This window comes from Monodon monoceros, unplaced genomic scaffold (assembly GCF_005190385.1).
Source record: "Monodon monoceros isolate NGI ecotype Baffin Bay Population unplaced genomic scaffold, NGI_Narwhal_1 Super_Scaffold_8, whole genome shotgun sequence".
Taxonomy (NCBI): Eukaryota; Metazoa; Chordata; class Mammalia; order Artiodactyla; family Monodontidae; genus Monodon; species Monodon monoceros.
The window spans coordinates 70401396-70472243 of record NW_021703785.1 but is presented as its reverse complement, the minus strand read 5'-3'; the positions used below and the strand labels follow the sequence as shown (position 1 = coordinate 70472243).

Here is a 70848-nt window from a genome sequence, read left to right as displayed (position 1 = left end):
CAAGGAGGGGCTAGGTACTGGGTGGTCTGGGAACCTTTCTCCTTTCTCCCTTCTCTTTCTCTCCTGGCTTCCTTCCCTCATCCCTGGGGCCCCTCCAGTGCTGAACAGGCATCAGAGGACTGCCCTGCCCTGCTGGAGCCCTCGGGGCTGTGGGAAGACAGGGTCTCTTTTCTATTCTGGTTGTAACAAGTGACGTGCCCAGACGACATTGATGTTCTGTGCGCTCAAGCTAGAAATGGTTGTTGGTATTCTTCTTATCGTTGGCATTCTTCTTATTGCTTTCCACGCAATTCTAGAGGTGGATGAGGAGGAGAGATGTAGCTCGCCAGAAAGGTGATGAATCATCCCAGACGCAGTCCTGAAGCTCGGGTTCTCAGAACTCACCAGGCGGATGCTGTTGCCAGGAGAGGGAATCAGCACCACCTACAGACATATGGTCTGGCTTACCTGGTTATCTTTTTTTTTTTTTTAACATCTTTATTGGAGTATAATTGCTTTACAACAGTGTGTTAGCTTCTGCTGTGTAACAAAGTGAATCAGCTATACATACACATATATCCCCATATCCCCTCCCTCTTGCGTCTCCCTCCCACCCTCCCTATCCCACCCCACTAGGTGGTCACAAAGCACCGAGCTGATCTCCCACTAGCCATGCAGCTGCTTCCCGCTAGCTATCTATTTTACGTTTGGTAGTGTATATATGTCCATGCCACTCTCTCACTTCGACCCAGTTTACCCTTCCCCCTCCCCGTGTCCTCAAGTCCATTCTCTACGTCTGCGTCTTTATTCCTGTCCTGTCCCTAGGTTCTTCAGAACCTTTTTTTTTTTTTTTTTTTAGATTCCATATATATGCGTTAGCATATGGCATTCGTTTTTCTCTTTCTGACTTACTTCACTCTGTATGACAGACTCTAGGGCCATCCACCTCACTACAAACAGCTCAGTTTCGTTTCTTTTTATGGCTGACCTGGTTATCTTGTCATCTGCTTTCTGGTACTAAATGATGTTTTATAGATTTTGTCTCAGGTAACTTCTTAATCTTACACCGTAAGACGCAACATCACTCAATGCCCTGAGTTTAGATTTAGACAATAGCCTTCCTTCCTCTTTTTTTTCTTTATTTTTATTGTGGTAAAAAACCACGTAACATAAAGTTTACCATTTGAACCGCTTTTAAGTATCCAGCTCAGTGTCGCTACCACATTCACTCTGTTGTGCAGCCGTCACCACCGTCCATCTCCAGAACTTCTCCATCTTCCCCAACTGAAAAATCTGTCCCCTCTCCCTAGCCCCGGGCATCCACCATTCTACTCTCTACGGATGTGACTGCTCCAGGTACAACCTTATTCTTTCCACCGTGGGTGGGAAGGAGGGTGCAGGTTCACCCTGGACAAAGCTCTTCACGGGGAAGAGCTCAAGAATCTCAGTACATGAGGTTGTGGGCACCTGCGTTGTCCTGCCAGCATAATCCTGAAGACAGCCTCAGGGGCTGCAGTCCGTGTTACCATGGCGATTCTGCCCCGCGCTCGCCCCAGCGGTCCACAGAAGGAAAGGATTGGGGTCACTTTGGAGCCAGTCAGTCCTCTCCTTGGTCACTGGCCTTTCGAGGGGCCCCTGCAAATCCTCAGACTCGCCACACTCTCGCTGAGCCTTGAAGGTGACCTTCTCTCTGCCGCGCACTCCCTGTGCCTGGCGGATGCCGCCTGGGTCAGGTGCCTCTTCCTCCTGAGAGCCTTTTCCTGCATCAGGGACCCATCCTATGATCTCCCACGCCACCCCAGCCTTACGGCTGTGGAATTCCTTCCTGTAATTAATTGTCCCTTTGCTGGTTACTCTCCCTCACTCCTGTATCGCCTGAGCCTGGCAATAGCAGAGGTGGAGGTCTGAGACGTGCAAACAACTAAGGAAGGACATGCTCTCAGGGAAATGATCCACAAGGAGTGAGGGGCGTCAAGCAGGGGGAGACACTGAGCCGACATGTAGCCTCAGCCTGCTCCCCGGAGAGTTCTGGAACATGAACAGCACCTTAGAGCCGTCCCACGTGGGATAAGGGGGGCAGGCTTTTGTACCTACACCAGTCAGTAGGCGTAACCTTCCAGACATTTTCAGGGATGTGTTGTCCTGAGGAGGGCAGCTCTCTGGAGAAGGTGCAGCTGTGTTAACAGCCAACACCCTCACCTGGGGCGCGTGGGGCCCTACACGCTGTGTGTTTGTTGAATGAAAACTTGTTGAAATTAACGAGGAATGTGCCATCTAGCGAACATTCACCACGTGCCAGGCACTGTGCCCTGCCTTTTACCTGCACCATCTCGGTCTGTCTCTAAGCAGCCGTATGAGGCAGGTGCCGATTGCTCAAGTGGAGGTGGACATCCAGCAAAGCTAGGCGACGTGTCCAGGATGCACAGATAGGGGTGGCTGCATGGAGGCCTAGATCCACTTACCTGCTCCAACGTGATGCACACGCGCAGTAACGTTTGAGATGCGCCGGCCTAGACAATGCACTGACACCTCTCTCTCTGCCTCTTTATTTAATTTTTATTCAGAATAGGAAATATCGTGTTATTTCCTTTCCCCATTTTGCTTTTCTGAGATCGGGCCTGGGCAAACCTGCAGGGTTGCTAAGCTGGTAGGAACATTTAAGCGACAAACCTGGCCAGACCCCTCCTCTCCGAGGTAGCCTTCCCCTCCCCTTGGCCACACTCCCGGTGAATGGGAAAGGTGTCCGTGGCTTTGGATTGGTTTCTGTTCTTGCCCTGGGGAACTCGGGTTGGGGGTGGGGGAGACCCCGCATTCCTGGCCGCTCCATTTCCCACTCAGCCTGTGGGAACACCCGTGTCAACAGTCGTCGTTGCTTTGCCTGTCCCAGGACCCGGTCCATGGCAGTATTTGTCCGAATTAGAGTCTGTTGACTCTGCAAACCACGCTGGCTCTTCCGTCGACCCTGAGCAGCTGCTGGCCTTGTTTGCCCTGCGTGGTCAGCAAGCAGACAGCCATCCTGGACAAGCCCCAGCAGCTTCCGGCCGGAGGGAGCAGCTGGCACCCCCAGGCTCCCCGGCTTCACCGGGACAGATGGCGGCCTCAGCTCGGCATTCCAGAATTGTACCCAAGAAATAAAGCATTCATGCAAAAGTGTAAAGAGCCCTGATACGCCCGCCAAGGGACAGCCTCTGAGCCCTGGCTCCATCCGACCCCCTCATTCTGAGCGGGAAGAAGCTTAGCTGGTGCTTAACTGAGGCGGTCCTCGCCGCAAGATCGCTGGGTTTATATCCTGGTTCCCTCGAAAGGGGTTTAACCTCTCTGCCGCTCAGTTTCCTCCCGTGTAATATGGGGCTGAGAATCCTGTTGGGAGGATGGTATAAGCAAATAACATATGGTACTTAGAAGAGGGCCCTGTACACGGTACATTCTCAATATAAAAATTAACATTTATTTGTCTGTCTTCTGGCTAAAAGAGTGCTGAGTGGTGAGGTTTTGGTGTTGGTAGTGGTGTGTTATTTCCAGCGTTAAGGATCCTTCCAGACAGGAAATTGGCAGCACGGAATGCTTGTCAGTACTTAACAGAGCAGAGTTCAGTTGCAATCAGTAACGAATGATGGCAGCTGGATGCCCAGAGTTCTAGTTCAGGTCCCATCCCTGTTGCATTATCCGTGATAAGCATCCGGCCCTGCCACCTCCCATTCCCACTACCCCTGGGACTCTTCTGGTCTCCTGAATAGACTCACTGTGGGGATGTCATACTTCCCGGACCAGTAAGACACTGTGTGTGTATCTATCCCACTGTTCTTACAGTGGGCGTAGCTCTTGGAGGATTACAAGGGGTTTCCTTACACTTTCGTTTCTTCCATCTTGAAAGTACTAGACAGATATTTAAAATTTAGTGCTGAACTGAGTCTTCTTGGGCCCTCCAGGGTCGATTGCCAGTGGTCTTGCCGTGTGAACATCAGGCAAGGCCTTCTACAGCTTCATAGCTTTAACCAGCAGCAAAATAAAATGGAACTCCTTGAACACGGCCCACAAGGATGGTGAGCTCCTTCTTAGGCTTCGTTGTCTTCAGTGCCAGTGAGCCGCACCCTGCAGGCTCCTCCTGAGTCAGACCAAGCATGTCTTTCCCTGGCCATGGAGGTCTCTGTGAGCTTCCACGCCCGTCACAGGGAGTGCCCTACAAAGTCCTGACCTGGCAGTGAGGGCCAGGCAAGGGAGGGGGCTTTGGATAATCCCAGGTGATCCTTCTTTGGAAAGGAGTGGAAGATGCGGATCTGTCAGTGAGCCATAGGCTGTGCCCGAGCCTAGCCCTAGACACTCTGGTGCCTCGCAGTGCCATTTCCTGGCAAAGGTGAAGAGAGGGTTAGTTTCTGCCTGCCCTTCCTGATTCAATCAGCTCTCGACCCAGTGAGCAAACACACGCCAGTCTCTCTGGCTGTCTCCCTGACTCCCAGGCCAGACCTGCTCTGGTGGAGTCAACATCTCCCATTTTATTTGGTGGCTTCCAGTCAGTAGGAATTTACAGACACAGCCAATCCTTCCAGGTATTATTATGCTCATAAGGTGCAGAAAAAAATCGTTCAGCCACACCCTCATCTCTATTTCTCTTAAGCTCAGGAATCTGCCAGTTTTCGTCATGATTATGCTCCAGGTTTTCTGTGTTCTTGGAATGACCGGGAGGGGGCACTGTGTAACCACACAGCATCTCCCTGACAGCTCCGTGGACTGGTTTCCCCAGGTCCTCTAAGACCTGGCCATCCCTCTACCTGCAGAGAGTGGTGCCAGGCTCCATCGACTCTGGAAATCTAACCTACCTCTTACCTGGACCAGAACACCTGGATGAAACTGCTGTGTAACAACACCATCTTCGCAAGGTCAGAGCAGTACCTTTAGCAGTATCCTTTCTGATTGAAATGATGGATATCTCGTTCTTTGGTGCTGCAGTGACAGTGAATTTATTGATTTGGGTTGAATCATGAAATGATATTGACACCAACTCTTTACACTCCTGCATTTTGTCAATTAACTTGAAAATTGGTCTGTTTTCCCCAAGTAAGTTCAGAGCATAAAGCTCTAATTGCATGTGTGATTTTAGGTACTGTTAAGAATTAGGAGGAAAGTATTGTGTAAAAACAAAATACCTTATGAGTATTTTTTAAAACCCAGATTTACTGAAGAATAACAGAAAACAATATTTAGCACTTTTGTGTCTAGTTTTTACATTGGCCTAACATGGAATAGGAGAAATTTTTGTGTTAATAACTATTTTGGCACCAACAACAAAACCAAAAAGCTTAAAAAAAAAAAGTGCATCAAAAGAGAAGTGATGCACCCAGTGATGTACAAAACAAACATTAGCAGAAATAGAATGAGGTATGTGGGAAAGGGCTTTGCAAACTCTAAACTGCCAAAGTAGGGCCATGAGAGGGGAGTGAAACAACACTTCCCTTTTGGCTGCGTTGGGTCTTTGTTGGCGGCGAGCGGGGGGGGGGGGGGCTCCTCTTCGCGGTGCGCAGGCTTCTCATTGCGGTGGCTTCTCTTGTTGCGGAGCAAGGGCTCTAGATGCGCGGGCTTCAGTAGTTGTGGCACGCGGGCTCAGTAGTTGTGGCTTGCGGGCTCTAACGCGCAGGCTCAGCAGTTGTGGGCACAGGCTTAGTTGCTCCGCGACATGTGGGATCTTTGCGTACCAGGTCTCGAACCCGTGTCCCCTGGATTGGCAGGCGGGTTTTTAACCACTGCGCCACCAGGGAAGCGCACAACACCACTTTCTAAGATAAAGGATAGCCCTGAATTATCAGTTCTCTGCTGTTCCCAGGCAGCATTTTGTCAGAATCCACCAATGGGTGTTGGCTGCCCCCGAGAGCTCCTACCCCTTCTCCCCACCAGGGGGCTCCAGTCCTCTCTTCTGCTACATTTTCTTTCCTAGACCCCTTCCCTTCCTTTCACCTGTAGATTCCCCATCCTTCCCAATTATCCTCCCACAAAGGGTTTCCCTTCCTTGTTCCCCACTCAGTCTGTGATAAGGCCATTAAGGCTTTTGGGAGCAACAGATGAAATAAAGCAGAGCCCACCAGCCCCACTGTATTGAGACTGTTTCTGTGTCTGTTGCCCCACTAAGGGGAAAGCGTATGATTTATTTGTGTGTGTGTCTATCCCAATGCCCAGCACAGTGGGGTAAGCCAGAGGCATTCAGCAAACTTTGTGAATCTCAGCTAAACTGAAACCTCCAAAAAATGTGATCAAGGCTGCACGGAAGCAATACTTCAAGAATTCACTGCTGATAGATTTGGATAATTTAGAAATCACAAAATAGGGGGCTCAGCTATCAGCTTTGACAGCGTTTGCTTTTAGCTTATAGCTCTCCTTCCTCTTTATCATGGCACAAAGGAGTACTTGGCAATAAATCATGCTTCTCTTAAAACTATTTAAATCTATTTTATATTTTTTTATTTTGTGTATTTTACTTAACATATATTTATCCTATATATTAACTCATTCAATGTTGTTACTAACTCTATAAGTTATACATTATTGGCCCCATTTTCAGAAAAGGAAACTAAATTTCATGTCAATACTAAATGACATTGAAAACTGTGAGTTATAGAAGTATGTTTTAGAATAAGAAATCACAAAATTTTGAAAGCTGACAAATACCATAAACACTTCAAAATCCAGGAAAATACACAATAATACCTGACATACCTCTACAAGACTTTTTTCTTCATTAAAAAATTTGTAAAATATACTAAGATAACCATTTTTAAGGGTACAGTTCTGTGGCATTAAGTACATTTACATTGTTGTGCAACCATCACCACCATCCATCCCAAGAACTTTTTCACCTTCCCAAACTGAAACCCTGTCCTCATTAAACACTGACTCCCCATTTCCCCTCCCTCACACTCTGGCAACCATCATTCTACTTTGTGTTTCTGAATTTGACCATTACAGGTCCCCCTCATGTAAGTAGAATCATACAATATTTATCTTTTTTCGACTGTCTTATTTGGATTACTACAATGCCTTTAAGTTTCATCTATGTTGTAGCGTGTGTCAGAATTTCCTTCCTGAATAATAAAGGCTGAATAATATTCCATTGTGTGATTGTTTATCCATTCATCCATCGATGGACTTTTGGGTTGCTTCCACCTTTTGGCTCTTGTGAACAATGCTGCTGTGAACTTGGGTGTACAAATATCTGTTCCAGTCTCTGCTTTCACTTCTTTTAGGTATATACCCCAAAGTGTAATTGCTGGATTATATGGTAATTCTATGGTTAATATTTTGAAGAATTGCCATACCATTTTCCACAGTGGCTGCACCATTTTACATTTCCACCAACGATGCACAAATTGTCCAATTTTCCCACACCTTCACCAACACTTGTTATTTTGCTTTTTTGATAACAGCCATCCTAATGGATGTGATGTGGTTCCTTCATTTTTCGACTTCATACTTTCTGATCTCTTCTTCCTGTGTCAATGATTTTGTATTATCATTTGCTATAGGAAGACAGTTCAGTCTTTTTTCTTGCATGGTGTTTGGGATTCATTAACTATGTGACTTCACACACACATGGTCACCGTGCGTAATACTGCTACAGACTTGTGTCTCTCAAAAACAGAAGTCCTGATATAACACTTGATTTTCATAAAAAATAAAAATACATGTGTTGAATTCAACTAACAGTCTGCATGGCTGAGTATACTCCTGAGAGGAGAAAACTTCTGTTTGTCTCAGTGTCATTGAAAACCAACTTCTCCATTGAAAGTTGTACGTGCCTGGTAGTTAGAAGAATGTTTCACCTCTGTGTCCGGATGCTGGGAGCATCAGTGCAGTGGGAGGTGAACATATTCCTAGAAGCCGTTCTTCCACCGGGACAGCCAGCAGTAACTTACCTGTACACAGAAGGAACTGGGAACCTACTATATACATCTCATGAAACCAACTTAAATATATCCTTACTCAACTTCTCCTAAGCAGGATCCCCCAAATGCCTGTTTCTATTCCCATGCCACCCAACACTCGGGGCAACGTGAGTGGTCTTTTTTCTACTCATCTGTGGGAATCCTTTATTATCCCAGATACAAGTCCTTTATCTATTACATGTTTCACAAGCATGGTCTTGTACTCTTTGCTGGCTCGCATTTTCACTTTCTTAATAATGTTTTTGATGAACTGAAGCTCTTAATGTTAATATAACTCAACTTGTCTATTTCCTTTATGGTTAATGATTTTGGTGTCGTGTTTAAGAAAAGTGTCCTGAGCTCAAGATCAAGAAGTTATTTTCCTGTTTCCTCCTAGAAACTTTGTTGTATCTTTCACATTTAGACCATCAATCCATCTAGAACTGGCGTATGGTGTGTGTGTGGGCAAGATTTGTTTACACACACACAGAGACACACACACACGCATATGCTCACACAGACACACAACCCACCCACACACCCACCCACACCTACACACACGCACACAGACACCCACACACAGACACACCCCACACACGCACACATGCACACCAACATGCACACGTGCACACACACATGCACCCCCCCCCACACACGCACATACACGTACACAACAAATATATATAAACACCAGTTTCCATAACACCAATTATTTTGAAGACCATCCCCCCTCCAGTCCTCTGCACTGGAGCTTTCGAAGTAAATCCAGCGTCTATGTATGTGTGGATTTGTTTCTGGACTCTTTCTTCTGTTCCACTGGCTGTTTTCCTATCTTTGCATCCATACCACAGTGTTTTAATTACTATATGTTTATAGTAAGCCTTGATATCTGGTACTGTAGAAGCTCCAGTTTTGTTCTTTTGTTATTCTTGGGCCTTGGTATTTCTCCATGAATTTTGGAAGTAGATTGTCAATTTCTAAAACAAAATAAACTGCTTGTTTTCTAATAGATCAGTCTGTGGAGTGCGTCGCTTAACTTTTCTATGTTTTAGATCCCTCTTCTGAAAAGACCAAAATACTCACTGAGCAGTCATGAGTAAGACGTGAGCAATAGGTTTGCAGACTAAAAAAAATCACCATAGAAATGCTGATTTTTTTTTTCTTTTTTAATGAGAAGGAACACGTGTAAGGATTGGGGCACACCCTTCCTACAACGGGTTGTAAAAAGGTTGCAGCAACTCTGGGATCTGGTCTCTGCATCTCCTTTTTCCTTCACTGGCTTGGAACTCAGAGGCTGGAGTTCAGGGAGGAGGAAGGAAGGGCGAGGTTTCCTGCCTGGGCTCCCCCTGTACCCACAGCCCCAGCGCTTCCTTGTGATGACTGTCTGTGTGTTTGTCTTCTCAGGTCGTTCACTTTGCAGCCTGGAAACTGAGGATGGAATCAAGTTATGATTTATTTTTCAAACACACCTGCCGAGTGCCAGGTCCAGTTCTGGGTAGCTCTGCCTTTCAGGTGTTCTGTGTAGAGCGCCCACCTGGAGAGGGGATGACCAGGCACCCCCGATGGGGAAAGGGCTTTTCCCTTGTGGCAGTCCCTCTTCTGGAGCATGCTCTGAGTCGAGCTGAGGCCTTTCGTGTGTGGCTGGGTGCCTAGGGCAGGAACTAGAGGCAGTCTTCTTTCCCTCCCAGTCAGGCTGTTTGCTAAACACTCCCCACTCAGCCCTGGGGGCTTCCTTCAAAGGCTTTCCTCAGAATCCCCTGGACAGACACCTTCTGCCAAGGAGGAATCCCCAGGCTGAGGCAGAGGCAGGGCTCCACGGCACCTTCTCTTCATGGGTCCTTCTCTTTGCTTCCAACTGTGGAGCCCCGGAGGGCGACCACATCTGCACCGCGGGCAGTGCCCCGAGGGGCCACAGTACCCTCCCCACCCCCCGCAGTGCTGCCCGAGCCCCAGGGCACCCGCGGGCATTCCTCTTCTCGGGCCCTGCAGGCTCCCTCCGTGCTTCTGCCCTTTCCAGCTCCCCAGGGGAGGCCCGGGAGCCGGAATTTGCAGGACCCGAGGAAGCAGCAAGCCAGTTACAGACTGGAAGGCCGCCAGCTTGGGGCCAGCGTTCCCCTGCCTGGGGAGCCGCCCAGAGAGGGCAGCGGGCAGGCCCGGGGCTGCTGCGGGGTCCCGGCCCCTTCACGGCCCGGGCCGACTCCGGGCAGCTGAGCGGAGGGCGGGCTCGGCCAGGACGCCTGAAGGTACAGAAAGGCCGAGGTGCTGGGCGGACGCTCAGGCTCCCGGTCGCTTGACTCCCCGCCCCCGGTCAGAGCCGCCCGGGCTGAGGGGATCCAGACGTGGGCAGAGCCGCTGCCGGCAGGCCTCCTGGTCACCGGGTACCTGGCGGGGGGGGAGACAGCGAGAGAAAAGGGACAAAGGGAGACCACCATAAAACTAGCCGCAGGTCTGTGATCGCCAGAGTCTTTGTTTAGAGCTGGTTTAAACAAGCTGGGAACCTTTGGGAGGGGAGGCCATAAACTGAAGCGAAAATAAAAGTGTTTACAGCGAGGGACAGCGAGGTGCCGGGACCAGCGGGGCAGCCGTGGAGGAGCGCCGCGCACAGGCTGCCTCCCTCGGCCTGCTGGCGGGTCCGCACATCACGCGCTCCACGCAGACGGAGGGACGGGATGGGGGGAGGGGGAGGGGTGCCGCCCGCCCGCCCACCGGGGAGCCCGCCCACCGGCCCGCATTCCAGGCGGGGGGCGGTGGGAGAGGAGGGCAGGGTGCCAGTTCCCTGTGACATCTAGAGATTCATCGCCGGGGGCTGGGAGATCTCAGAGTCAGCTTTTCCACTCGTCTAGGAATTCCTTCATAATGGACTTGAGGGGTTACACTAATAAGAGGGTTGAAGGGCGGTTGTTTCTGGAAGAAATGCCTCTCAGGCCCAACTTATCAGCCTGGAAAAGGTGTTGGGAGGCAGGTTTCACCGGAGGGAACAACATTCCTCAGGGGAGCTCCATGCAACTGTGGGTGGTGAGGTGCAGGTGTTTGTGAAGGTGAGGCGCAAGGCGGATGTGCCTGACCGTCCGGAGGACCTTAGCCCTGACATGTTTTTGTGGACCCTCCATTCACTCAACACATGTAACCGGCACCTGTCGTAGGCCGGGCAACCAGGCAGGGGCTCGCCAGGAAATTGTGTACATTTATACACTCCTGCTTTTTAAAAGATTAATTCTCCCCAAGGATCCACGTAACGGGATACTTTTGGAAAATGGCAGTACCAAAGAAAGCTAAGGCGATTCTTGGAAGTATACTGGTGTGAGGTCAGAAGGCATCATTTGTTGTCTGTGCTCAGAGGGAAAGACTGACAGACTGTTTTTGCAAAAAGTCACACTGAGGTCACCTTCCTACTAATAAGGAAAATGAGTAATCAGAGGCACCTGGGCAATGCGTCAGGTTTTTTTTTTTTTTCCCCCCCGTAAAATTTCGTGCTGACTCTGGCTGGCAACATGTGTGGAAGTGGTGCTAAGCTGGGTCCTCCAAATGCAACGCCCAGATGGAGAGAGCTCTCAGATGGAGACTGGGGTTCGGGGGTGGATGCCACCACCAAGAAAATGTGAAGGCAGTCACCTCTCCCACTCAGGAGATCTTAAGAAAAGTGAGTCCGTGGGGATCCTGTGCCCTCGGTCCTGAAAAACCAGTGCTTTGGGCAGGGGGAAAACAAGGCAGGGAAAGGGTGTGGGCTGGTTTTTTTTTTTCTTTTTTGCGGTAGGGCCTCCCACTGTTGCGGCCTCTCCCGTTGCGGAGCACAGGCTCCGGACGCGCAGGCTCAGCGGCCATGGCTCACGGGCCCAGCCGCTCCGCGGCATGTGGGATCTTCCCGGACCGGGGCACGAACCCGTGTCCCCTGCATCGGCAGGCGGACTCCCAACCACTGCGCCACCAGGGAAGCCCAGACAGTTGGTTTTTGAACCCCACCTCCTCAATGTAGTAATTGGACAAATGGCAACATCTCCAAGCCTCTGTTTTCTCATCTGTAAAATGAGGATAATAATATCCCCCCCTCCGCCCAGGGACTTGGTATGAGGATTACGTGAGATGGCATAGGTGGAGCTCCTGGCGTCACTTCTCCTTCCCTCTCTCCCTTCCCTCTTCCCAGTGAAGCAAAATTTAGTATTGCCCCCCCCCAAATTCTGAAAAATTATAATAACAGAAGTACCAAAAAAAAAAATAGATGAGTTCTCCTTGTTCGAAACATCTCGAATTCCTTCACCAGTGACACGCACTTTCACTGTCCATATATCCTGAACGACGTTGGTTTAGGACTTTCAGTTCATTCATGTAGTACCTACCGTGGGCTAGGACCGGACTAGGCAATGGAGATACAGAAATGAATGGCATGGTCCTTAGCCACAAGACAAATAACACAGGAGCAGATCATTTCAAAGGCACAAAGGACTGGGGGGAAATACAGCAGAGCCCTGCTTTGCCTTGCTTGGGGGTGGGGTTGGGAAGAATGTGGTTCCTGGTTAGGTAAATCTGGAGAAAGTGATAATTTCTCTAGAAAATAAATCTCTAAAATTTCAAGATATGTCAACCAAAGATCAACAAAAGTAATTGAGAAATAATTAGTGGTAGATGCAATGATTTCAATAAGAATTATTTGAATAAGAAGTTCTCCTGACAGACATTCATGGGGTGTCTATTTGCAAAACTGCACAGATATGAAGATACAATGCATGAGAAAGAGCAACAAGAAGCTGGAGTTCTAACAAGTAAAAAACCGACTCTAATCAAAACAGCTGATGCTATGCTGGGAGCACATCGAAAGCACGATGAGAATGCGTAGCTTTTCATTTCCAAAGCACCAGTTTTTGAGCCACTAAATTATCTTAGAGACCATCCTCTCCACAGGTCAGTGTTCCTTTCCTGACCACTTTCCTGACCACCTTCATGGTCCCAGCTCTGGGGCCTCCGAGTCAGCGCCGTCACCCCCATCATTCAGTGTGCCTTAAGCATCACGGGACACACACATCAACAGGGATCAAATGTGGAAAGTGACTTAAGTGCTGAATGATGTGAGAAGCACAGAAATTTCAGGGGATTTGGAGAAGGAGAGCTCAGGGGAATCACAAGGGCACAGAGTGAGGTCGTGGTCTGGGGTGTAGTGTGTGGGAGGGACAGGAGAGAGGCAGGCAGGCTGCAGTGGGGAAAGGACTGTTTGCGGAGGATGAATGGCTACTGGCAAATGGGGAAGCTGGGCCTGGAGTCTGGATTCGATGAGGGGGGCAGTGGGGAGCCACAGCTGCTGTAGGAGTAGCAGAGGGTCCGCAGCACGACTCTGGAACAAATAGCCAAATGCGAACCTTGCTTCGGCCACTTCCTGGCTGTGTGATCTTGGGGTGCTACGTGGCCTTGCCGTGTCTTAGTTTCTCCATCCATAACATGGTCCCTAAGGGGCAGCTCTGGTGAGACCAGTGAGTGCTCAGCACTCTGTAACCGGTATGCAGTTATGAAAGTGCTGGTGGGAGAACAACACAGGGACCAGAGGCAGGAAGTGCCAGGAGTCTAAGACTTTTAAAGTTCAGTCTAAATTATATGACATGCCATTTGCTTGCTTCATATCAACTTTTAAGTCATGCGTAGCTGGTAACTGTATGTCTGCTCAGCTGCTGTAACAAAGTACTGTGGACTGGGTGGCCTAAACCACAGACATATATCTTCTCACAGTTCTGGAGCTTGGAATGCTGAGATTAAAGTATCAGCAATTCTGTTCTCAGAAGGCCTCTCTCCTTGGCGTGTAGACGGCCGTCTTCCTGCTGCATCTCACATGGCCTTTTCTCTGTTCCTGTCTGTGTCCTAATCTACTCTTCTTACAAGGGCACCAATCACATGGGATTAGGGCCCAGGCCCTAATGTTAATTTTTTATTGTTGCTGTTGTTTTCACTCTCTCTGGGGTTTCTTTTTTCTTTTTAAACATCTTTATTGGAGGATAATTTCTTTACATTGTTGTGTTAGCATAATGTTAACTTAATCACCTCTTTTTTTTTTTTTTTTTTTTGCGGTACGCGGGCCTCTCACTGTTGCAGTCTCTCCCGTTGCGGAAAACAGGCTCCGGACGCGCAGGCTTAGCGGCCATGGCTCACGGGCCCAGCCTCTCCGCGTCATGTGGGATCTTCCCGGACCAAGGCACGAACCCATGTCCCCTGCATCGGCAGGCAGACTTTCAACCATTGCGCCACCAGGGAAGCCCCTTAATCACCTCTTTAGGGAACTTGTCTCCAAAGACCGTCTCATTCTGAGATACTGGGGTTAGGGCTTCAACGTATGAATTTGGGGGGGGACACAACTCAGCCCCATAATTCAGAAACCATAAGCTCTTCTAGGTGCATCCACTGGTGTGTGGAGATCTGGGGGCTGGGGGAGTGCACTGCGGGGGACTTGCCAGCCCTGTCCCTCTGCCTGGCCCAGACGCTCCCCTCTGCTGGACAGTTGCCTCCCGGTGGGCTGCTCCAACTCCAGTTCAAGTCCTGAAGCTCCCTAGGGCAGCTTTTCTGAATCTGCTTTTCTGAAAAGTTGTAACATGCACATCCCAGCTGCAGTCACACCAGCAGCCTCAAAAGAAAGAAAGAAAAAAGAAAAGGGAGAGAAGGAAAAAGAAAAGAGGGAAGTGATTGGGGTTCCTTGGTCTGTTACAGCGCAAGATAAGTTTGCAGAGATGCTGGAGCCTTTATCAAACCATCCTGAGTAGGAGAAAAGTTGTTTCTTTTCGTTTTGGGTTCTTGAACCATTCTAGGAGACAGATACGAAAACATGGGAACAGAGCAAAGACTATAGCCCCTCAGGTTTGTGAAACAGACGCTTGAGCAGCTGGCCCAGGTGCGGGAGGAGCTACGGGAAGGGGCACAGGACATGCCCTCGCAGGGGGAAGCAGTGCGAACACAGGGGAAGGTTCAGGGCCAGAGAAAGACACGGATGCTGGCAGGGGAGGGGAGCGGAGGTGGATGGAGAAGATGGGGGAGGAGAGAGGGAGTGGGGATGGGAGGGGAGTGGGAGGGAGTGAGGGGAGGAGGTGGCAGGCCCAGCTGGGAGCAGAGGGAGAAAGTTCAGTTTCTAGCAGATAAAAGCGAAACTGAATTTCTGACATCTTCTATTCTTAAGGCAACTTTGACCTACTTTGCCTCATCTGTAATCTGCTCCTGGTATCTAAGTAATGCATCTCAGCGCTGAGCTGAGATTGTTATCCAGGTATTTGAGATCTGTTATCTTGTGATTGGAAGATACTAGATGGGTTTCCTGTTCTCTTACCCACCTCTCCCTCCGCGCCGAATAGTGCTTGGTCATCCTGTTCGGGTCAGGCTCCATGCAGGGTCCCACATGCCATGCCGGGCTCGGAAGGTGGCTTCCCACAGGGAAGCACATGGACCACCCTGCTGTCCTGTCTAAACTCCCAGGGTTTTATAAAGAGGTCTTCCTCATTCATTTGTACGGCTGCATAGCTTAAAAGTACCACGTTTTATTCAACCACTCCTCTCCTGGTGGTCATTTGGGTTCTTTTTAGAGTTTTGTTACTGCAAGTAATGCATATATTTTTTCCTGTTTTTGCCAGTGTACATTTGGGCGATCCCTTCATAGAAGAGTTGCTGGGTGAAAGAGTAAAGGCATAGGTAACTTTTCTAGACATCGCCCAGGTCCCCTCCCACTATAAACGTATGAGAGGCATTTCCTCACAGCCTGGCTAACATTGTATATTGTCAAACGACTGCATTTTTGCCAACCTGCCAGCAGAAAAACTGTACATCAGTGTGATTTTACTTTGGGTTTCTCTCGATACGAATGACATGGAGGACTTTGTCACGACTGAGGGCCCCTTACAGTTCTTGTCTTGTGAACCACGTTCTAGTTTCTCATCCATTTTTCCATAGGTTTCTTGACATTTAAAACCCTCTGTGATGTGATGCAAATGTTTTTCCTAATTTGTCTTTTGTCTTTTTACTTTGTAACAGGGCTCTATGCCATGTATAAAATATTTCCTTGTTGTTCTTTTATTTAAGCAAATTTATTAACTCCTTCTCAATTCTGATTTTGAAAACATAGTTAGGGAACTTTCCCCCATTTCTGGTTTATGGATTTGAGCTGTCTCCTTTATTGTACACTAAATTCTCATGTGCATTTGGGTCAACTTCTGGACTTTCTTTTCTGGTCCATCTGTCTGCCTGTCCTTGGGCCAAAATTAAACTGTTTTAATTATAGAAGCTTTGTAATACCCTCTCGTGTGTGGTAAGGCTTGCCTTTCTTCTCTCCATCATTTCTCTTTTCCAGGGTTTTCCTAGTTCTTGCTAGTGCACAAACCATATTTTAAAAATTTTAAGGCGAATTTACACAATTACAATACATAGATGTTGTTTAGATCCTCATTCAAACAAAAAATTATTTTAAAAATGGCTTGTATCAAAACCAAGGCAATACCCATACTATGTATTTGATGAAATTGAGGAATTATTGTAAATTTGTGTGTGTGTGTGTGTGTGTGTGTGTGTGTGTGTAATGGTATTGAGGGTTTTTTTTTTTTGAGTCCTTATCCTTTAGAGAAATATAGTGAAGTATCACACATTAAATCATAATTTATATTTTCTTCAAAGTAATCCTGGTGGTGGCTGGAGGAGATAAAGATGAAACGAGATGACCACAAACTGATAATTATTGAAGCTGGGTAATGGGTGCTTGAGGTTCATTTTACTACTCTACTTACTTCTATATATGTTTGAAATTTCCCATAATAAAAAGTTCAAAAAATGGAAAGGGATTTCAAGTTCTAAAGGTTTTTGAAATGTGGAGCAATATGAAACTTTTTTGAACAATACGTTTTAGAAAAGAGTGGGTACTTTGCATTAAGGAAATTTGCAGTCAGAAGCCAGTAGTGCAGAGGACAGAAGTGGGGAGAAAATGTTTGCTGTGGTTACAGGACTGACTTGGCCCCGGGCCAGGTGCATGAGCTAATCATTTTCTCCATTAAACATTTACCTGTAACTGAACTATATCCTTTTCTGGAATTAAAGGTCCAATATAGGTAGGTGTGCCCTGATTTACACACCAAATGAGGTGTGTAATTTTTGTTCAGGGTTTAAGACTAGCACTCAATCCTGCGGCTTGATCCCCCTCCCTTGACTGAGTATCTTAAGACTGCTCTCCAGAAGTTAGCACTTTTGCAGTCCTTTTTAAAACTTAAGAGACTGTGAGAAAAAATACAGATAGAACTGGGTTGTTGAGGTGTGAAGGAGGAGGAAAACAAATACCCTTTATTTTTTAAAAATTCAGTACTGGCTACATATATTTCCTGTTAAACTACTTGGGGGGCTTCCCTGGTGGCGCCGTGGTTAAGAATCCACCTGCCAGCGCAGAGGACACGGGTTCGAGCCCTGGTCCGGGAAGATCCCACATGCCACAGAGCAACTAAGCCCATACGCCACAGCTACTGAGCTTGAGCTCTAGAGCCCGAGAGCCACAGCTACTGAAGCCCGTGCACCTAGAGCCCGTGCTCCGCAACAAGAGAAGCCACCGCAATGAGAAGCCTGTGCACCGCAACGAAGAGTGGCCCCCGCTCGTCGCAACTCGAGAAAGCCCGAGCGCAGCAACGAAGAACCAACCCAGCCATAAATAAATAAATAAATGTATAAAAAAAGAAAAAATAACTGCTTGGAAAAACAGTTCTTCTCTGACTGAAGGTAAAGAGAAATGACCCAGATATCAAGCTCCTAAAATACCCTTCAGAGAAATGCATGTGCCCCTGGACACAAGTACAAAAGAATGTGTCAACGAGACTGTTCCCAACAGTCAAATATTGGAAACAATACAAGTGTTTAGCAGCAGCTGGACAGATAAATACGTAGTTGAGTACTGATGCATTGGATAATCATACAGCAACAAAGAGGAATTATCCATGGCTACATTCAGTAACATGGATGAATATTACAAAGGCATGCAACAAAAAGACAAACAAGAATACATACACATTGTTTATAAACTGTGTTGCTAAAGGATGCATACATAAATGTTAAAACAGAGAAAACAACAATAGGAAGAGTGACAAATATAAGTATGTTAAACTCAACAGTCGGTGGATCATCACAGAATTCAGGATAGTGGTTATCTTGGTGGGAAGGAGAAATAAATGAGAAGGGACACATAGGAACATCTGGGGTTCTGGAAATGTCCTATTTATCAGCCTGATTGGTGAACACACAGGTACAGAATGTAAACTTATTTATTAAACCGGACATTTATTTATATGCTTTGCTGGATAGGTTTTATATTTCTCAATTAAAAAGTTTAAAATAAAGTTAATTAAAGGGCTTTTAAACATTTATGGGAGGGATTTTCCTGGTGGTCCAGTGGTAGAGAATCCACCTTCCAATGCAGGGGACGGGGGTTTGATCCCTGGTCAGGGAACTAATATACCAAATGCCGCAGGGCAAGTAAGCTCACGCGCCGCAACTACTGAGCTCGTGCTCCCCAACAGGGAGCCCGCGTGCGTCAAACTACAGAGCCCACGTGCCACAACTAGAGAGAGGAAACTCGCACACCACAACTAGAGAGAAGGCCTCGCGCCGCAACGAAAGATCCCTCATGCCTCAACGAAGATCCCGCCCTTGCAACTAAGACCTGATGCGGCCAAAAATAAATAAATAAATTAAATATTTAAATTAAATATTAAAAAAATAAACATTTATGGGAAACATAATTTCCTTTGTATTGTCTATAAATATATATATCACTCATAAAACAGCCATTGTGTGCATAATTGTCTGTAATGTCACTAAATTTCTGAATCATATAACTCATACTTATGTAAAGAATGTTGGAGAAACTTGAGATATATAAGGGAATAAAACATCTAAATATGTCATTAGCAGTGATTTTTCACTGAATTAACAGTTTGGAAATACACATCCATGAGTCCACGTTAAATAATGATTTATAAAGGGAAAACATAAAATGGAGAAAATAGTAGCTCACAGGGGGAGATTGAGATGGTTTAAAAAACAGCAAACCTGAAGTATATTGATTTTTTTTCTACTTAGAATAAAAGACCTCTGTTACACACTTTGGTATGTGCTTGTAGGGCAAGGAAGAGGGGACTCTTTTGAGTAATGAGGGGAAGTGAATTTAATATTGCAAGTGCAGCCTCTGGAGGCCCTTACGGATTTGCCATGCGGTAGGCAGCCAGCAGAGCCCTTTCAAGAATCAGATTTTCACAGCTATCAGACAGTCAGAAACTCAGTTTAGGATGCCTTTCTAGATTTTAACATTGGTTAATATAGTACATGCATATTCCCTGCATTGTGGATTGTTACAAAAGAGCTATATTGTACTTCACGTGGTACTGAGTTTGAGAAGCGAGACCCAGTTGCAGAAATACAACAAACAATTCCATGTTATCAGCATAAGTAACAATCACTCTGAGCAAAGAGAAACGAGGAGGGAGCACCCGATCTTTATTGCACATCTGGTACTGTGCCAGTCGCTTTTACACGTAATCTCACGCAATCTTACTGGCAGTGCTTCCTGCAAAGCAGGTACAAACTCCAAAGGATGGACTGTTCTTCCCCATTTCACAGATGAGGAAACTGGGATTCAGAGTGGTAAACCAACCTGCGCAACGTAAGCGGCAGCGCCTGGGGAAAGTGTGAATTTCAATAAAAAACTTAAATCGTGATAACAGACAAGATATCAAGAAAATGTAGATGCTTTGTCTAATACATTTATTATATATGAAGACTAAGCACTCAGCTTAAGTAAATATTCAAAATGTGACCCATTGCAGTCTTTCTGACTTCAAGACATATTATACAGTTATAGTAATCAAGAGAGTGTGGGACTTCCCTGGTGGCACAGTGGTTAAGAATCCACCTGCCAATGCAGGGGACACGGGTTTGAGCCCTGGTCCGGGAAGATCCCACATGCTGCAGAGCAACTAAGCCTGTGCGCCACAACTACTGAGCCTGTGCTCTAGAGCTCGAGAGCCACAACTACTGAGCCCATGCTCCGCAATAAGAGAAGCCACCGCAATGAGAGCCCGCACACTGCAAGAAAGAGTAGCCCCTGCTTGTCACAGCAAGAGAAGGCTGCACACAGAAATGAAGACCCAATACAGCCAAAAATAAGTAAATAAATAAATAATTTATTTTTTTTAAAAAAGAGTGTGGTATTGGTGGAGGGATAGCTATGTAGATCAATGGAATAAAATAGGGAACACAGGGATAGACCTGTACAAATGCAGCCAACTAAGTTTTGAAAAAGTTGTAAAAGTAATTTAATGGAGGAAGAATAGGTTTTACAAAATATGGTGCTGGAGCAATTGCACGTGCATAAGCAAAAAAAAGGGATCTTGACCTCGTTCTCACACCTTATACAAAAATAAACTTCAAATGGATAATAGTTATAAATGTACAATGTAAAACTATGAAACTTTTAGAAGAAACACGGGAGAAAATCTTCAGGATCTAGGACTAGGCAAAGTCCTTAGACTTGACACCAAAAGCATGATCCATAAAAGGACAAACTGATAAATTTGACTTCAAAATTTAAAACTTGTGCTCAGCGAAAGACCCTATAAAGAGGATGAAAAGACAAGCTACAGAGTGGGAGAAAATATTTACAAACCATATATACAACAAAAAACTACTATCTAGAATATAAAGAACTCCTAAAACTCAACAGTAAAAAAAAAAAAGGCAAATATCTAATTAAAATACAGGCAAAAACCATTTCACTGAAGAAGATATACATATGTGAAATAAGCCCAAGAAGATGTGTTCAACATCGTTAGCCATCAGGGAAACGCAAATAAAACCACAGTGAGATCACACTCCACGCTTACCAGGATGGCAAAAATAAAAAGCAGTGCCAACACCAGGCGCTGGCGAAGTTGCAGAGAAACTCAATCACACGTACATTGCGTACATAAACGTACCACACGACCCAGAAACTGCACTCCTGGACATTTATCCCAGAGCAATAAAGACCTGACATTCACACAAAAACCTGTACACAAATGTTCATTTGTAACAGCCCTAAACTGCCACCAACTTCAGTGTCCTTCAGTGAGTGAAGAGTGAAACAAACTGGGGCCCATCCACACCATGAAACATTCCTCCACAATGAAAAGGAACGAAATGCTGATGGATTTTGGATGGATCTCCAGAGACTCACCTTCTTGGGTAAATGACTTATCTTCCGTCTTTGCCATTTCCCTGGAACCACTGGACTTCTACAGTTCTTCATGCTTTGTACATCACGTGTCTTCAATCAAAGGCTGATTTAAGGCTTTGGCCTTAGAGTGTTTCATGAACAGTTTGAGGAAAATCCCTATTGTCGTCCAAACGTTCAAGTTAGCCTGCAGTCTTCAAAATTAAGGCTTAGAACAATGAGCAATGTTTACAATTAAATATTTTTGTTTGTTTGTTTGTGTTTGGGGTTTTTTTTGCGGTACGCGGGCCTCTCACCACTGTGGCCTCTCCCGTTGCGGAGCACAGGCTCCGGACGCGCAGGCTCGGCGGCCATGGCTCACGGGCCCAGCTGCTCCGCGGCATGTGGGATCTTCCCGGACTGGGGCACGAACCCGCGTCCCCCGCATCGGCAGGCGGACTCTCAACCACTGCACCACCAGGGAAGCCCTACAATTAGATATTTTCATGTCTTTCTAGTGCAGCAGTTCTGAAACTTTTGGATCTCAGGACCTCTTTACATTCCTGAAAGTTATTGAGGACCCCAAAGAGCTTTTGTTTATGTGGGTTATATCTACCCATATTTACTCTATTTGAAACAAACACCCAGAAATTAAAAAAAAAAATTTATTAATTCACTTAAAATAACAGTAATAAATCCTTTATCTGTTAACATAAATATTTTATTTAAAAGAATTATATTTTCTGAAACAACAAAACAGTGAGAATGGTACCACTGTTTTCCATTTTTGCAAATCCCTTTAACGGCTGGGTTCCTATGTTTGCTTCAATCTGTTGTAATCTGTTGGTTGAGGTGAAGCATAGAAGAAAGCCCAGCCTCCTGCAGATACGCAGTTGAAAAAGGGGAACCCGGGAGACCCCCTGGAAATGTCTTGGGCCCCCCAGGGATCTGTAGACCCACTTTGGGAATTACTGATCTAGTGGATTTCCTCAGATTTCATTTAGGTTCTTTCTTCAAGGTTTCAGAAGACATGCAAAGCTTGACTTTTTGTTCAAGTCTTTGGAGGACTTAGTCCTTGTAGACAATTCAGGGAATAGTAAACTGAAAACAGGATAATGAAGGAAAACAGAGTCTCCAGAAGGCTTTTGGGGGGGAGGGGCAATGAGGTCTGTTTTTTCTTAAAAAGTCAAGGTCTCAGTGAGGGCCAGCTTTGGGGGGCCTGAACAAAGCTTCTGACCCAGCCCCAGGGCCCACGATGCACAGGTGACCCAGTCCTGGGAAAATGGGGCGTTTCCAGCAGCTCTGGAAAAGCAGCGTCTCTCTTAGCTTTCCTTTTAATGAGATTAGTCTTGCTTTTCCCCTCGTCTTTATTTCACTGTCTACGGGCCACCTCTTGGCTCTCATGGTAATGTGATTAGCTGGCCTGTGGCCCACACGGAGGCCACTGTCACAAAGATCTCTGCTTACTTGAGTGCACCTCTTTCCTGAAAGCGCATCTCGTGTTTATAATCACAGGGGTATTGTGAACACTCGGGTTCCAATAGAACAGGATATTTACGACACCCTCCTACCTCCCCCACCCCCATAAAAGTTGATTCAGGGAGACAGGGAAGGCATAGACAGAAGACAGATGTGTTTCCTTCCCAGATGCTGAGGAGCTCCAATTGCTCTGCGTATGTAATGGCTTTTTATTGCTCCCTGCAAATGCCTCTTTTGACTTTTAAAAAGGTGCCAAAGCCAAATATAGGTAGTTTTAGTAATCTCACCGGATGCTCCAGCTGGCTAGAAATCCTCTATCAGAGGACACACAAAAAGCATACACCCCTTTCCCATTTTTACAGATGTAGGTGTGATTTCTTAGTATTTATGTGTAAGACTGTTCAGGTACATACAAGAAGCGATAGTGTCTTATTTGGACAACAAATGTCTTTCATAAACATTTAATGATTCAATAATTGTTTTAAAGTCAATTTATGTAATTATAACAAAAAGAAAATGAAATTAATGGAGAATGTGGACCCTCATATGAAATTTTTTACAAATATTTTATTACTACATTTCTGATTTTGTATAGCACTTTGCAATTTACAAAACTTTTTGATGTACAGTTAGCTCATTTGATCTTTACAACCACATTGTTTTCAAGAAACTTCTTTTTAAAATTTTAAAATTATTTTTATAACTGAAGTATAGTTGCTGTACAATATTATTGTTACAGGCATACAAAATAGTGATTCACAATTTTTAAAGGTTATACTCCATTTATAGTTATTATATATTGGCTATATTCCCTGTGTTGTGCAATATATCCGTGTAGCTTATTTTATACCTAATTGTTCATACCTCTTACTCCCCTACCCCTATATTGCCCCTGAAACTTCTTTTCTTTTAATGCAAATCAATACATATGATAATCTCTGAAGGACAAGATTTGTTTTGGTGATTTTGATACTTTAGGTTGAGCTGAACAGGAAAACATCCAGGATTGGGGACTTCTGTCTGTGGTGCTGCATCTGATCAGCTTCTTGCTGTGCTCCTCTCACTTTAAAGACGGTCTGCTCAGAGATTTGATCCCAGCGCACAAGTTCATCACTGTCACGTCCGGTGTGATTTCAGAGGGATGTGCAGAAGGGTACTGGGTGCCTCACAGGTCTGCTCCCACTGTCATTTCTCCTCCAAGGCCTGGAGCTGAGAAACAAATCCCTGACTGACAGAAAAAAATGGCAAAAGAGAGCAGAGCCCATGAGGAGAGGCTTCCCAGACACAGACATTCTTCTGCCTGAGAATCCCGGTTCAAATATCTTCTCATCTGTGAAATTCCTTGGTATGCTCCATCCCAAAATGCTCTTTTCGGGGTTCTCATCTCAGGCGTGCTTAGTGGTCTGCTGGTAAAGTTTAACAGCCAGCTCTTTGGGGAGGGAAAATGAGCCTGATTTGCAGTGTTTGTGATGCCGTGGTGTAAACACTCCCACCCTGGCTGACTTCCAGCCACCACCATGATGTCGCTGCCACTGGAGCTGAGAAGAGATGCATCCGACAGGCTCTTGCCCACCGCTGCCCCAGCTCCTGCACCTCTGCACGCACTTCTGCTGCTTCTGCTTAATTATGCGTTAGGTGCGCACAGGTTTGTCTCTCCAGGGAAATCATAAGCGTGGTGAAGGCAAAGAGAGTGTCCTGTAGGTTTTTACATCAGCTGCAGGGCCTGGCTCAGTGTCCCACAATAGCAAGTCCCCCGTAAGTTGTCACCAAATTGCAGCATTATTACTAGTTTTTTAAATTGAAGTGTAGTTGATTTACAATGTTGTGTTAATTTCTGCTGTACAGCAAAGTGATTCAGTTATACATATATATACATTTTTTCACATTCTTTTCCACTATGGTTTATCACAGGATATTGAATATAGTTCCCTGTGCTCTACAGTAGGACCTTGCTGTTTATCCATTCTATATATAATAGTTTGCATCTGCTAACTCCAATCTCCCAATCCACCCCTCCCCAACTCCCCTCATTATTACTATTTTTATTGTTGCTGTTGTTATTGTTAGTTAATACATTTTTTATAATTAATTAATTAATTTTGGGCCACGTTGGGGCTTTGTTGCGGTGCGCGGGCTTCTCATTGCGGTGGCTTCTCTTGTCGTGTAGCACGGGCTCTAGGCGCACGGGCTCCAGTAGTTGTAGCACTCAGTAGTTGTGGCTCGTGGGCTCTAGAGCGCAGGCTCAGTAGTTGTGGTGCACGGACTTAGTTGCTCCTCAGCATGTGAGATCTTCCCGGACCAAGGCTCGAACCTGTGTCCCCTACCTTTGGCAGGCGGACTCCTAACCACTGCGCCACCAGGGAAGCCCAGTCAATACATATTGAATTTAAATTTACTCCTGTAAGAGCGTCACTTTTATTGTCTCATTTACTGATGATGAAGATAAGAGTGTATTAGAGACTACGGAAAACAGTACAGTGCTTCCTCAGAAAGTTAAAAATGGATTAACACTATTGAACTATATACTGGGAAATTGTTATGATGGTAACTTTTATGTGGGGTATTTTAGCCACAATTAAAATTCTTTTAAATATAGAATTACCATGTGATCCAACAATTCTTCTTCTAGGTATGTATACTCAAAAGAATTGAAACCACAGACTTGAACAGATAGCGCTACACCCATGTTCATAGCGGCACTATTCATAGTAGCCAAAAGGTGGAAGCAACCCAAATGTCCATTGACAGATGAACAGATAAACAAAATGTGGTCTATATACAATGGAATACTTATTATTCAGCCTTTAAAGGGGAATTCTGACACATGCTACAACATGGATGAACCTTGAGCACATCCTGATAAATGAAATAAGGCAGTCACAGAAGGACACATAATGTATGATTCCACCGATGTGAGGTATCTAAGATGAGTCAAATCCATAGAGACAGAAAATAAAGAAAGCCTGCCAGGGGCAGGAGCGGGTGGGAATGGGGAGTCATTGTTTAATGGATATGGGGTTTCAGTTTTGCAAGATGAAGAGACTTCTGGGGATGGATGGTGGTGATGTTTGCACAACAATTTGAAAATATTTATTGCCCCTGACCTATACAGCCTAAAATAATTAGGATGGTAAACTATGTTATTTGTATTTTACCACCATTAAAAAAATTCTTTTAAGACTGTATTAGAGAGGATGAATATATTTGCTGAAAGAGTTGTTATCAGAATTATACTCATTCAGTGTCTGGAAACCAGCGAGTGATGTTTTTGTTTCCTTGTCTCTCCTCCTCTCGATGTTCCCCCTCCTCCGAGCACATCTTTCTTCCTGTTCCCTCTTCTCACGCTGTTCCCGTCTCCATTCTTTATGATGTATGTGTGCGCACAAGCATTTGCAAATAATTCTGTCATCAGAGTAGTACAATTCTTCATCTCACCTACAATTATCAACATCACCTCCCTGAAAAAACACGCCTCTTGAGGCTTCTCTTATCAAGTTCCCTTATCAAAGAGTTAGGGGAAGCCAAAGAAAGAGCCGCCTCAAATAAAATCTCACAATCCCAGGACAGCAGACAAAGGAAGGGGGGTCAGCAGTCAGAAGGGGGTTGGAGGACCACATTTCTTTCAGGCCTGCCGCCTGTGTAGGGTCTCAGAAGAGTGTCTGGAGGCCCCTCCGAGGTTCTGCAGAGGGCAGCTTGAGCCTAGACACTTGGGCTATCATTCTGGCTCAGAATTCTCTCAACTACAGAATTGTGTAACTTAAGGCGGATCATCTCCCTTATATTCATTCAACATTTTTAAAAACTTCCATATTCTAATTTATTTATCTATAAACTGGAATAACACACTTTCTTATAATTTTGCAATAAAGTTCAAATATATGAAGTTGTGCTTTTTAAAAGCGCAAAGTATGACATATGCTCACATATGTAGAGAGTGTGAGAGCCCTAATTACATGTAATGCGTAAGCACGTTAAAATGAAGTATTATGTTTTCTTTGGACCTTAGACCAGTGATCTCATGGCTGATACAGACCTATAGGTATTTTACCGCACTGATCCAAATCTGTAAAACACTCATTGTTATCATTAGCATCAAACATGTTTATTTGTTAAATGTTCGTTAAATGTCCATTTTGGTTGTGCATTGGTCCCTATAGTCTGGGTGATTATTTGTCTTTGAAAATGGTGACCGGACATCAATCCTATTTAGCTGAATCTATTACTAATGCCTAGGAAATGCTCTCAATTCCTGGTCCTGTAGGTGATGTCTCATCTAACATATCCCAAATTTCTGGATTGGGCAGAAGTTACAGAAATTTCCAGTTTCTGTTAGAGTTTTTTCCCTGTGTTTGTATTAATTTAGGCTGTTTTTTCCATAATACATAAGTTTATCCTGAGAAGTGAAATCTGACCAAAATATAGATGGAAACATTTTAATAAGAATTTTATTCCAACCATAGCTATTTGTCTGCAGTTATTTGAGGCATATATCAGAGGATTGTTTTCTACTTTAGGTTGAGTATCATTTAGTCAACAACTTCTTGTGAGCGAATAACATTCTAGGAGTCATGGCTAGTCCCCCCAAGTTGCTGCCATGAGGCCAATTTGCTCAGTTCTTCATCCTGGGAAGGAGATCCAGCTTCACCCCTCGTCCTTCTCATCCACCAGCCCCAGAAGGGAACTTGGACTTCTGGCGTTTACAGACAAATGTACAGACTGTGGTCCAACACTGGACACCTGCATAAGCTCATAGAAGAGACTGTGGTTCAAACAGCCAGTTTTACATTCTTGGCCGATTGTGGAAACTCCACCCCCACTGCATTGGGGCTGGGGGAAGTTCAGATAAAGCACGTGCACACCCCTTGTCTTACTGGGCTGACAACCTCCCCAGGAAAGAAGGGGAGCGACTGCTGTGTTAGGATACCCATCGAACAGGGGAGCAGATGGGGGCACAGAGGGAGCAGATCCCGGCGGGGATGGTTCCGGAGCCCCTGGGGGACCTGGGCAAGTTGCAAAACCAGACACTTAGTCCATTGCTCCCTGCACCCTGAGACTCACAACGTGAGATGAGCTGAGAGCTGGATCTCGGAGAAGAAAGGGGACATTTAAACCTCATCGATTAAGCCCAGCAAGAAATGCTTCCTCCTCCAGAAACTAAAACGCATTTGTCATCAAAAGATCTTTACACGAAGGCAGTTATGTCAATACACCATCTGGGCACAAAGAAAAGGGTCCATTTGAATGTACGTAAATGCTGTCAGCATTCAAGTTGTTCAAACTGTGGGTGACAGTTGTGTTTCAGCTGGTGCCACCTGCACGCTTACCTCTCCAGTCCCTCTTGGAAACCAACTGCTGCATCTCAAGCTTGCTGTTTCCCCTGACTACGGGAAAGGAAGTTATGAGGCTGGCTGCTTTTTCAGGCTTCTCAGATCAGGAAGAAGTGATTTAATTTTTCTTGTTCAACCGATTATTTAATATCTACCATGAAAAGAAGGTAGTTATTTAAATATAGCTTTCCTGTAGTGCTTTTCAAAGGGCAGATTTGAGTGCCCAAATCCAGGATGGCTTCCAAATTAATGATTTGCTGGTTTGTTTTTTAAAACGTTTTTTCCCAAGATCAGAGGTGAGGGTTCTTCTGAGAAGAGAATAGTTTCAAAGTCTATGGTACTTCCTTACTGGAAAAGCAGGTGGTGAGAACGGAGGCTGGGAGCAGGTCTGGAAGAGTCTGGATGGAAGGAGGCCAGGAAGACAGCAGGACCTCCTCTGAAGGATCCCAGCTCATTCCAACAAAAAAGTGCGAGTGGGAGATGGAGAAAATGTTTTTGTCTGGTTATATTTTTAAATGAATGGGCCCTTGGTGAAAAACATTAAGACTTGTTGTCATTAAGAACTGGATATTATAAAAAATAAAACTTAAAAAATCTCCACACTTGACCAATAAAAGGGCCAGTGCAGTTACCCAGGGTGAAAAAGAACACTGTTAGTCCTTTGATAACATGCTGCCAGATGTATGAATCATCCATACATATCCTTGGACATGTCCTTTGATACTGGATCTGAGTTTTATGATCTGCCTGTAATTAAAGTTTTGGGTTAAGTTTTTAACGGAGAGAAAATTAAACACTTTAAAAGCCAACACCTTGTTTCTCAAGATGTAACCCGGGGCGGATTTTTATGGCTGCGCTAGGCTTTTAGTCACTGGCTGCCACTTGCTTCCTAATTTTCAAACTGCTTCTAGCTTTTCCTCTTTATGGCAGGGGCTGTGCTTCCGGCGGGGCCGCAAGTGCAGACCTGCCCATTCATCCCCTGTAGCCAGGCTCTGCAGCCACAGCTCCATCCTGGTCCCAGGGGTGGGCAAGACTGTGATGAGGGGCAGGGGCTGACACCGAAGGGGGTGGGCCAGGCCTAGAGGCAGCCAAATTATAAGCTGAAGGAAGTCGAAATGGGAAACAGTCACTGTGTCTGAAAGAATAAAGAGCTTCTCTTAAATCACAGCTACCTTCACTGCCACACGCACAAAGGTGTACCAGGCCAGCTGGTACAGGCTCCCGAGCATCTTCAGGGGCCTTCCAAGTCAGTTATTAAACAAGCCATTCTTTTTTTTTTTTTTTTTTTTTTTTGCTGTACGGGGGCCTCTCATCGTTGTGGCCTCTCCCGTTGCGGAGCACAGGCTCCGGACGCGCAGGCTCAGCGGCCATGGCTCACGGGCCCAGCCTCTCCGCGGCATGTGGGATCCTCCCGGACCGGGGCATGAACCCGCCTCCCCTGCATCGGCAGGCGGACTCTCAACCACCGTGCCACCAGGGAAGCCCAGCCATTCTTAATAATAAATGATGTAAGAAAAGAAGGTGGTAATAACTCAAAGTTGATCACTTACTATTTGTCTTTTACTGCATTTTACTATCATCTATGTTCTTGAGATTATTTGGGTTATTGTGGAAACCCTATAAGGGTGCATTACTGGGCATCTCTTACCAACCCCACGTTCAGTGATGTTATGTCAGTAGACAGAAACCGGCCTTGGTGGGACTGTGTGCACCATAGAAACTGGCAAAATGCTTGATTCATTGTTAAATCAGTCAGGGGTTGATTATAAATCAGGGCCGGATTTATTATTTTGTTGATTGTCTAGACTTAAGAAAGTGTGATGGAGAAAATGTTAATACTGCAGATGAAACCGAAAACGTATGTTATGTGTATAGCTGTTAAATTGTGAATAGCTGAAAAACTCAAAATGTGTCCTTCCAGTGCAGGAAAATACTATCTGACGAAACAAAGAATTCACACACGTCATCGATAAATAACTGAAGTTTTGATGTAGTCTTTGTTGTTTTACTTTTACGATTAAACAAAAATCTCAACTAACAGTTCCGTTGGAACTATGTTTGTTCATCAACTGCACATATAGATTGGCCGTGGATACAAGCAACAAAGATCAACTGAAAGCATTCTGTGAGAATCAACTAGCTAAATGGAATTTACAATCAAGAGTATTACCTATTTTTTAAAATTTGTAAATTGTGTCACACATCTACATCAGTAATAATATAAAATAAACGTATGTATTATACATTATTATACAATAATAATGTACAGTAAACCTATATATTACGTACATTATATACACACACACATTTTTACCCCTGAGAACTGGTTGCTTAGTATCTACTGCAGACACTAGTGCAATGTAATGCCAGACTTGTAGAACTCTTAGCAACCCACTTTGACAGACTAAATCCCTTATGGCCTACCTACCTCCATTGGTTTCCATATGACATAGAAAAAGAGCTCCTTGGATACATTTGGCAGAATTATGCATACATTTTTTTTTTTAAGATTTAATTTTTATCTATTTTTGGCTGTGTTGGGTCTTCATTGCTGTGTGTGGGTTTTCTGTAGTTGCAGCAAGCGGGGCTACTCTTCGTTGCGGTGCGTGGGCTTCTCATTGCAGTGGCTTCTCTCGTTGCGGAGCACGGGCTCTAGGCACGCAGGCTTCAGTAGTTGTGACACGTGGGCTCAGTAGTTGTGGCTCGTGGGCTCTAGAGTGCAGTCTCAGTAGTTGTGGCGCACAGGCTTAGTTGCTCCGCAGCGTGTGGGATCTTCCCAGAACAGGGATCGAACCCATCCCCTGCATTGGCAGGCGGATTCTTGTCCACTGCGCCACCAGGGAAGTCCCTATGCACACTTCTGGCTTCGCAGTAGGGGCATTGGTGGTTCACACTGGAACTGCAATGCATTGGTGCGTTACTGTGTAAAGACTAGGAAAGTATAGGCAGATGCTAACGTACCCCTACATACCGCAGGGCTAATCAAACAACCCACACCAAACTCAGTGCACGGTAACAAAGCTAAACCAACAGTAAGTTGTAATTTAAAAGCCAGAAAAGCGGCAATTGTGAAGCACAACCTGCTCACGACAGCCTGATAACAGTGTTCCTCCCCCAAACTTCAGGAATCCCAGCTATGCTGCAGGCGCCCCAGAGCCAGGCCTCGCGGCAGCCAGACCCCTAGATTGGGGGTGCCCTGAGTGGGGCTCTCAGTGTATCCAGCCCTGTGTTAATTTTAGTTTGTGAATAATACATTGTGCTAACTCCTAATGACTCACTGTCGGGTCACAAATAATTAGGCATGAGTCATCTATAAAAGCGAAAGTGTCTGGAATGGCCTGTCATTCATACATGAGGAAGGAGGGAAGGACCTGGATTTTGCCTCATTTCCCAGGTGGGCGGCGGGCCATGGAAGCCCCTACCTCACAGGCTCTGGGGCGTCCTGTGGACCCTGTACATCTCACACGTAGACGCTCTCTCCCCCAAATCAGACTCAGACTTGGAGTCCTCGTGCTCAATCAGGTCTGTGCTGGTGGCTCCTGACATAAGTGTGGCATCTTTGTGGAAGCGTCACATCCTTCTGGTGGCCATCACAGCATCTCTGGGGCCAAGTCAGTCACAGCAGGTCTCAGGCAGCACCCGGCCACTCTGCTCCAGGTGGAAGGCCTTCCCTGACCGCTGGTCACTACAAAGGCCCAGCTCCACCCCAGATGAGGGAGCGCTTGGGCAGACAGCCCTTCATCCTCCAAATGAGGGCCAAGTGGCCGGTTATCTCTGCCTGGGAAATTCTGGGTCTGCTTCGTGGTGTGCTTTAAAGAGCTTACCTTTCTGCTTATTTGTTTCTCCTGATCGAAACAACTTTGGTCCACTGACAAACCGGCACCCGGAACTGACCCAGCAGCCGGACCGCCTCAGCCTCAGTTGAGACTTGACTTGGGGGTTAAAGTTTACACTTTTTGAGAAAGGTAGTAAAACATTAATGATGGGTAAAGTTCTTTCTCTTTTGCCCCGTACGTTAACTGGGCTCTGCTGTTTGCTCTATAAAGTGAACTGTATTTGCTAAGGGTAATTGAAATCGGCAGCACAAACGACCTCCCTGAGTTCCTGCTGCTTTCGGCCTCTGTGTCAAGTGAGCATTGCCACGTGTTAACGAGGCAGCTGGAAACAGCCTTGCCGTGTCTAAGACTCGCTCTTCATCAGGTCCCCCGCCACGGGACAAATGCTGCATATTTTGTGAGAACCGCTGGATCAGAGACTGGGGTGTCTCAGATGCTAGGAGCCGTGAGGTTCCCAGAGCTTACACCCCACCCGCAAACGTACATCCGTGTCCTGTGGTGCACGAGAAATCGGGAGCTGGGGAGTCTGATTGACTCTCATCATTGAGGACTCTGATCTTATTCCTGTCTCCGGCCCCCAGGCTCCTGGGTGACCTTGGACCATGCTTCGGATTTGACATCTAGAATGTGATGTATCTCTTTGTTCATGGATGTCTTCCCATGCTCAGAGCAGTGCCTGGTACATAGCAGGCGCTCAGTATCTGTTAGACCAACAAATGAATCCTATTACCTCTTCCACACTGGCTGCCCGTGGCTTTTGTGGCATTTACCATCCCCCTGGGGAGACGTGGCTGTTACATGGCACACAGGAAACGATGAGACAACCGAATGAGGCCGGCAGAGCTGGGTGCCGACCCCCCGCACAGCCTGCAGGCCTCCGCAGGAAGTCAGAGGGCTCAGAGGCCCTCGTGGGCCCAGGGCTGAGGCCGGGCAGGCACCTCCGCATCTGCTGGGCAAAGATCAGGTTGGCCCAGGTTGGGTCTGGACCAGTGTGGAGAAGCAGGAGGCACAGTGTGGGTTGCCCTATGGGTACGGGGAGCACAGCTCATTTTAAGAATTGAACAGAATTCTGTCTTAGCTGACTTTAAGAGTGTGGTCAAAGCCATCTGTGACAGGTTACCCCCCGATCTGGGCGGGCGATTGTTCCTTCGTGCCTGGAAACATCTACTCCAGCTGAGGCTCTTAGGGTCCCATGGCCTGTGGGCCTGAGGCTTGGCGTTGCTAAGCACAGCCCCGAAGGCCTCCTCTCTCAATGCCAGGCCGGCTGCTGAGCAGGGGCCACATCAGTGGAGGCAACGGAAGGTTCCTTACTCTCCGGGCAGTCATCCCGCATCAGTCACCACATCCTTAAAAAACGTCTCTCGTAACGAGAGTTCAAGTTGGGAGCTTAGGTTTGCTTATTTGAGGGCCGAAGTTTGTGTGCAGAAAAGCACACAGGCATCACCAGTCACAGCTGATACGTGTTGGCAAAGCTGTTTATGACAGCCCTGCAGACGCAGGTGACGTCGGAGCTTGAAGGAGCAGACAGCCCGAGCTCAGGTGGCAGCCGCACTCTGAAAGTCACCCCCCGTGTGCACTGGGGGGGGGGGGTTCGCTCTGTGGGCCTCGAGAACGCAGCATATGCAGCTGTTTGCACCCCTAAACGGCCCCCATGAAATGACCGCTGCTCCCAGGAGCCGCAGCACGAGTCCTGATGCCTACAAATGGATGTTCTGCATCTCGTATCATCTCTGATGAATTAGACGCAGAGCGTGGCTGCACAGCTTTCGACAGCCTTGGAGAGCAATCTAATTTATTATTATTTTTCACAACATAAAAATCCAAACCACATGGTTGGGGCAAATAATAAACATTTGGGGATCACGACTATCCAGTGTAGCTGTTTACTTCGATCAAATCACAAACTAATGACCGAATTTGGATTCGATTACGTGCCTATAAAGATAACCGAGGACACAGTGTGGGCAACTGTCAGTCAAAGTCTCTTCTGAAAACAGTGAGCATTATAGCACGCCAATAACATTTTTATCAGGTAGTTAAGTTAATTACCTGTGGTAAATGTGTTAGCGGGACAAGTGTAGATTGCTGTCAACATTTGCCGACCACTTTAAAATGCTTCCCGACCGTGTGGGAGGAACCAAGGGTATGAGAGTATGCAGATACATTTACACCCGCCCATGTCATATAGAACCTAATTCAAGTTTTAGGCTGAAACGTGTGCATCGTTTTTCCACCACAAGATGGCTCTGTTTGGTTTCTTCTCAGAAGAAATCTGGGATCGCCTGGCAAACCTGCGTTTGCGAAGCCGCAGCAAGCCCGGCTGCTTGCTGCAATTGTAGAGTCAAAACTGCACGGTCAGTTTTTTAAGGACCCTCCATACTGTTCTCCATAGTGACTGTATCAATTTACATTCCCACCAACAGTGCAGGAGGGCTCCCTTTTCTCCACATCCTTGCCAACATTTGTTATTTGTAGACTTTTGATGATGGCCATTCTGACATGTATGAGGTGATACCTCATTGTGGTTTTGATTTGCATTTCTCTAATAATTAGTAATCCATCAATTCCGCTCCTGGTACATACCCCAAAAACCCAAAAACACTGTTTTGAAAATACACATGTACCCCAGTGTTCCTAGAAGCATTATTTACAGTAGCCAAGACATGGGAGCAACCCAACAACAGAGGAATGGATAAAAAAGATGTAAAAAATATATATATATATATATATATATATATTCCATATATATACAATGGAATATTATTCAGCCACAAAAAAGAATGAAGTAATGCCATTTGTAGCAATGTGGCTGGGCCTAGAGAATATTATGCTTAGTGAAATTAGCCAGACAGAGAAAGACAAGTACTGTATGATATCACTTATATGTGGAATCTAAAAAAATAAACCAGTGGATATAACATAAAAGAAACAGACTCACAGATCTAGAAAACAAACTAGTGGTTACCAGTGGGGAGAGGGAAGTAGAGAGGGGCAAGATAGTGTTATGGGATTAAGAGGTATAAGCTACTATGTATAAAATAAATAAACTCTAAGGATATATTGTACAGCACAAGGAATGTAGCCAACATTTTATAGTAACTATAAATGGAGTATAATCCTTAAAAATTGTGAATCAGTATGTTATACATCTGAAACTTACATAATATTGTAAATCAACTATACCTCAATAAGAAAGAAGAAGCAAACAAACAAACAAGCAGACAAATAAACAAACTTGGGCAAATGTTTCACGAGAGTGCTAAGGGCAGAAGCCAGAGCATAGGATACAATGAAAGACATAAATTGATAAATAAAAAGCATACATGTTTAAAACAAAGAGAGCAATTTTTAAAAATTTAAATATGATAGCAGAAGATATAAAAACATAAAAACAGTATAGAATATTTGAAAAACTCAATAGGTTAGAAGATAAAGCTGGGGCAATCTTCCAGAAAACAGATCAAAAAGGAAAACAAAATAGAAATGAACAGATGAAAACATTAGAGGATTAAGGGCATCATTTAAGAAGTAATCCAAGAAAATCTCCAAAGATTCAGGGCATGGGTTTCAGATTACAAGAGTCCACTCTGTGCCCAGCCCAATGGTGAAAACAGGCCACAACGAGACACACCTTTGTGTATCCTCGTGAGATGTCAGGACACCAGGAGAAGGAGAGGACCCTCAAGAGTTTCCAGTTTCCGTAGCAGGTCCTGGGAGCAGTCAGTCCAGATGGGAACCGGTCAGAAGTGCTCCAGGAGAAATTTCTCCAAGAAGATAAAGCTGAAAGAATGCCTGATGTGTTGGAGCGTGTTGAGAGAAGCTTTAGCTGACTCTCGGCAGTTAGGCTGAATTAGAGATAAGTACAAAAAACATGAAAGACCAGGTAAGAAGCCACAACAACAAAAAAAAACAGACAGCTTTTAAACTCTGGCTAAATTAAAAAGTTTTGCAAGAAGGAAAGAGAAATCACAGTTTACTACCTGGATCAGCTGTTGATAGCACTGATACAATCATATTAGTAAAAATCCTGAAGTCTGGTCTCACTAAAGTTATGGCATAATCCCAGCCATATAACCGTGATTGAGAGCACAGACCCTGAGGCCAGACCGACTAGGTCCAAATCTTTACTCAATCATAATAACCCACTTATGAGCTGTGCGGGTGGGCAGGCCGTTCACTCTGACTCAACTTCCTTATCTGTAAAATGGGGATCATAACAGAACCTATTGCATAGGGTTTGGGGGGATAGTAGATGAATTAATACATGTGAAATGCTTAGAACAATGCCTGGCATGTGGCAAATTCTATATAACAGTAACCTAGCAGTATTGTTACTTCATAACCATTTAGGAGAATGGAGAAAGTGTGTGTGTGTGTGTGTGTGTGTGTGTGTGTGTGTGTGTCTGTTTTTCTTAATCTTCATATCCCATAAGGAAAAATCAGTAGAAAGTGGCTAAAACTGAAAAATCAAGAAGTAGCACTATGAAAATGTTATTTAGAGATGTAAAGGAACATACGAAAAAAAAGAAAAAAAGCTGAGATGAATGTAAAATTGTTGCTTCTGGAGAACAAGAGGTTGGAGAGAGGCCGGGTGGGGCTGGCAGAGGCCTGTTGTTTTTTGGAATAAACCTTATAAACTGATTTGAATCTTGGTTCACCAGAGCAGACCCTGAGACTGAGTTTGTGGGCAGGATTTGTGAAGGAAGTGCTCCGAGGGGAACTAGTAGGGGACAGGGTCCCCTAGTTGTGGGAAGGGGAGGCAGGGCCAGGCTCCCGCCCCTGCAGGCTGGGCTGCTGGGCTGCCTCTCTCTTACCCCTGGCCAAGGCCAGGTGGGGGGCCTTGCAGCCCCGGGGCGCGCCTTGGGAGTGTGCTGGGTGCTGGCGCCCAGAAGGCTGGTGATAGGCCTCAGAAATGTAAAATTATCTGGGAGTTGGCTTTTAAATCGCTAAAGGTCCTAAAAATCTAGTTCGAAACTCTCCAATTTGCACCTCCAGCCAGACTCTCCCAGACTCCAGGGATGAGCAATAAACCCAACTCGTCCCCCCAGGGCTCCTGGAGTCTTCACACCCACCTTCCTGGGAGTATTTGCTGGTTTCTTTTCAGGTACCCAAATACCTCAGTGTGTACTTTCAAGCATGAAGCAAAGCACCATTCGGGGCCAAGTTCTTCCTGAACCCCTGGAATCACGGGGCGCAGACAGCTCCTCCTTCCGCAGGGGGCTTGATGCTGGATGGCTGCTGTTCGGGAAAAGCATGCTCATTATATACGGTCTGCCGCACCCCGTGCAATGAAATAGAAACAACAGTGCTTAATACATTTCAGTACAATTTTAGTACACATTTTAATACAATTATAACACTCAAACAGCACTTTTTTGCAAATACGACCAGCAACAAAAAAATTTTTAATGCTCAAAGTAACTTTGAAAGAGAAACCAGTCCTTTTCATTTTCTCCCAGATTTACATACTTTCAGGTATTGCTCAATAGAAGCTTAATGAAGAGTTTGTGTATGATGTCATGATTAAAACACATAAAATCGGGACTTCCCTGGTGGTCCAGTGGTTAAGACTTTGCCTTCCAACACAAGGGGTGCTGGTTCGATCCCTGGTCGGGGAGCTAAGATCCCACGTGCCTTGTGGCCAAAAAACCAAAACAAAGCAGAAGCTATACTGTAACGAATTCGTCAAAAAAAGTCTTTAAAAAAAAACACATAAAATCTTTCTCCACCAACCTTGCTGCAGACAAGGGGCGATCTCACTGTAACACTTTTAACCGCTCACCTGGCACTGGCCCAGGTGACTTTGAGGTGTCATCTCGGAGGCTCTGGGGTGCAGTCCCTGAGCACCACGTGGGGCTGGCCCAGCATTTCACACAGCCCCAATTAACAGCTGCAAGAAGCAACCTTGAGCCGTTACATGCAGGTCTGCCCACCTTGTCGCTCTGTGCCATCACTGAGAGCATCACCAATGTCATGACTCTGGGGGGAGGCAAGGACGTCAGCCACTTGCTTGTGGACAGAATGCGTTGTCACAAACCGTCCCAGGGAAGAGCACACTCCCTTCTGGAAGACAGTACTGCCTCTCCCCGGACGCCCACCCTTTGGGATTCTGGAGGAGCCACTGCGCTGGAGACAAGCCCCACCGGGAACAGTCACAAACCTCAGACTTGAAATCATACCACAGAAAGCAACCAAAAGATCGAAAATTCCAACCAGCATGCCAGCTCCATTAGTCTCAGCTGCCCCAAGTGTTACTTTTGAAAAATCTTTTTCTACTCACCCTCTGGAGCAGGAATTCTCAAGCTGAGTCCATCCTCCATTAAATTGTATGCAGTATCTGTCTGCTGAGATGTGTGTGGGTATTTTCTGAGGAGAGGACCCTGGGCATGACGCCCCCTCCCCCCAGTTGTAATGATGGGCTCTAAGGGTGACAAAGGAAGAGCTTTTGGTGTGCAGTGGAGTATATATTTTTTCTACATTTGGTAGAGGAAATACCCATATAAACCAGATTTTTTTTAACATCTTTATTGGAGTATAATTGCTTTACAATGGTTTGTTAGTTTCTGCTTTATAACAAAGTGAATCAGCTATACATATATCCCCATATCCACTGGGTAAAAGAATGACAAAAGGCCTGGAAAAGAGAAAAATGGAACAGAACCATTTCATTCCTCCGCAGCTGCAACTGGATGAAGGCATTTCCTCTCTTTATATAGGGGCAGGGACCTACACAGGAGAGGCAGCAGCTGTCTCAACATGCGCTCAAAGTCCTATTTCTAGAAGACTAATACTTGAGACCAGATAATTTCTCTTCTCCACAGGTAAGTGAATATTAATAGAGGTCCTTTTAAGGTTCCGGGGCAAGTTTGTATCATCACAGACATTAGAGCCGTGGTTTTCCAGGATACATTCTGCAGGTTCTGAAACACGGTCCCAGACACCCCAAGGAGCCAGGAGACCCCTGCCCTTCCCATCCTCTCTCCACACAACCCTCTATCTGAAAAGAGATGGTTCCTATTTCTTCATAGCAGTGTTGGGAAATCTATAGGCTCTATGAGAAGAGAGAGTGATACAAAACTGAGAGGAGAGTATGCGGGGAAATGGGTGATGGGCAGGTGTGAGTAATGAAGGAAGCTCATTGGGGTTGGACCGAGCGGGGAGCGGGGGCTTGGACCAAGTGGGAGGGGTGCGAATTGAGGTCGTGCGGGGTACAGTAAGGAGTCAGGGCTTTATCCTAAAGGCTCTAGGACACCACTGAAATCCCTGGCTTTTGGAAAGGATCCCTTAGCAGTCGTGTGGAGAAAGGACTGGAGAGGGGGACCCTGGCTGCAGGATGCACCTGGAGATCAGGTGAGATGATGGTGGACTGGACAGAGATGAAGCAGTAAAGGGAGATGGATGGATTCCACCCCTAAGGTAAACCAAGCAGCCATCCATAAATGGGGCGAGGACTCCTGCTCAGCTCTGCCGGGGGCGTCTCTGGGCGCTCGGTGAAAAAAGCTGATGGAGGAAATTATCAAACGCAAAAATCTTGCACGGGCTGTGGATGGAAACTGTGAGCATTCAAGCACCTGACCCTGTGGGTAATCAGAGAGCAATTAGGTCTCACTAACTAGATGGAATCTGGCTGCTCCCGGCTCAGATGGGTTTGAAGTGGGTGGGAGTGATTAAGCACAGGCCCGTGGCGGTACTCTGGTGGGGCAATTACAGCTGCAGGAAAATTCAACGATCAGACTGAAGCGAGAGGAGGGCTAATTGGACAAGCCAGGCTGGAACTGTGTGGTGAGCGGACAGCCAAGAAGGGAGGTGTCCCGCGTCTCCCACTGCCCACTGATGGTTCCCGGGGAGGTCGTGGCGGGGTGGGAGGTGGTCCAAGAACAGATGCTGCAAGAGGGCGAGGACTCTGCTGACAGAGGAGCAAGGACAAAGGTACAGGTGATGCCTGGGGGACCTCTCCTGACTGGTTAGATGATCAGTGACCCCGGAGGCTCCCTGAGGGACGGAGGAGACGGGCTATATTGAGGATGTGGCCGAGGGGTGGAATCTCTCTTGCTCAATCCTACCTTGGTCATCCTTGGGATGACCTTGGCTCATTCACTTTTTGTTTGAGCCAATATTTGAGAACCTAGTGTCAGTAAGAGTTTACAGATGGCTAGCACTTCATGGTTGGCAAAGGTGTTTTACGTGTATTTTCTTGTTAATCCTCACAATCTGTGAAGTAGGTCCTATTGTCCTCAGTTGGCTGATGGAGAACTGAAGTTCAGAGAGGTCAGTTAACTCGCCAAGTTCCCATATGATGCCCATAGCAACTGTGAGAGGAAGGCAGGGCAGGGTCTCCTCTATTTCACAGACCAGGCAAAGCAGGTTGCGGAGAGTTGCCCAAAGTCACACTCAAGTAGTTAGTGGCAATTGGGGCTGAATCCAAAAGTCTTTCTATGGCATGCCTATAAAAGAAGGAACAGAGCTTCAAGTTAAAGGTGGGTTTCAGGGATGAGGTCCTGGTGCTTTGCTTGATCTGCTAGGACAGTGGCCCTAGCTGACCACCTTGTCTGTGCTGGACCAAACCGGGAGAAGTAAACATTAGGAGATAAGAATAAAATCGGGGTTAAAGGGACCACATATTGAAGGGCAGTCCACATTCAAGCTATTTTGTCCATTTATCGCCATAACTACATGCGTTCTTGTCACACTGTGTGATTTCTGGATAGGAAGAAATTTGTGTGATGGTTGGATGCTGGGTCAGGGTCTCCTTCCGGTCAGAAACCTCTTTGTTCAGATGCCCTCTCCTTAGTGTGAGCGCAGGACTACCAGGTCTAGAGTTATTTTGTGTAATGTAACTATGCGTTAGTTATGCTGCATGACAATCACCCCCCAATTTAGTGGCGTAAACAAACACACACTTATTATCTCACAATTTCTGCAGGTCAGGAATCTGGGCCTGGCTTACCCAGGTTCTCGGCTTCAGGGTCTCTCCCAGGCTGCAATGAAGGAGTCAGCCAGGGTTAAGGTCTCATCCCAAGGTCTGGCTGGGGCAGGATCTGCTTCTAAGCTCACATGGTCGTTGGTAGGATTCAGTTCCTCCAGGGCTGCTGGACCAAGGGCCTCAGTTCCTAGTTGGCTGTTGGCCACCCTCAGTTCTTTGCCCTGTGGGTTTCTCCAGTGTGGTTGCTGTTTTGTCACAGTGCACAAGCCCAGAAGGGAATGAAGGTCTGTTAGGAAGATGAAAGTCCCAGTGTTTTGTAACCTAATCACATCCCATCACCTTTGCTTTATGCTATTAGTTAGAAACAATTCACAGGGTCCAGTCTACCCCAAGGGGGTGGGTAATCACACAAGGATGTGAATACCAGTAAGCCGAGTTCACTGGAAGCTGTCAGAGCAGCCTGCCAACCGCAACTCAAGGGTAAGAATAGAAGGCATAAGCCAGCAGCAAGTGGGGAAAAAAATAAAGGCTACTAATTTTTGATTACTTATTATGTTGAGCCCTGAGCTAAGCACCTCATATGAATTAACTGTCTCATATAAATCTCCCAGCAACACTGTGGCATAGATATCATTATCCCCATTGTACAGATAACACACACTTCAGAGGAATTAAATAACTCTCTCTCGAGGCCAAATAGTAAATGGTAGAGCCAGGATTCAGAGTTGGGTTGCCAAACTACCAAGCCCATTCGGGGCCTGGAGGGGGCCTGAGCCCGGGGACCCCATTTCCCACCTGAGTGCTTTTACCCGACTTGTAGGAATAATAGCTAAGAGGAACAAAAATGCTTTGCAAATGCCAGTCTTGCAAACTTAAACCTAGAAAGTCTCAAGTGTTTTACGGAGAGATTAGAGGTAGGAGAGTGTTAAGGTAGGAAAGCGGTTGAGAGGCTGTTTCAGGTGTCCAGGCTCAGAGCAAAGCAAAGCTGGGCAGCAGGTGGGAGGGAATGGACAGGCAGGTGCACAAGTCGGCCAGGCCAGGGATGGGCAGATGGAAGGAGGAGGGACAGGGGCTGCTTGCACTGGTGCGGGTGGGGCCCAAGAGACATCCTTTTCAGAAGCTCCTGGTGACTCCAGTGTGCTGCCAGGGTGAGAACCACTGTTCTACATTTTCGTGGGTGGCAGACAGGGTCACACTGCCAATGGCAAGAAAGGCAGGGAGCAAGCGGGAGGGAGGGAGTGTAACTAGGTGGAGATGGTAAGATTGTTTCACTTGCAAATAATGCTGAGTTGGAGGTGGCTGCTTGATGTTTTTTACTTTAGCAAAAAAAAAAAAAAAAATCCACTCCTCATTTAGAAACGTGGGATGTTGAAAACACATTGAAGAGTAAACTGCAGAGAGGATAGAGGTGGACGATGGATCAGTTCATAGGAAAGAAAGAAAAAGAAAAGGCACGGCCTGGATTGTATCAGCTTCTTTACATGCAGAGTTGTTGGGAGAGCTAAGAGTTGCTGGTAAATGTGCTTCGCTCAGGGGGTGGCACGTAATAAATGGAACTATCGGTTAATACAGTCGCATTCACTCCAAGAATGACTCCAATGGTCCAGTTTAAAGGTAAGAAAAGAGATTCAAAGAACCTTATCCAAAGTCCTACAGGGAGTAAATGTAGACTTAGACCTCAAAGTCGGTGCTCCCCGCTACAACACCTCACATCAGAGGGCTGAGCACGAAGACGTGGGTACCGAAAAGAAGGTGTGAAGAACAGTTGGTTAAGGAGATGGGAGAAGTTGGGAAGGCAGGAGCAGAGGCACGGGGCACGGTGTGCGTCAGGAGGCCAAGAGCAGGGCGGAAGAGGAAGAGGTTTACCATGCAACCCCGCCACGGCCAGGGGGCAGCGGAATGCGGAGGAGGTAGCCGGCAGCAGCACCAGAGAAACCATTTAGGATGTGCAGAGTTGTAGGAGGGATGTCTGCGGACTTGTCCCCTGAAGAGGGGTCAGACCAGCAAAGGAGAAAAGCAGCATGTGGATGCGTGTCCCAGACTCCCTCTACCAGTCCTCAGGACCCGACAAGACAGGCCATTATCCTCATGGGAGAGTCCTGGTTTGTTTTCAAAACTGCACTTTCTTCGCAGGGACTGCTCATCGCCATCAGACAAGGGCTTGCCAAATGATTCAAAGTGATGCAGTCTGTGAAAAGTACACACCTGGGGGAACATCAGGCCATCCTGTCATTGTTACCCTCGTCCAAGTATGTCCTTTAAACATGTGGTCCCCATAAAGATACCCATACCATTCAAGCCTCTGAACAGTGCTTCTCAAATTCCAAGGTGCGTCACATCACCTGGAGACCTCTCCGATTCAAGCAGGTCTGAGGTTCCGATTTCAAACGAACGATGCTGCTGACCCGAAGACCACACTCTGAGCAGCAAGGCCTCAGGGCAGTGGTCCCCAAACTTGTCTGAACGTTGGAATCACCTGGGGAATTTCCAGACTACGGATTCCCGTTTCCCAGTGACAGAAACTGTGATTTAATTGGTCCGGTATATGCTCTGGGCTTGGAAGTTTTAAAAGGTCTCCACGTGATTTTAAGCAAGTTTAGGATGCACTGCCAGGGTTGCAGAGGGAGCATGTAGAGAGCTTGCAGGAAATGAATCCATAAAGAAGACAAACCCAGCTTGTAGTAAGAACTGGATAGTTTAGATCATGCAAGGGTAGTACTTCGAAAAGGGTGGTGGCGGATGGGAACACATTTAACAGTCGCCTCGGGGCCCATCACAGGGCCTGCGACTCGCGGGCACCTTTTGCTGGGGGCGGGAGAGGATGAGGGCCTGGCCACTGTTTCCTCGCTTCCGCTCCTGCCCCAGGGCGGGAGGGGCGGGGGCCGGCGAGGAGCTTCTCAGAGCATGCGCAAAAGCGGGCCGGCGAGGGGCTTTTCGGAGCATGCGCGACTACGCCGGCGCTCCAGCCCCGCCCCGCCGGGGCCGCGCTACCGGAAGTGCAGTCGGACCGCGCGTAGGATCTCACGGAGCGGTCGGTCGGCCTCGGTTCGTGGCACGTGGCTCAGCACGTGGCCGAGTGCCTGACCCTGGGCACCCTGGAGCCGCCGGCCTCCGTCGCGGAGGCGGTGTCGTCCCTGACCATCGCCGACGCGTTCGTCGCGGCCGGCGAGAGCCTAGCCCCGCCGCCCCCGGCGCCCCGTCAGAGGTTCATCTGCTCCTTCCCCGACTGCAGCGCCAATTACAACAAGGCCTGGAAACTAGACGCGCACCTGTGCAAGCACACGGGGGAGGTAAAGAGGCCGAAGGCGTGGCCGCGGGGGGCGTGGCGTCCAGGCCGGGGACTAGTGGTGCGGTGCACGCCAGGTGGGCGCTGCCCGAAGGTCCCGCGCGTGGCTGCGCAGACGCGTTCAGCTTTGGCCCTCGGGACGCACAAGCGAACCAGCCATGCCTTAGGGCAGGGAAGGCCTGGGGAGGTAGACAGGGAGTTCTAGGACCGAGATATCCTTGCCGTGGGCTCAGGGCTCACTAAGCAACACTTTCCCCGTCTTTGACCTTGAGTGGTGGCCAGTCACCACGTCCCCATAACGTGTAAATATTTGCAAGGTTGGAATACTCCCTCCCACGCCCACCCCCAACCTGCCTTAAAAGGCCCCGCCTTCTGGGACCGGAATGGAGGAGAACTTTAGAGTACGGGAGGTTTGCAAGCAGCATGTGTTCGTTCATTCATAGTTCAGTACCGTCCTGGCCCGGAGAGCAGCAGTTACGACAGGCAAGGCTTCTGCCGTCAGGGACCTTATGCTTTAAGCGGGAGGACAGCGGAATAAGTAGGAATGCGACGCAGTGAAGAGAGGGCTGCAGGAGGGTGGTCGGGAGAGGCCTCTCTCTTGACCTGAATGAGAAGGAAAGGCCCAGCCCTGCAGACATTTGGGGGAGAAACAGCCCGGGCAGAGAGAACAGCCAGAGGAGCGTGTGGTCCTGAGGGTGGACGCCGGCCAACGTGATTGGGTGGGGGAGCCTGAGGGGCACGCCTGGAGGGTCATTTGTAGGCCAGGGTACCAGTGGGTTTAGAGCCTGCGTTTTGTTTTGAGAGCAGTAGGAAGCCTTTGGAAGGTGACAGGTGAGCAAAGGGCGGCTCATGGAGGCTTAGGAATTGGCCGAGTTTCCCAGGATTTGGCAGTCTGGCTTCTCGGCCTCAGCTGAAGGCCCTTAACCAGGGTGCTGCAGCTCCTGCCTCCGCTCCTAGCACTTTCCTGACTTACAGGTCATCCCCTCCGCGTGTCCTCACGCTGCCCGTCCCCCTCACCCCTGCAGCATTTGAAGGCTGACCGTTCCCTCCCTGGGACCTTGTCCCGCTCACTGACCCTTTCCCCTGGCTCCTCTCCCGCCCTCGAGGTTCTCCACCTGCCCCACTCTCTTGGCTTCTTCTTACCCTGTGACTGGCTTCCTTCATGATGTGCTTTATGCTTCGCCTTCCTCTCTTTCCTCTCGCCCGTTCAACCCCCCTAAATTCTGGGCCCTGTTACCAGGATGTCCAGATTAGACTTTACGTTTCCTTTCTGACTCGTGGGCTGTATTTAGGATATTGGCACTGTCAGCTTCCTTCACACAGGCTAGAAAACTCGGAGTCATGTCATCCCAAATCTCACATTAATTTGACAGACAGTTTTTGAACGTCCTGCATGACGGGCTGTGCAGAGTTCTGTGCACCTGCCCTGGTAACGCAGCTCTTGTCTTCCTGTCCACCTGCTTTGCTACCAGTATAGTCCTTTGAGGCCTTGGTACCTCCTTCCTGGACTGTTCTGGGGCATGTTTTCCATAGTTAAGTGCACAGAACTGGTTATACGGGGGACATGTTTTGGCTTTTCCTACGGGTTCAGAGTGGAGGCCCTTCCTCCCAACTGCCGGGTCCCACGTGGTGGTTGCACTTCGGGCCGTGAGCTGTGTGTGTCCGGGCACCTGTGAGCTTTCTCGGATGTGACACACTCTTCTGTAGCTGTGCCGGGCGTTCTCTGAGCAGACAGTGGGCTTTTCCAGATGAGACCGCCCGCCCTGGGCTCTGAGTGGATGCGGAGATGCTGTGCGGGAGGAGAGGATCGGTGCGCGCAGGCTGCGCTGAGAGCCGGCAGGAAATCTTTAAGGGGGCCGCTGCTGAAGCCGGATGTAGGTCAGGAGCAGGTTCACAGTACTGTACGGTTACTGTGAAGGCTGCCCGCTGGTTTCACATGGTGTTCCTAGAACAGAACCTGCTGCAGCGACTTCGTGAGCAGCTGCGGCATTTCGGTTGTGTAACCCCAGGCGGGAGATCCTTGCCTGGCCTCCTGTAGCAGGTGCTCAGCACTTCCTGGGTGGAAACCACCTCTACAGACAGAGTCCACGGCTTTGCCCATCAGATAGTTTAGGGCTTGAAGTAACACCAGAGCCACTGATGCAGGCAGGATTGACGTGCTTTTTGTCGCCTTCCTGCTAGAGACCGTTTGTTTGTGACCATGACGGGTGCAGCAAGACCTTCGTCAGGGACTGGCACCTCAGCCGCCACGCCCTGGTTCACACTGGAGAAAAGCCCTTTGTGTAAGTAGAGAACTGTCTTCAGGCCTCTGAAGTGGGTGGCGTTTGGCACAGAAAATTGGCTGATGACCTTCGAGGTGAAGAAAGCAGAGCTGCTTTCGCCTGCATCTCCTGAGACAGGGTTTGGAATGTGCAAAGAGTGTTGGGGCCTTGTGGGTCATTGCGTATGATAACTTCAGGGACGCGTTCATCGGAAGTTGTCTTGAGTTTGCATCCTCTCGTCTCCCTTTAAAGTGTATCCTAAATGGGAAATCAACCTCGTAAAGTTCAGACCAGATGGAACATGGTTCCCTGGCAGATTCTGGGCTCTGTATCATCAGGGTCTTTACGAACCAGTCAGCTGCTGGGATAAGACACATATGAACAAGGAAGTAGAGCTTTAACAGTTTATCTTCTCTTTCTTTCAATTAAGCCCCCACTCCTTTGCCATGCCAGTGTTAATTTCATTCTTCTCTGATGGAGTTGCTCATTATCTCTGAAAAGGTAGATATTACTGCTTTTCTTTTAAAACAGCTACTTTAAAGCAGTGGATCTCAAATTTGGGGTCCATCAGAATCACCTGGAGGGCTTGTTAAGTCACAGATGGGAGCAGCCCTCCTGCTCATCAGGAAGGACCAGGTAAAGTATATCCACACCCGTGGAATACTATACAGAGGGGAAAAAGGAATGCAGGTGTTCCCAGTGAAACTAAGAAAATCTCTGGGGCTTATTAGTTGAAAAACCAAGGTTCCGAAGAGGGTGTATTTCGGGCTACCTGTTTGTGTGTAAAAAGGAGCAGGGGAGGTAGACAACAAGTCCTCTATTTATATTTGCTTCTGTTTGTATAAAGAAATCCTAAAGGCTACATAGCAAAACTAAAGAACGTTGTTGCCTGTCTTGGGAGTGGTGGGAGTCCTGGGTGGGTAGGGGCAGGGGTGGAAGGAACCATGCAGCTGTGTCCCTCTCCATGCCTTTGGTTTCTGAGCTAAGTGGCCGTATACTATTTATATTTAAAACACTAAGTCTTAAATAAAAGTGGGGCTGGATGTGGATGCGCGGGTTGGAGAGAATGGCGAGGGCTACTCCTGCTGGAGCAGGACGACTGCAGTGTCTCTTCCGGCTCGCTCTCCAGCCCACGTCCCTCTCTTTAGCGCCAGATCCCCGAGTCCAGCTGCTTGCTGCGCGGCGTTATTTGGCTGTCTCCCTGGTTCCATGGGGCCCAGGTCCCAGACAGTCCACAAGCTTTGTCCTTGGTCTCGTTCTTGTCAGGCGGCATCACTGCCTGCTTGCTGACCCGCAGGACTCCTGGTTCTTCCCTCCCATCCTCCACAGCAGGAGGTCTGCAAGGGCTGTCCTTACCCCTCAGGGCCTCTCCCCTCCCCCAGCTGCCCGTGTCTCGGTTCAGGCGCTGGCCTGCACGCCTCACTTGAAGGCTGTTTCCCCGGCCCTCTCTCACATCACCCTCTAGATTGCTTCCTTTCCTAAAACTGGGCAGTGGTTTTAAGCACTGCTTATGTAATGACCTTTGTGCCTGGGCACTTTTGTGGTCTCGCCCCATTTGCTGGACTCTGACAGGAAGTGGTGGTCCAGCTCTTCTTAACTGGGCAGCAGCACTCCCACCCCCAGCTTTGCCAGGGTGTCTCACACCCCCTGTCTCTGCTGTTTGGTTCCTGGCAGGACTTTCCTGGCCCTTTTCTTCCCCACAGTGGTGTTGGGTTAGATGTCTGTGTCAGGATTGAAGTCAAGAGTGACGGAAAACTCAGCCCAATAGAGGCTTAAACAGGATAGTCTCTGTTTCTCTTGCATAACTAAGATGCAGAAAGGCCGAGGTGGATAGGGGCTCCTCCTAACGTCCTCTGCAGTCCTCATGGTCCAAGATGGCTGTTGGAGCTCCACCTGTCACATAAGCATTCCTGCCACTGGGATGGAGGGAGGGGCAAAAGAGGTGTGCCCCCTCTTTAGACACCTGTGGGAGCTGAGCAGGATGGGCCAGCACTTAGCGGTGGGACCACAAGGGAGGCTGGAAGAAGCTCTGTTTCTGTTGGCTGTGAACCCAGCTGAAAGTGAGCGTTTTGTTCCTGAGGTCAGAAATAGCACGTGTTGGAACTCGGGGTGGGTGGCCTCTGCCACAGCACCCCTCTTGTGTCCTTCCAGTGGGCCTCTGGGCATTTCTCCCCGTCACTCTGCACCTTTTCCCGCCTGTCCCTGTGGATAGCGTGGTGCCTGATGGGAGTGTTATTCGGGGTTTATCGGTGAATGATGGGTAAGATGAGGGCTTGCAAAGGAAGTCCTGCCTCATCCATCCGGCTTATGAAAACTCATCACAAAAAGAGCACATATTAAAAATCACAAAGAATTTAGATAATTCAAGGTCAAGATACAGAAACGCTCATTAAGGGGAACTGCACCGGCTTGGTGACATGTCACAGGGCCTAATGGTTTATGGTTCTGTAAATATCTTTTTACCCCTAAGGATAAGATGAAACCAGTTTTTTTGTTTGTTTTGTTTGTTTGAGGTCTTTCTGGAAATGTAGTTTGTAGAGACATTTCAAGCAAAATTAAAGTTACCAGATTCTAAACTGAGAACAGTTTAACTTAAGCATGATTTTAAGTCTAAGCAGGGTTTAGGCTTTTGGAACTAGTGTTTTTCATCTTCCCTCTGTCCACTGTATAATGTCTGCTACACTGTGCTTAATTTCAGAAGCCTAACAAGAAAATGCATCTCTCGTTACATATAATCACGTCAAATTGAGAGGCGTTATGTGGTATGGCTTAACACTTTGGAATTTGTTAAAGACTATTTTTTATTATACTTTGGAATAATTAGCTTTTATAAAGTGGGAGGATGTACACATCTTAAAATTTCTCTTCCCTTGGTTTGTTAATATTTTGGTTTTTACACAATTTCCTAACAGTTGTACAGCTAGTGGCTGTGATCAGAAATTCAACACAAAAGCAAACTTGAAGAAACATTTTGAACGCAAACATGAAAACCAGCAAAAACAATATGTAGTAAGTATGAATGATTTTATATGCTTAAATTCTGACTTTTTTAATGTTTATTGCCTGTGTGTCTAAAATTTTCATCAATTGGTCAAATATCTGAATTTAGTTTGACACTAGCTATCATAATAATGGTTTATTTTGAAAGCAGACTTTTTTGCTAATTAAAGTATATTATTGGTAGACTACCCCAAATGAATTGTTTTTGCTGTTTCATATGTGTTACTCTTCAAAGCTTCTTGAATTTTATAGTAACTAAATGGGTGAAAGTAGCAAGTATGTAATTTCTGCGGTATTTTTATCCTGAGAGGATTCTGTTGTGAGCTGTTCTTGATTTTTTTTGAGACTACCAAACCTTTACTTAAACAGTGCAGTTTTGAAGGTTGTAAGAAGGCCTTTAAGAAGCATCAGCAGCTGAAAACCCATCAGTGCCAGCACACCAACGAACCGCCCTTCAAGTAGGTACCTCCCGTGGGCGAGACCTCTTCAGGTTCAGGTGGGGGTAAGATTAAAACGCATAGGTTGCATACCAGTGCTCAGAGGCAGTTTCTCAATCAGCCTTTCCCTGTTAAGTTGCACAGTGTATGCCCAGTTATGTATTGGGCATTTCACAAGTTTGTGCTTTTGTTTCTCTAACAGAAAGATTTAATGTGTTTCAGAATAATTTGTGAAATTAGTACCATTGTGGTTAAGCTCGAAGGTAAGGCTTATGTCCTAACTACTCAAATAGAGCCTGTTCAGTGGCGCGAACTAAGTATTCCTTTCCTGTAGAACAAAGGTATCTGGGCTTAGCCTGCACCAGAGAGGGTTTCAGGAGGAACAGGAAGAGGTGACCGGACGCGTTGGAAGACACCTGCAAAGGGCACCTGCTGATGGCCGTCCTGCGAGCCCTGGCTGGCGCTGGGCGCGGCTGGGCGGTCCCCTGCCTGGGACTTGTTGCCGTTGACAGTGCCCGTCCCTGCTTGCAGCTCTGCCGCCTCTTCCTGTGCCGCTGGTGGCCTGAGCGCAGAAGGGGCGCCCAGAGGCCATGCATCTGCTGCTGTTTTCTTTTCACACCATCCCATGGCAACATCATTAGAAAAACTAGACGCAAATGACTCAGGATGGCTTAGGTGTTTACCTGAGCCATCTTTTTGTTGCCATGAAAACGGTATATTTTCAGAGGTATAAAGGTGAAAACTGTTTAATCTGATCACATAAGCAAAAAAGAAAGTAATGACTTTTTTCTCTCAGTTTGTTCTGCCCAAGGCTGGTGAAGTAACTTGCATTTCATCTCCAACTAGGTCTGAATTTGAAATCCCATTTTTATGACTGGTTTGGTTGTGGGAAGAGGAGACTTTGGCAGGATGAGGACGACATACTATTTAAGTACAGTTCTGTCTGAAAACGGATCAGCTAATGCTCGTGTGTTGTTGACCCAGGTGTACCCACGAAGGATGTGGAAAACACTTTGCTTCCCCCAGCAGTCTGAAGCGACACGGGAAGGTCCACGAGGGTACGTACTGGTGCCCACTCTGACGGGCACACCAGCAGTAGAGCGTGTTAATTCTCTGACTGCTCGAGTCTGTGGTCATCCCAAGAAGCCGAAACTGCTTGGGCAGGGGCTCCATCTGCCTGTTCAGGTTTTATGCTTTTGACCAAAGAGGTGCTGGGTGTCGTGTCTGCCCTTCCACTCCCTGTTGTTGCTGTTGAGAGTTAACGTTTATTGTTTACAGCCGTGCCTGCTTATGCTTCTTCCCTGTGAAAGGGTTGGAACTCCAGCAGTGGCTTTGCTGCTTCAGCTGCTTTTAACCTCTTCTCTTTCCTTTCCTTGTTGGCATTCAAAGGACTTGGAATTATAGTTTGAGGTTTTTGGAGTAATCAGGTTGTAACTTTTTTCAGAAAGACTTGATTAAGCCAACAGCTTGAATCTCTTCTGTTTCCATGAAGGATTTTTGATACATATTCTAGTTTCCCAAACCTTAGAATTTATATGACTTTAAAAAAAATTTATTTATTTTTGGCTGCGTTGGGTCTTCGTTGCTGTGCGCGGGTTTTCTCTAGTTGCGGCGAGCGGGGGCTACTCTTTGTTGAGGTGCGCGGGCTTCTCCTTGCGGTGGCTTCTCTTGTTGGGGAGCATAGGCCCTAGGCGCGCAGGCTTCGTTAGTTGTGGCACATGGGCTCAGTAGTTGTGGCTCGTGGGCTCTAGAGCACAGGCTCAGTAGTTGTGGCGCACAGGCTTAGTTGCTCCACGGCCTGTGGGTCTTCCCGGACCAGGGCTCGAACTTGTCTGCCCTGTATTGGCAGGTAGATTCTTAACCACTGCGTCACCAGGAAAGTCCCCCTTTTTTTTTTTTTTTTTTTTTTTTTAAAAGACAAGAGACTAGTAGTTGAGGCTTTTAGTTTCTATCTGGTATTTAATTGGGTGAAGCTCAGGCTGACTGTTACACTGACTAATCCAGTTCAAGTGCTTTGCACAGTGTCCATTTTTGTTCAGAGTTTTTCTCTGGAATCTTTTCTTTTTTCCTTTAGCTGCTTCTTCCTAGTTCTTTTTTGCAGCATGAAATTTACAAGATATTGACACTACAGGAAGCTGGGGGTGGGCAAGGTTATCCTTGGTGGTTTATCCAGGGCAAAGGGCTGAGTAAAAAAAGAGGCAAAGGTAAAGCAGGGGGAGGGGAAAGGGGCCTTGAGCCATGGAGGCGGGGTTGGGGGAGTGCATCACAGCAGCTGGGAGTTCGTGGGCCGTGTACCCAGCCCACTGAGAACAGGAGAGGGAGGGCCTCCTCTTGAAGCCCTGCTGAAGGGAGAGCCTATATGAAGGACCTTGACATGCAGTTGTTTGGTTTTACTGTAAAATAAACTTTTCTTAGTTTTCATAGCTACCTTGCAGTCTAATTTTTTTTGATAATTTGCTTGATTTTTTGATAATTATTTTCCTTTCAGTCTAATTATGATTGGTGTTTATGCAGAGTATTCACAAAAGACAGTGCACCAATGTTTTTTTGTTTTTTTTTTTTTTTAAATAGGCTATATGTGTCAAAAAGAATGTTCTTTTGTGGCAAAAACATGGACAGAGCTTCTGAAACATGTGAGAGAAGCCCATAAAGGTAAGGCAGGCACGAGGGGCATATAAGTATCTGCTCCTGTGGAACTGACTGAGTGCTTTCAAGGGGTGAAACGTTAAATGTGAACTTGAAAACACAGTTTCTATAGTATGTCTGGTAAGTCCAGGGTACCTCAGCTGTTTGACACGTGAGCAGAGATCTGTGGTCCTGGGCCGAGGCCTGTGCACATTTTGAAGGCTCGGGCAGGTGAGGCCTCCGGGGAGGCACTGGCTGATGTCTGCAGGGCAGTCTGGGAAGCGTGCCCTGTGTGTTGGGGGACACGGAAGAAAACTGGTCCGTTTAACTCCCTGCACCTCCGGGTGGAGAACCCCTGCTGCTTGCAGACAAAAACAGGGACTTCATGTCATGTAGGAACTTGGAAAAATTGAGGCACACGAGTTAGTTTCCTCCCAGATTTCTGATCTATGTGTCATCATAAGGTTTTGGGCATCGAATATGTCGCTTGATACATTCCATATTAGTTTTTCCTGTATGGTAACAGCTGGGAAGTGGGCTCAGTTTGCTAGTCTGCTCCCGCAGAGGACATAACATGTGACGTGTGCCAGAAGACGTTTAAGCGCAAGGATTTCCTGAAGCAGCATATGAGAATTCACGCCCCGGAGAGGGACATGTGTCGGTGCCCCAGGGAAGGCTGCGGCCGCACCTACACCACCGTGTTCAACCTCCAGAGCCACATCCTCTCGTTCCACGAGGAGTGGCGCCCGTTCGTGTGTGAGCACACCAGCTGCGGCAAGACATTTGCCATGAAGGTGAGCGCCCCGCCCGGGCGCCGTCCTTGGGGGCTGCTGGGCTCCAGGGAGCCTGGCCCCAGGCGGCAGATGGGGAGGCTGGGGGGGACTCGGGCCCTTCACTCCTGCTCCAGCAGGAGTGGTTCTTCACCAAACTCTGCGAGCAGACAGATTCGCCCCTGCCAGTGCTGTGCTCAAAGTCTGGCCCTCAGCATCGCCAGGGAACTTGCGATAAATGCACATCCAGACCCACTGAATCAGAAGTTCGGGGGATGGGCCCAGTCATTTTCTAACGAACTTTCCAGGTGATTCTTACGTGACGGAATTTGAGACCCAGTGGCCTCTGGTACCATATGCTTATTATTTATGAGTCTGTTGATATTTGGGGTGTCCTTCTGGGCTGCCATCATCTGGGGATTGAGAAGGGGAGCAAGAGACAAGGACATGGGGGACCTTAGAGCTTCGGGACACTGGTCTAGACTTGGAGACCGTGACCCCAGGTGGAGGGGCCCGTGCGGCTCCGAGGACCCGCGCCCGGTTGGTGCTCTCACAGGCGCTCGTGTGAACAATGGTAGAGACTGAAGTGGGGGTGAGGCTGGCTTAGCACAGCCCAGACCGTCAGAAAACCACGGAACTGCTGGTGGTCAATGTTCGTGCTGAGGACAGCAGGACTTGGGTCAGATTTTCCACTGGTGTTTGGCGATGCTGATGGCACAGATTCAGTTAGAAGAGCCTCCTTCAGCTCGGAAGGGTTTTCAGAACTGGCCCCCCAAACACTTACTATGAAAGAACTAGGAAGCCACAGGCACACGTGGTGAAAATGTATACATTCCTAACCTGGGTCCTTGTAAAAGGCAGTGATTTTAGTCCAAGATTTAAGGAACAGTTCTGCTCCAGTGGTAGAAGTCAGATCTCTCAACAGAATGTAACAGAAAGAAGGCTGTCCGTTTATTTAAATGACTCATGGGGTTTTCATATTAGCAGACACCAAATACCAAGTGGCAGTGTTTTACAAGTAAAACTGTTTTTCTTTTTCCTTCATTGTAGCAGAGCCTCAGCAGGCACGCCGTTGTGCATGACCCTGACAAGAAAAAAATGAAGCTCAAAGTAAGTTGAGACTTAGCAAGCTGTTAATTTTAAAACATAAATTGGCTTAAACTAGATGCAGTCTATTTAGCATATTTTCAACTACTTATTACTGTGTGAGGCTGTACTACCATACAGAGCAATTGTGTGGATTTCACTTTCTTACTTCACGACAGTAGTTTCGTTGTTGTATATACTGCGATAGTTGTATACCTGATAGGTATACGATTCCAGTAGTTTTGATTTTGAATTCGAGTTACAGTCGTCCCTTGGTATCCATGGGGAATTGGTTCCAGGAACCCCCAGAATACCAAAATCTGCAGGTGCCCAAGTAAAGTTATATGAGGATTTTCGACTGCGCAGGTGTCCACGTGCCTAACCCCCCCAAGTTCAAGGGTCAGCTGTATTTGCATATAACCTCCGCACATCTTCCATATACCTTAAATCATCTCTATGTTACTTACAATACCTAATACAATGAAAATGCTATGTAAATTGTTGGCACACGGTAAATTCAAATTTTGCTTTTTGGAACTTTCTGGATTTTTCTTTTTTTAAAATATTTTTGATCAGCTGTTGGTTGACCCGCAGATACAGAGGCCTGCCTGTAATCTGTCTTCCTTATTCCCAAAGGTGAGACCATCTCATGAAAAACGGAGTCTGGCCTCTCGGCTCAGTGGGTACATCCCTCCTAAAAGGACAAAGGACCAGGGCGTGTCTTTGCCCAGAAATGGGGAGACTGAACTGCCTTCTGAACTGCACTAAAGGCAAGGTGCCCTCCGCTGTGGCGACTCTGGCCCCAGCTACACACCAGACTGCTTTGTTTGAAGGACCGCAGACCAGCCAGCTCAGTTATTTTCTCTCAGAAGCACGTTTTTATTAAAATCACTGGTGCAGAGCATTGGATGCTCCGTCGTTTCCATTTCCTCTGTTCAGAGCGTCTCCTCTCTGGGTCCCCAGAGCTGATCTGCACGCATTCTCTTCCTTTTGGCTCAAGGGACGAAGCACACACATCACAGCCTTTCCCCCTCTGATGGGCTGTGGCCTGGATGAGAAGGTAGCTATTCCAGGCATAGTCTGGAGTATTTGATTACATATCTCCTCCTAGAAAAGGAAAACAGCCAAAGACTAATTTAAAACCAACATCTTTGATTCTTCCCCGTGTTAATGCTCTAATACGCATAAAAACCAGCATGCTTGAATTGCTATTTAAGGGATTTGCTGAATCGAATCGTACATACCTGGTTAAGCTGACTGAAACCTGTACGATAAGCAGGCAGTTATACAAACTCCATGTAACTAGGCTAATGCACTAAAGGCTTGATAGTTTTAAATCCCGTCATGGCACTGAGGGGCTATGTTTGGCCCAGACCACCCTCTCGAAAACAGTGCAAAGCAGTGGGTTTGGGCACTGGCAGAACCCCTCCTTTCCCCCCAGGTTGTCAGCCCAGTGCCGTTCCCAGCACTCATTCACAGAGTCATTGGGGTGGTTAGAAAAATACAGACAACTCAGTTCTAGAGATTCTGGATCAGCTGGGCTGAGCTGGGCCGGGCCCTAGGCCTGAGTCATTCTAACGTGGAACTAAGGTTGAAAACCAGTGCTGCCTTTTAGATGCTGCAAGTTGTCTAACTCCAAAAGCAAAGTAGATAGTCCACAGACTTATCCTGGGACTGTCAACTGATAGCCACTTTCTGGAAGACAATTCGACTTTATATGGAATGCTGCTTATAGGTCTTTATAAAGAGGAAACAGACTTTAGAAGATGAACCCATAAAGTTTCTAACTTTCCTATTTAAGTACTGGATCCTCTACAATTTGTAAAACAGAATAGCATATAGCCTGTAAGTTATAAAGGAGTTTTTCTTTTATAAATTTATTTTTAGTTTTGCGTTGGGTCTTTGCTGCTGAACGCGGGCTTTCTCTAGTTGCGGCGAGCGGGGGCTACTCTTTGTTGCAGTGCGCGGGCTTCTCATTGCGGTGGCTTCTCTTGTTGCGGAGCATGGGCTCTAGGTGCGCGGGCTTCAGTAGTTGTGGCTCGCGGGCTCTAGAGCACAGGGCTCAGTAGTTGTGGCTCGCGGGCTCTAGAGTGCAGGCTCAGTAGTTGTGGCGCACAGGCTTAGCTGCTCCGTGGCGTGTGGGATCTTCCTGGCCAGGGCTCGAACCCGTGTCCCCTGCATTGTCAGGCGGATTATTAACCACTGCGCCACCAGGGAAGCCCTGTGAACTAGAGTGTTTTCATGTGGCGAAGTATTTATGCTACAATGGAAAAAGTAACGTGTACATTTTCCATTTTGAAAAACAAATTGGAAAGCTACTATCGTCACTGGGTAGGATTAGTAGTTACTTTTCTTTGCCTTTACATTCCCCAGATTTTCTACAGTTTTATTTTTAAGATCAGAAAGAAAATAAAAACACACAGGCAGTCAGTCACACCTGCTTTTACTCACCATTTTGTTTTCTGGCTCTTCTGTAGTCTTCCCTTTCTTTATTGTAATTTGAACTTTGTACTTTTTCTCGATCCACTGCTGAATCTGTTTACTCTTTGTGTCCAAATCATGTTGTCCAATATTTGAAGAAAAAGTCAGTTCCTTTGTCAGGGTGGGTCCTGGTTTGAAAGAGTGAGACTTGGCGCTAGTCTGTCTCGTCCTAAGTCTGCATGGCTACAGGGGCCCTACACGTCCTCCTGTCCAGTAGTTTCACATGCCAGTAAACATTCAAACACGGGAGACAGACACAGGTAAAATACCAATTTTTTACCTGCCAAGTAAGAGTATTTCAACATGGAATGCTTCTGTTTATCATTACCATTGTCTGATGAAAGAACAAAGAAGTGGTCCTTTAAAAGGAACCAGTTAATCCTTATTCTTATTTTGGAGGGTGGGTAACAGGTGTTTATTATGTTTTTTCTTTAGGCTTTCTTTTCTTATATTTTTTCTTCTTTAAATAAAAGTAATTTTTCTAAAAAGGAGTTCTTTTATTAACACCTCTTTGCTTCCTTACAGCTCCTACCAGCTGGTCTGAGTTCTCTGTCAGCCCTTCAGCCATCTCTGAACCAAGCTTCTCAGGCTGTCCACCTTTTTGTTGTAAACGTGACATAGTTTGATGTCCTTATCATCCTAGCTGGCCTCTGTGGATAGTTTCTGTTTTCCAGTCAACATCTCTGTTGTTAAATGTGGTGTCAGAAAATTGACACGTGGCCTTACTGTGCAGCTCTGGAGCCAGCCTTCTGACCTCTGTCCCAGTGTGTTTTCTATAATGATCAGCACTTACTAGGAATCACGAAAAGCAAACCTCTTCACTTAATATCCAACTCACGGCTTCTGTACGGTTTAAATGACAAGTGAGTTGGCACATCACGTGAGCGTTCCTACCCTTACTGTGACGAAACGGGCGTGGGGCACGCTCCAGGAATCACTTCAGAGTTAGGGAGTGCTTCCGTGTGATTAACTGCGCACACACACACACACACACACACACGCTTAGAGATGATGGGAGCAGGGGAGGAGGGCGCCCCGACAGGTGAGCGGCCCAGGACAGGACCAGGAGCCCACCCTACCTGTCCACGTCGTCATGCCCGTGTGCAGTGGAAGGCCAGGCAGCCGTCGGGGGGGTTAAGGGGTTCCCATTATTTTGGTGGTGGTCACCTTGTTTTCCCCTCATTTTACACAGGTGTAGAGGAAGACATGACAGACACAAGAGTAGCAAGGAAAATAGAAAAAAAGGGATAGAAATAAATGGACGAAAAAGACACTGGAAACGGTGGTGAAAGGACGTCTCAGCTTCTCACTGGCCTGTTGTCACAGGGGCCCTGGCAAATGCCTGACCTCAGCTGCGGATCTGCAGTCCTGAGGACCTCGGGGGCAGACAGCAAGGTACCTACCAGGCTTGGGCTCGGCCCTCTCCATCCCTCTGAGCCGGAGCCGCTCCTGGTAGATCTGCGTGCCCGTCATGAGCTGGTACTGCGGGGGCTGGGCACCGGGGTCCCTCAGCACCAGCCGCAGGTCCTGCTTGGCCATGAGCCTGATCACGTTCGCTCGGTGCATGGGGCCCAGGTCGTTGCCCTTCTCGTCCAGCACCTGAATGATGCGCTCGTTAATTTTTCTTCCAACGTTATGAAAAGCTGTTTCATTCTTTTTTTTCTTTTCTCTCTTGTCCTGGGTGTCTTCGGTACTAAAAGCTTCTGCGTGAATGAGGCAGGACGGTCTTGGGGCAGAGGCAATGTGGGATGGTTCCGCCAGTGCCGTCTTCTGTACGACGTATTTACCCAAACGTCTTCTAATGCAAGTATTTTCCGTTTTTATAGTTTGTAATGTTAACCTCTTTAGCAAAAGAGCAGCCATCCTAAAAAGCAGGGAGAAAAGCTCACTGAAGTCCGATCACTCATTCCCATGGGTCGGTGCTGCGGAACATGGAGGGCGTGTGTGAGCCTGTGGGAACCTCACCTGTGAACACTGCAGGTCCATGCACAGGAAACTTAAAAGTTATCTTAGTTGACTCCGTTCCCCGTGGATCTCACAGTGCCAGCTCCAAAAGCAGATATCACCCTAAGGCTTTATTTAGGACGATGCAGAATATTGAATCCCTGGTGACTCACAAACACCTCTTCATGAACGTAATGAACAACTTATCAATACATCTGACGGTCTACAAAAGGTAAGAACACTGTTATGGGAAAGGGGACCCTCCAGGAAGACAGCTGACCCCCTGGAAGAATGAACTGGGACTCTCAGAAAGGAAATGCCCTGACATTAAAGTGGCCTCATAAACTACATCCATCGCTCACAAGGCAGGTGCTGCATTGCTGCCGAAGGTGAGCTAAAGCGTCAGGCGCGTGTGGTCTGACTTCATGGCTATGAACGCTGCACTTAGAAGGGGCACTTTGATTTTTTAGTTGCTTGTCCACCATAATGTGTCCCTCCTACCATCCACATGACAGGTAGACCTGAGAAGTGTCTGAGGGAGTGATGAGAGGACCCGTTCATCTCATCTAGGGTTTGCTGAGAAACACGAGAGAATCAAGAACTCAGAGAGGTAGGTGTGTGCGGCTCATCAATGAGAGAAGAGGATGCGGTGCCTTAGACGGTGCTTCTCAGAGAAGGCTCCCTGGGGCACCTGCTAGAGCATCACCTGGGGCGTTTGTTCAGACTGGAAGCTCCCTCTGGTCCAGCTCTGATCCCACTGGGCTGGGTAACCCACCCCTCCTACCCGTCACCACCAACCACGCCCATCGTCGACCAGTGACATGGGTGGGGGGAATGAACAGCAAACTATGGAAAGTGATGGGAGGCGCACGTTCTCACCTCCCTCCCCCGCAGGTCTGTGGCTATGGCTCCAACCCCCCAGCACCCCCAGAACGCCACCCTTGCAGAATTAACTGCCCACCCAGCCCCTCCACGCAGATACCCAGCAGGCACCCTCATCAGCACGGCCACAGCTGAATTCCACCTGCCCTGCTCCCCGCTCTGTCCTCCCGTGTCCTGTCCTCACATACACCCCCTGGCGCTCAGGCCCAGAACAGCTGAGTGATCCTTGACCCTTCTTTTTCAGCAGATCCCACTGTTCGCCCTCTAAAAATCAGCAGGATCCAAGCACTCCACCTTCTCCCTCGCTGTCTATCGCCCTGCCCCTGACACGCCCTCATCTCTCACCTGGATCAGGTCCCAGCCTCCTGACCGCCCTCCCCGCTGCTGCCCCTGCCCCTTAAAACATGGAAGTCAGGCCGCGGCGCTCCTCTGCCCACAGCCCTCCGCGGCCCCCACCTCGCTGCAGAGCCCCCGGGACCAGGCCCCCACCCACCCCTGCCCACAGCACCCACCCCGCTTCCTGCGCTCCCTGTCCCAACCGCCCGGGCCTCCCTGCCATTCCCGTAAACGCTGGGCGCGCCCTCCCCCCAGCCCCCGCCCCAGTTGGGATCCTCTCCCTCAGACGATGCCAGTTCATTTACTTCTCGGCGACGCCTTCCCTGTCCACTCTGTCAACGGCACATATCATCCTTTCAAACCCACGACCTTGCCTTTTAAAGAGGTTCACTGCTGACATGCACTGATCTACACACGAACGAACACTCACAGTCTTTCCTCACTGGAACGTAAGCTTCATAAGAAAACGTCACGTGTCTACTTCGTTCACTGCTAGCGCCTACAGCCTGTCTCAGTACATACAGCCGTCCTCGGTATCCACGCAGGACTGGTTCCAGGACACCTGGCACAGACGCCAAACTCCGAGGATGCTCAAGTCCCTTATATAAAAAGCTGTAGTGTTCGCACGTAACCTATGCACATCCTCCTGTACACTTTGAATCATCTCTAGATTACTTATAATACCTAATACGATGGAAATGATATATAAATAGTTGCCTGGCACAGTCGCTTTTTGGAACTTTCTGGCAATTTTTTCTTTTTCGAGTATTTTCAGTCATGGTTGGTTGCAGCCACGGATGTGGAACCTGTGGATACGGAGGGCTGACCGTACGTGCTGAATGACTGCGTGAGCCCAAGGAAACCGCCAGGAGGCAGGCGGTGTCTGGGGGCAAATCTCCAGGTCGTCAGGTGCAGCAGCGCCCCCCACCGCAGATGCGCCTTAAGAGTGCTCTTTTCATTCTAGAGATACTGAACTTTCCTCCGTATATTTTCTTCCTTTATTTAAAAGCTGGGGCCCTTTTTTCCAGGAGTATTCAATCATACCGCTGTGTCAGTTTTCTTCTGGTGCTCTTCTATAGTATCGTGAGAAGATATTGTCAGATTTATGAATAAACCTTGAATAAAATGATCCATGCTTTACAAAAAAAAAAAAAAAAAAAAAATTCCCAGCTGGCATTTCAAATATCCACCAACCTCAATGAGATCTACGGCCAGATGTTTCATCCACAATGAATGGGTTACCTGACGGTCATTAACTGGGGCTGCAGATGCTGTAAAGGCTCCACAGTGGGACTGAACTGGGTTTTAAATAGCTGAGATACTTACTGTTCAATAACAGACACTCAGATACTTGTTGCCACATGGCGGAAGCCGGCAAACCAAACAGAAAAGTCTGAAGACACTGGAGACGACTTTTCCATTATCCTCAGAAAAAGAGCAGCAGCAGCAAGTCCCAAAGTTCAGTATGAGTTAGGATGAAACTAGCAGTTACAGACGAAAGCTAGTGTGCCCCGTGTAATAAATTACCAACACGTTACACAGAAGATACTATTCAATAGGTAGGATTTTGTAAAACAAGGAGGCGAATGAACAAACTAGGCACAGGAGAAAGATGAAAAGAAATTTAAGAAGAACCCTGAGGTTTCCTTAAGGTTGAAGACACAGTAATTTTCATTCCCCTATTCTTCCTAATTACCATTATTTTTCTTTTTTTTTTTTTTTTTTTGCGGTACGCGGGCCTCTCACTGTTGCGGCCTCTCCCGTTGCGGAGCACAGGCTCCGGACGCGCAGGCTCGGCGGCCATGGCTCACGGGCCCAGCCGCTCCGCGGCACGGGGCATCTTCCCGGACCGGGGCACGAACCCATGTCCCCTGCATCGGCAGGCGGACTCTCAACCACTGTGCCACCAGGGAAGGCCTCTCTAATTTTTTATAAAGAGGAAGTATTTTTTATACTGATAAATTCTATTTGTTTACAAAATAAAAACTATTTCAGAAAGATAATGTAGATTTTTTTTAAGCTTTAAAAACGTTTTCCAAGAAGAGGAAAAGGTAAAGAGTAGAAAAATTATTATAAGAACAATAATTGAATATAATATATTAATATATAATTATTAGTTATATTTTAATATTATGATATATAATTATATAAAAATTATAACTAATTTATATAAATTATAATTTTTATGAATTATAAAAATTATAAAAAATTATAAAATATGACATAATACTATATAAGTATATATTATAATAATATATAATTATTGATGTAATAATTAAAAATGATTATTTACCTTTACTTTTTTAAAGGTTCTTTGCTATTATTCAAATTTTAAAAGGCTTTAAATTTTCTTGACTTACACAGCAATTATGCTTCAACACTAGCTAAATTTTGGCTTTGGATCAGCCAAAAGGAAGATATACCTGTTTCTTCAAAGTAAGCTTTTCATAGATAGAAATATAAATAACAGAGTTAGGGAAAAACCTGTGATATGAAATTTGAATCGGAAACATCAACATAAATTCAAGTAATTGAGAAACTTCTTATTAGGAAAATTCTCAAGCATGTACAGAAAAAACAGCAAAATAAAGGCCTAAGCACCCATCACTTAGCTCCTTGATTTGCAGCATGTGGACCAACAGGCTTTCTCTCCACCAGCAACTACTCCCGGGACCCCAGCATCTGTGAACGACTTCCGAGTAAATCCTGTGTCATCAGTAAACACTCCAGTAAGAGCTGAGGACTCTTGTATCTTTTGAATAAACACAGTAACACATCCCAACTGATAATCATTCCTCTATATGTTCAAATATCCAGTCTTCAGGTTTCCCTGATAGTATTACCATTTTGTTTACATTTCATTTACAGTTTGATCGCATGAACAGACTCCCACGGGCCAAATGTGTGATAATTTAAACATCAGTGACTGAAATTCATTTCAACACACCGAATATGCAAAAATCTATGAAAAAGAAAGATGGTTAGCCACAACTGTACGTGACTGCTACTCTGACTCCTTACTCTGGAAATTGGTCATTGAAAAAGAACTAAGCATTTATCCTACCTTTTTAAGAAGAACTGTAATCACCCCCAGATGGTGAAGAAAAGCGTTCTTTAGAGGAGAATGCCAGCTAATACATGGAGAAGAAAAGTAAAAGTAATTTGAAAACCACCATTTTGCCACCTCCGATCAAATCACTGACTCAGGCAAAGATGGATGCAAAAATCATTAGGTAAAAAGCTGATGAGGAAACAAGGTATTCAAGTGGTGCCAAAGGGTGACCCAAAGAATACTTCCAGACTCAAGCGGGAAATGCGCACTCTGGCCGTCACCCCGTAACAGAGGTCAGACTCAGCACGCTTTCAGCATGCATATCATTAACTGGAGTTCAATATTCATTTACAATCTTTTCATTTTGAGGCAAAATTTACGATGAAATGTACAAATCTTACATAATTTGACAACACCTTTGTTACCAAACTCCTATCAACTGAAGAGGTGAAGATCACTTCTGTTTGTTCACTCCCTGCTTTTCTTTCCTACATAGCTGACATTATATTGATGTCTATTCTTTCCAGGGAGGTTGAACCAAAAGGTACATGGATTCTAGTGGGCTAAATATTTGTGAAACTAATTTTGCCAATTCCGATGACTTTAAGAATCCTTTCTCACGCCTTCCCAAGGAGTTTCACTAAGTCCTTCTGCCTGCTGCCCTGCCCACTGCTCCACCTGCCCCATTCCAGCCCGGGGTGAGCACTGCTGTCACCAAGCCTTCAGGTTGCTGTCCACTGGCCCTAGTTTTGTACGAAGTACTCTCCGCACTGCCAAGCTGTTGACGAGCTAGAACGCTGACTAAAACACTGGAAAAAGCTAACATATATCTTGGCCAATTACTTAACCACATTTCTTTAGCCATAAAATTTTAAGTTTATTTTATTGAAATAAGTTAACCATCCACAAAACATTTTTTGAAAAGCTCTTAAATCCTGCGCTCGACTCAATATTAAAAGTTGTGCTTATTCCTGTATATTCATTTTCTAAACGGTCATCTCACTTTCCAGAACTCCCTATCTCAGTGACCAGCATCTCAGTCCGTCCAGAGCCACGTCGTCTTGTCCACTTCTGCTCTTCCGCACTCTCACAGCTAATCCAACACCAAGCCTCCTCAGTCTTACTTCCGAACACCATAAATCCACCTACTTCTCTCCATATCCACTGCCACCACCCTAGTTTAAGACATCTTCCACCTCTCCTTTGGATTCCCATCAGTCTCCTAACATGAGCTCTGCAATCAGTTCTCCCCTCTGCAATGCTGGTGTTGTCCTGGCACCCGGCGCCCGCCCACCTAAAACTGCCTGAAGATTAAAGACCAAGAGCTTTCAGGAGGCCAAAAGGTCCTTCGCACCTTTCTGGGCTCACTCCATTCCAAACTTCATTTATGCCTAAACCCCCCTGGCCTTTCCGATCTTGAAGTGCTCTCCCCCTTGGTTTAGGAAACTCCATTCCTGTCTAGCGGGGTCTTTCTCAGGGCGTTCTTTTGATTACCTCCCAGACTAGGCCAGCTCTCCCCTGGTCAACACCCTCTTTCCCCCGTGTCCCGCTATTTGCTTGTTGAGCTCAGAGTTAAGTGCGACCACAGAACAGCTCATCTTTCCACGATTATAATTTTGTGATTATCTTATTACTGTTTCTCTCAGACGGTAAGTTCTGTGAAGCAGGGAACGCATCTGGTTTACCCTTCCCTGCATCGCGCTGGGCACGGTCAACAGTGGCTGATTTTCCAGAGCCCTCCACTCTGCACTTCCTTACACTGAAGCCTCTTATAACCTGTACTTGGAACTGCGGCTCTTCAGTAAGAAAATGTATTTACTTCTTTCAGGAGTCTTATGCTGTGAAGCCTAGTAAATGGTAAATGGGAAAACAAGAAATCCCAGATCACTCAGCGACCTTCCCCACTACGCCGCCTCTCTGGCCGCAGACCGCAAAGAGCCTGCACGCCCGCCAGTGCTCCGCGCTGAGCCAGGGACTGGGGGGTGGGGGGAGCCCGGCGCGCCAAACAGACCGGTCACGTGCATCTGTGGTGGCCACGCCCACCCGAGCTCCGCCCCCGCGGCGCGCCTGGGCCGTAGCGGGCCGTAGCGACGTACGGCCTGCGTGCGTGCCCGTACGTGCACAGGGATAGCGGGGCGGAAGGTCCAGGGGCCTGAAGGACCGTGGACGGCAGGTCTAGATGCTGCGGCTGCGGGGTGCGCGGACAGCAGCCTGGGCTCGAAGACGGCTTTAAGCCCGGCCGAACCCCCGAACCCGCGGCACGGTCTGCAGGGCCTGTCCGCTGGCGGGTGGGCGGCACTGAGCTTCCAGGGACAGGGACACGGCCGAGCGCAAGGCGGCGTCCTCCGCAGGCACGTCCCTACGACCCCGTCCTCCCGCTGCAGGTCCCCTCACCCGCGCAGCGCCCCTTGCCTTTAGCTTTACCTGTTCCGGGCCGCCGATTGGTAAGGTTTGGCAGAAGGAGCCCGCAAACGGGCTCCGCCGTGTGAGGCCCTTTCACCTTCCGTAGTGGGCGGGGCTTCGGCCTGCGTCTTTAAAGGAAAGGTGACGTGAGGAGGAGCGCCTTTCCGGCCGGCGGCCTAAAGTCCTCCGACACAAAATGCGGAGGGCGAGGGGAGGTGCGTGCGGGAGGTTGCCGTTCACCTGGCTCCTGCCGCCGCAGGTGGTGCTGCGATCGGAGCTTCCCATCCCCTCGGTCCATTACGTTGGTGCCGATCACGGTGTGGCTGTATTCCCACTAGGCTTAGAGCTTTCATACACGTCTTTTTTATTTAATAAAATACTATTTTGATAGAATGCTTAATAAACGATTTCATAAACGTCTTTATAATTATTGTGAGTTCGGAAGCACTGCTCACCTGCATTTGCAGGTGAGCAGGCAGACTCGGGAAGCAGAGGCTCCCGTCGGTTCCCAGGTAAGCGGCACTGGCGGCCTGCGAGCGTCGGGCCGGGCGCGGAAGGCCCCCGTGGCGCCGTATCCCGGAGAGCTCGGAGCCGTCAGCGTTTGGCCGAGGACCACACGGGCGTGGGGCGTGCGTGCGGCGTCCAGGCTCTGGAGCAGTTTTAACCCTGGGAGCGGACCGTGCACCCGGTCTCTTGCCTGCCTGCTTTGGGGTCTGCGAGCCTGCAGACCGCCGTGCCAGCCCCTGCCCCTCTAGCCTCTTCTCCAGTAGGAAATTCCTCCTTGGCAGAGTGGGAATTCCTCAGTGGCCGTGACTCCCTGAAGCCACCTAGTTAGAGGATACTTTGATTTATATGAGAGCACACTGCTTCTATTGGATACTTGTAGTCCAGCAGGACACGTCGCTTTATTCTCATTAAACAGCTCAAGTCTCGCATTACCTCTTTCGTTTCAGATGAGGAAACTAATGCAGCCTTAAATAGTTTCTTGAGAGCAAAGACCAAGTTTCCGTTTCCTCATCAAATCCACGGCGTCGTCGGGCATAGTAGGTACTGAATTTTCGTTGAAAACAGTGAAGTGGTAAACCCAGAAAAACTATGTGAGGCCCAAAGGCCAAGGTTAGTATTTGCATGTTGGTCTTTTCCAAGTTAAACATGAAGAATTAAAGATTCATTTTATCCTACCAAAAATATTCTTTAATAGCAAGATGTGTTTGTGTAGTGTAGATCTGGGGATGGAGTGACCAGCACAAAACTTGGGAAATGGTAGGTGCTTGTCACCTGCAAATGCCCGCATTTACAGCATTTACCTGTGTGCATGCCTGGGCAGTGTTACACAAGTGGTTGACTTCTCTCGAGTTGTTTAATCCTCAGGAAAATGTAATGACCTCATTTCACAGATGAGCAAACTGAAGCCTGAAGAAAGTAAGTAATTTGCCCAAGGTCACGCAGCTAGTAGCAGATTCAAGAATAAAACCAGCCAGGCAGCCTGGTGCCAGAGTTGGTGTTCTTAATGCTGAATGTCCCTTATGAAATGAGTGTCAATGGAGTTACAAGTCTGGGAAGATACTAAGTGAAATTGGTTGAAGAGTTTAATACCCAAACTAAGGACTTAAAGTTTGGTGAGATTATGATTTGAATAAATTCACACCAAGTTGTCCTTGGTAACTGGAGCTACCTGTCAGCATCCTTTTTTTTTTTTTTGCAGCCCCTCTTTGAAGGTATGAGTGGCCAGAATAGATGATTTGGGGAGTTATCTAGACTGCCATTGTGAGATATCTCAACAAGAGAGGGGCTTTGGTGTTCCTGGAAGGAGATGAGCAGGAAAGGGTGGGTGTTACAGACATGCCCTCAGAGAGAGAAGCAGGTTCTTTTTAGCTCTTCTTTTGAACTCTGCTCTGACCTCCAGCTGAAATGGGACCGGGCAGCTTCTAAAGAATCGTTGAGAGTCTTGGGCTCAGCTCCAGTGGGGGTGACTTTGAAGACCTTTGAATAATGATAGTAAAGCAGGTAACTGGGTCTTTAAGGACCCCTCCCTGTACTTATGGCCTCTGCTTGCTAAGGCACCCTTCTTGGTTTGGGGACAGAATATGACTACACCACAAAGCCCCTGTAAGCTGTCTCATTCAGTATGTGCAGAGAAGAGGACTCTCAGAAGTGTATAGAGCTTCCCAAATTGTTATTGTTTCTACCCATAATTTACCGAAAAAGCAAAGCCCAGAATGTAGAAGTGTAACTCCATAATATGACTCAAATCCTGGCTATTCTAAAACTTCTCCGTTTTCCACCACAGGGTAATTTCCATGATACTTTTCCTGGTTGGTCCCTGAGCGACACATTTCCTCACACAAGGCAGGTATTGATGTTTTTGCTCTGACGAAGGATTAAAGGAAATATTCTGTCCCTCTCCTTGCCTGTTAGCTTTCAAAGTCCCCTCTCTCCCACTGGTGCGGACGGAGGCGTGTGAAACACAGTTGCTCAGCCCAGGTCATTGAGGTTCAAGATATCTGTCCCACAAAGTCGTTACTCTGTGGGTGATGTCTTTAAAAGTTGTTAACACTAGGCTGTGTCTTCATGATGCCACAGTGACTGCAACAAATTGAGAAGCTACTCTGCTAATAGTCCTGCGTTTGTTTTGAAGGTCTGTGCGTGTGGTAGAGCCTGCGTGAGGTCCAATACTCTGCATATTCTTCAACAGGTAATTGTTAACAGATTGCAGGTAGTTTAGATGCCCCCTTGCCTCCCTCCATTACACTGTAAACTCCTGCCAGGACATTTTGGTAAAACTAAAGAATGGGAGTCTATTGCACGTGAGAGCCTGTGCAGTGCAAACTATATCCAGTAAGAGTGTTGGCTTAAATGGCAGCCACTTTCTCGTCACAGTGCCATTTAAAAACCGAGAGGGTCCGTGCTCTGCTCTCCTGGGTACGTGTTTACAAACTTGTCGAAAGGGACAGAGAAAGCAGGGTGCGACAGGGCTTTGGCTGATGTGGGGTGACTTCAAAACCTCCGGAAGATGCTCGCAGCCCAATACTATGTGTCTATTCTCATAACACATGAAAGCTGGAAGCCTTCTTACAGAATCTGTACCATTATCCACAGGCAGAAGTGTGATTAATGCGTTCTAAACATGCAAACATCTGTACACTTAAAAAAACAAACAAAAAACAAAACTCCAAACAAGGAGATTCAGCCCTCCCTCATTATCTCATTTCATTGTTTTAAAGGACTGAGGAAATCTTCCTTTAAGTAACCTAAATCCATCATGCAACTACTTTTGCTGGTTCCTCAGAAGAGCTGGAACATCTGGTGACCACATCTGTGTTAAAACCCTTCACATACTCTCAAACTATTATTAGATTCAGAAAAAATTTCTTTTTAAAAAAAATAAATTTATATATTTATTTTTGGCTGGGTTGGGTCTTCGCTGCTGCGCTCGGGCTTTCTCTAGTTGCAGCGAGCGGGGGCTACTCTTTGTTGCGGTGCGCGGGCTTCTCCTTACGGTGGCTTCTCTTGTTGCAGAGCACGGGCTCTAGGTGCATGGGCCTCAGTAGTTGTGGCTCGCGGGCTCTAGAGCGCAGGCTCAGTAGTTGTGGCTCGTGGGCTCTAGAGCACAGGCTCAGTAGTTGTGGTGCACAGGCTTAGTTGCTCCACGGCATGTGGGATCTTCCCAGACCAGGGCTCGAACCCATGTCCCCTGCATTGGCAGGCGGATTCTTAACCACTGCGCCACCAGGGAAGCCCCAGAATAAATTTCTTTATCATGTGTAAAATTTCCCATAACATTAGACTCCAGATTAATCATTTATCAAAAGGGATGGCACCAATGATTAAAACATGACAGTGGTTGGGAATGAGCAAAACAAGTTTGTCTAAAATGAATAACACTATGATGAATTTTTTTAAAAAGCTCTCATGTCTACTAAGTAAAAGAATATTTATATATGGAAGGGCCATTTATCTTCTGTGAAAAATCTCTTGTGCAACCGAATGAAGCAGAAAATAAATAGGTTCAAAAGTCTCCTTGGGAAAAACAACAGGGCCATATGTTTCCATTTCAAAGATGTTAAGTTTAGGAGTGAGTCAGTTAACTTTGGTCATTTTGAAACACTTAATGAAAATAATTTCCTTTTACCATGATAAGACATCATGCAGAAATACAAAGAGCTAGTACAGGAAACTTTATGAAAGGTGCTGTTTCCTACTGTGTAAGTCAAAGCAAAGCAGGACCAAGTTATTAGTGTTCTACATTATAAAGAAAACCCAATAATGTGTTTAAACAGCCACATGAGATCTAGTTAGAAGGCTATGTAAGGAAGCAGAACTAACAGTAAATATAATGTTAGTGATGAAACAAATTTGTGCTCTCACTGTTTCCCGTCTTTGAGGGAAATGGAATTAAAAGCAAATCATTACATCTTGGCAAGTTCTCAGATGTGGAGTTTCACACGTTTACTGTCTAGGGAGGACTTTCCGCTGGACATTTCCGTCTTTGTTGGGCTGATTTCACCCCCTGGAAGTTGCTAGCTTCCACTGCAAAGATTTTAAAGGCTGTTTTGCTTGCAGCCTGGGACGTATCCATGACCTTACCAAAGTGGAAGTGAAAGCTCTCAGTTTCTCTTCTTTTTTTTTGGCAACAGTAAATCTACCAATTTTACAGTCAGTTGAGCAGCAATAGATGAATTTGTTTAAAGTCTGCATTCACAAAGAAAATCTGAACTTCAGTGGCTTGAATGCCTGAAGCTGCAGCGTGATAGCTGAAGGGCAGACATGCTTACAACTTGCTCTAGGCCACTGTCACCTGCTTCTCCGCACAGGTGCTGACCCCTCCCTCAGTCGATCTGGGGCATCCTGATGGGGGAGCAGGAAGCCTGGCCTTTGTGTGCTCCAGAGAACGCTTTTCCAAGGACTAGGCCACTGTCACCTGCTTCTCCGCACAGGTGCTGACCCCTCAGTCGATCTGGGGCATCCTGATGGGGGAGCAGGAAGCCTGGCCTTTGTGTGCTCCAGAGAACGCTTTTCCAAGGACTGGACCACTGTCACCTGCTTCTCCGCACAGGTGCTGACCCCTCGGTCGATCTGGGGCATCCTGAGAGGGGAGCAGGAAGCCTGGGCCTTTGTGTGCTCCAGAGAACGCTTTTCCAAGGACTGGACCACTGTCACCTGCTTCTCCGCACAGGTGCTGACCCCTCGGTCGATCTGGGGCATCCTGAGAGGGGAGCAGGAAGCCTGGGCCTTTGTGTGCTACAGAGAACGCTTTTCCAAGGACTGGGCCAGTATTCTCCAGCAGTCACAGGAAGCAGAAGAAAGAAAAGGTTAAGGGCCACCACCAGGGTCAGAATAGGTTAAGTTTAGTTAACATCAGAGGTTATAGCTTTTAACAAGAGCTTCAAGAAAACTTATTCGAAGATGCAATTTGTTTCTTCTTTGTCAGCCGTTATTTTTTTTTTATCCTATTGATAGTGACAGCTTAACAAACTTTTTATATGCTAGAGGTTTTCATCCTTTAGAGGATAAAGGACTGTTCCTAAAAAGAGATGCAGGTGGAGAACTTTATAAACCTTCCATGACTTTCAAATTGGGAGCTTTAAAATAGACTCCCTGCTTGGCTAAGTCAAAAATAATCTGTGAGGGATGTTTAAAAAAATCCCTATTGGAAATGG

At 47.0% G+C, this 70848-nt stretch overlaps 2 protein-coding genes across 3 annotated transcripts; one reads left to right on the top strand and one right to left on the bottom strand.

Annotated features, from left to right (window-relative positions):
• Window positions 1-43566: 43566 nt before the first annotated feature.
• GTF3A (general transcription factor IIIA) lies at window positions 43567-60933 on the top strand. Its single transcript, XM_029209965.1, has 12 exons — window positions 43567-43590; window positions 43643-43915; window positions 46093-46193; window positions 49085-49181; window positions 49542-49630; window positions 50594-50667; window positions 52181-52261; window positions 52799-53028; window positions 54055-54114; window positions 54727-54860; window positions 57764-57966; window positions 58272-60933. Exons 1-10 carry the CDS (start codon window positions 43567-43569, stop codon window positions 54856-54858), a joined length of 1161 nt encoding a protein of 386 aa, XP_029065798.1. The 3' UTR covers window positions 54859-54860; window positions 57764-57966; window positions 58272-60933.
• On the bottom strand, window positions 54946-65285 carry MTIF3 (mitochondrial translational initiation factor 3). Of its 2 annotated transcripts, none has more exons than XM_029210107.1 (4): window positions 65210-65285; window positions 57975-58435; window positions 56542-56699; window positions 54946-55197 (listed from the first exon to the last, which is right to left on the bottom strand). In XM_029210107.1, exons 2-4 carry the CDS (start codon window positions 58432-58434, stop codon window positions 54979-54981), a joined length of 837 nt encoding a protein of 278 aa, XP_029065940.1. In that variant the 5' UTR covers window position 58435; window positions 65210-65285; the 3' UTR covers window positions 54946-54978. The 2 variants fall into 2 exon arrangements, with proteins under 2 accessions (XP_029065940.1, XP_029065939.1); XM_029210106.1 differs by lacking the exon at window positions 65210-65285 and adding an exon at window positions 58537-58710.
• Window positions 65286-70848: the final 5563 nt, after the last annotated feature.

Excerpts from the sequence above, each read along its gene's own strand:
- MTIF3 (XM_029210107.1), bottom strand. The coding sequence starts at position 58,434 with ATGGCTGCTCTTTTGCTAAAGAGGTTAACATTACAAACTATAAAAACG. Across the intron at positions 56,700-57,974 it reads GAGGGCCGAGCCCAAGCCTG|GACCCACCCTGACAAAGGAA; the intron begins GTAGGTACCTTG and ends CTTTCAAACCAG. Across the intron at positions 55,198-56,541 it reads AAGAGCCAGAAAACAAAATG|GAGGAGATATGTAATCAAAT; the intron begins GTGAGTAAAAGC and ends TTCCTTTTCTAG.
- GTF3A (XM_029209965.1), top strand. The coding sequence starts at position 43,567 with ATGCGCGACTACGCCGGCGCTCCA. Across the intron at positions 49,631-50,593 it reads ACCAACGAACCGCCCTTCAA|GTGTACCCACGAAGGATGTG; the intron begins GTAGGTACCTCC and ends TTGTTGACCCAG. Across the intron at positions 52,262-52,798 it reads TGTGAGAGAAGCCCATAAAG|AGGACATAACATGTGACGTG; the intron begins GTAAGGCAGGCA and ends CTGCTCCCGCAG.